Below are 71,854 nucleotides of genomic sequence, written 5' to 3'. Positions count from 1 at the left end.
AGTCGGTTAAGCATCCGACTCTTGATTTTGGCTCAGATCATGACCTCGTGGCCCCACCTCAGACTCTGTGCTGACAGTGCTTGGGATTCTCCTTCTTCCCCTCTCTCTCGGCCCCTCCCTTACTCTCTCTCTCTCAAAATAAATAAATAAACTTAAATATATATATAAAACAAATCAGAGAGGGGAAGCCTACCTATAGAAGGGAGATTCCCACCCAAAGCCATGATGAGATAAAGAACTGGCAGGCATCGATATTGAAACCTCAGGGCAAGACACAGACCTGCCTTCTAAGGCCCTGTGGTCACTAAGCCCTGGGCTGGTTTGGGCTTGACTAGAATGGTGACGTGTAGTTTTGAGTGACAATCTCCTGTCTCTCCCACCTGCCAGCAGTCCCACACAAATGGAGTCCCTGAGGCACCTGCCTCGCTGGTTAAGAGCAGCGCTACAGTCTAAACAGCTCACCTCTGAAGGATGATAAGAGCTCAGGAAGTTACTGGAATCTGAACCCAGCAGCTTAACTGATTGTTGGCAGGGTAGCATCGGGGAGCCTGGGAGCAGCTCTTACGTATTTTTCAGAACCAGACTCTTTTCCCCAAGCACAAGTCATGGTGCTGGGCTCTCGTGGGACATTTGGCTCTTCCAGTGTCATTTGGGATGGTGTCCCTGAAGTGCTTTCCTCCAAACAGACGGTTGTTTTCACATCCCAGCTTCGGTGAGGAAAATGGGAAAGAGCCAGGCAGCTCTGTTGTTTTGTTTCTTTGTTTGCCCTCAGGTGCCCCTTCCCACTTGTTGGTTGAGGCTCTTCATCCCACAAGTGAATTGTTTGCTGTGTGTCTTAGGTTTTCAGTGAGATGGTAAATACTTTGGATTCCTTCTGTTTCCTCTCTAGTGCCTAGTAGAGGGGGAGCACTTAGGAAATACCTCAAGAAATAAGTGCAATTCCTGCATTAGGGGGTTAGGACTCCAAAGAGATTCTGTCTCTAGCGGAAGGGGAGAGGCTATGGTCTTTGTGCCATGTGAATGCACGTCAGCAGTGGAAGGGAATCTCGGGGTCCAGCGGTTCAGCACTCAGGGCTCTTAGCTGCCAAAGAATGAAATAAACTCTGGGTTTTTGATACACAAAAGAAACATACTGAAATGATTTGGGGTGGTTCACAGATTTGCTGGGAAGGCAGGAGAAAGAGAGGGCAGGATCAAGCGATGCTCTATAGCCAGAGACACAACCTAAATCCGTATCTCCCTTCTAATGCTTACATGCGCCTCATTATGTCGTGCGGGTATTTCCGACCCAAACCAGGAACACTCACACCCTCCTCACCAGGAAACAATTCAACCTATAGACTAACCGTATAGTTACTCAGGACTAATATTTAAAAGAACTACATCACGAAGAAGAAAGAAAAGGCAAGCTGTTCTGTTGTATCAATCTATCTAGTTATAGGTAGGAAGGAAATGTGGGTGGAACCATAATCCTGACATGTTTATGAGCTCCTTCTACTACTGTTATGGTCTGAATGTTTGTGTCCCCCTCAGATTCATATGTCCAGACCTAACTCTCAGGTGATGGTATTAGCAGGTGGCGGCGGGGGGGGGGGGGGTCCTTTGGGAGGTGATTAAATCTTGAGGGTGGAGCCCTCATGAATGAGATTAGTGCCCTCAGAACTGAGACTCAGAGAGACCCCCATCCCCTTCCACCATTCGAGGACACAGGGAGAAGATGGCCATCTATGAACCAGGAAGTGGACTCTCACCAGACAGGGAAACTGCCCACACCTTCGTCTCGGACTTCCAGCCTCCAGAAGTGTGAGCAATAAAACTCTGTTCTCTGTAAGACTCCCAGTTTATGATGTTTTGTTACACAGCCTGAAATGCTTAAGACAACTGCCAACTTAGCATGAGTCTTCTAGAAAGCAGACTCCGAAGCAGGAATTTCGATCTTGACATTCTATTTGGAAGATCTCCCTGGGGAGGTGAGGACAACTGAGGGAAGGAGGCGAGGCTAGATGCAAACAAAGTGGTGAGATGCTTTACCGCAAGGGGATTGCACACATGCGTGGAGGGGCCGAGATTACTCATCAGACATGTTCACTCAGCATGTGGGAAGGAGCCACTGCAGCCAGGAGTTCAGAGAAGAGAAAAGGAAAGGATGCTCTTGTACCTCGTTCCTTCTCATCTCTTGTTTCCCGTCAACCTTGGGGACTTGACCCTTCTGAACTTCCAGTTGCACCATCTGGCTCCTTCGCGGTGCAAGAAAGCAAAATTTGGGGCACGTAGCTGGCTCAGTTGGTTAAGCGACCGGCTCTTGACTTCAGTTCAGGCCATGATCTTGCAGTTCGTGGGTTTGAGCCCCGCTTCAGGCTCTCCAATGACAGCTCTGAGTCAGCTCGGGATTCTCTCTCTCCCTCCCTCTCTCTGCCCCTCTCCCACTTGTGCTCTCTCTCTCTCTCTCTAAAAATAAATAAATAAACTTTAAAAATTCAACCAAGTAAATATGAAGAACTAATTGTCTTCGTTAAATGATTCATGAATCAGGCACCATACCACTAGCAAACAGAATGGGGTTCTAAGGAGTTTTACAAAATGAAAGGTTTTTATAAGAAGGAGGGTAGGACAAGGAAGTTATTAATAAAAGAAAAGGATTGTTTCAGGCAAGGTCATCTTCCTTTAGGAGGAAGGGCTGGGGGGGGGGGCGGGTCTCATCATGCAGATGACCTTATCTTCCTATGGGGGAGAGAGAGCCCCTCTGACAGATTACCTTACTGGTGCTGACCAGAACATCCCAGATGGATTGGCTTAAAACCCCACTCCTGCAGAGGCTGAAACTTCAGTGAAGTCTTGGTTTACTGTACCGGGAGAAGTGACTCCACCTTGGTCTGTAGTTGTTTTTTTTTTTTTTTAACCGTGGCCACACAGGAAGTCAGGAACCAGGTTCGGAAACATGGCTATCAATCTGAGTCTGGAAGAGGAGGGGGACTTTGTGTGGGCAGGTTTGGCAATCAGGTTCACGTGGATGTCAATCAGGTTCACGTGGATGTCTGCTGGCTGAGAGACCTAAGAAAAAGGGCAGAGTTTGGGAGGCGAGCAGTGTCCTTTGAAGGGTTAGCATCCAATCCAACCCTCCTCTGTGCCACTCAGATGTACTCAGGCCTCTTTCATCTCTACACTTCATACCACACTGTGGGACTTCCATTTTTCCAAGGGAATGAAAACACTCTGAGAAGGGAAGGATAAGCCCCTTTAGCCCAGAGCAGTATTTCTCAACCTTGTATTCATTATTGCCCAGGTACCCTCTCCTCTTAAGGACCCTTTATATCTTTTATCTTCAATTCTCTCCAGCTCCCATGACATTAAATACTATGGAATAAGATTTTGTCAGATAAAGGTGAGCTTTGGAGAGAAAACCATTAGAATATCTAAGATTTTTTTCACCTCCAAGTACTGATTTTTGCCCACGTGGGGGCGATGTTGTCCCTGTGGAGATCCCATCAAGGGGGTGGCCAGTGTTGGTCTCTTGGAAAACTACAGCAAGAGTATTAGCAAAACAAGTCCTAGTCCCCCCGTTTCTAGCTGGCCCTGAGGCTCTGACTGAGTCCCTCATCCCCCTCCTTCATTTGTCATCAGACTCTCTGACTCTGGGATCGCACTTTGGCTGATCTGGATTGTTTTCTGCTTCCCCGAGGGGTAAGGATACATAGTTGTCCTAACCTTTTGGGTTCTGGTTGTCGTGGTTGCTCATTATAATCTTCCCTCCAGAGTTCAAAATTATCCTGGTTCAACGTTTCAGGAACTGGAAACCCCCTTTCTCTACCATGCTGTGAAATTTTGGAGGTAGAACCTGAGGGTTAGCCCTATCGAAAGAGAAGGACTTGGGAAAATCTCCTAAGCTTCTGACTATGTTTTATCTGTTCAAAGTTTATTAACAAAATATTACTTAGACTTTACTCCATATCCAGTTCTGGCTTAGGTATTAGGGGGAAGTCATGCGGGTTAACGCTCAGGTTCTACCCTCTTAGACGTTCACGGTTAACTTGCAGATACAAGATGTGAACAAAGAAGCAAGAACTTGAAGTTGCCAATGGCAGGTGGAGACAAGTACAGTGATTGCCGTCAGCTGTCAAGCATGGCAGAGAAAATGCTGCAGGAATCCAGGAGACGGAGAGTTATCTGTGGACTGGGCTAGTAAGTAAATATCTCATGAAAGACGTGAACCAGAGTCGTTCTTTTAACATGGGTAGGGTGTACATGGGTGGGGAGACACAGAGAGGGATTGTGAAGCAGGGCAATGGTCTGAGCAGAGGCCACATGGTGGGACCATGCATGGCATGTTCTGGGTTCAGTAAAGAGACTAGTGTTGTTAAGGTTGAAGTTCCTAAGAAGAAGTAAGAAATAAAGTTGAAAAGGTGTACCTTGGGGCCTGATCTTGGAGCGCTTTTAATGTCAGGGAAAGGTGCTGCTTTTGCATTTACCAATTCCTTATCAATCATTTCTAGTCGCTCGTAAATTACATGGTGTGGAGTCATTCCACGAACAAAGTCATGGAATCTGGAGCTGGAGGGCACCATGAAGGTCAACTAAAACATCGCTCATTGTACAAATGAGTAAATTGATCCCTAGAAGGATGGGTGCCTTGTTGACATCAGTTGATTAGTTTGGGCAGAACCAAAAAGAGAACTGCATGGAGTGGTTTCCAGTCCAGTATAATTCAAAAGCTCCATAATCCCAGCCTTTTTTTCTTAGCTGGTTTGAGATAAACACCGATAGAATCACCAAGGGCTCAGATAACAAAATATCTCCAGAAAAGCCTGGTTGAGACATAGGTGTTTTAGGCTCTGGCTAGTGGGGCATGGGAGTTCAGAGAACTGGAGTATGGGGGCCAGAGAAACCATCTGATGACAAGTGCCCATTTCACATGTCAAGCATAAGACACCCAGAAACAAAAATGAGACGTTAGAATCAAGCTCACAATGGATAAAGAAATTGGATTAACAAATTGTGGTATATTCATACACTGGGATACTACTCAGATATAAAAAAGAACAAATTGCTGAAATTCATAACCACCTGTTTGAATCTCAAAAACATCATGTTAAGCGAGGGAAGCCAGACACAAAAAGAATACAAACTGTGTGGGTTCCATTCATATGGAATTTCTGAATGGGCACAGCTAATCTGCAGTGATAGAAGTCAGAACAGTGGTTGACTCGGCAGGGAGGGGAATTGACTGGAAAGGTGGCACAAGAGACATTTCTGGGGTGATGAAAATATCTTATTATTGAGTACAGTTGCCCAAATACATGAAACCAAGCCATTGGAAATCTATGCATTTTATTGTATGCTGCTTACACTTCAATTAAAATATAATAAAACCAAAATAAGGCCAGTACATTTTCCTTTTTGTGCTTCAAGGGGAATTTGAATATATGATGGCATCAGAGTTCCTGGAAAAATCTTTTCTTGCCTTGTCATTTCTGCCAGAGAAGCAGAGGTGGAGATGTTAAAGCTTTGCTGGGATTCTGGAAGCAGAAGCTGGGAGGCAGCGTGAAGCCAAGGATGTTTCTACATATGGTAACATTAAAAGGGAAGATATCGACCTCCAAGATGTCTTGGTCTAACAGGAAGCTGGTCCACACTCGACAAGAGAGATGAGACCAGATATGTGGCGGTATCTTAGAAATAAGAAGACCCAGGATAGAACAAGCCAGTGGGCACTTATGTACAGCCACAAGGATTTGCTGGAGGCTTCTGGACTCGTATGTATGGGGGGGAGGGAGTCTGAGACATTTTGGAGCCAGAGTTTCTAAGAGCAACTTGGACATGGAAAAAATATAAACCCTTCTGTGAGAATACACATAAGAAGCACCAAAACTTATGTTGAGGAAGACACAGGCACATCTTACACCATGTGTAAGACACTAATAATTGTGTGGTTATGTTCCCAATAGTCTGTAGACTCCTTGAAAGCAGGTATCTCGTGTTTTGTCTATGAATTCCAGCATATAGCACAGTGTCAGGTACATAATACAGTCCCCTTTTCATTCCCAAGTCACCATCCCTCAACATTCTTGTGTATCCCAAATCCTTGGCCCCCCCATCACCACTCTCCTCCTTATTTTCATAGCACCGGCATATGGATGTATTATCTCTTTCCCTCTCGGGAACATAGAGTCAGAGAGGGACCCATAGAGTCAGAGACTTTGGAAAATAGTAGATTCTTTCTACACATTTGTTTAAAAATGAGTAAATGAACACCCATGATTAATATTTGTTGAAGGGGTTGTTGTATTATGGCATCGAGGTGCCTTTCTAAAACAATTTTACAAAGATCACCAAGTATGTGGGTTGTGATCTCAGGGGATGGTTACAAAACACTGTGGCCCATCTCTGTTGAGTAACCTCTTTCCCCCCATGTATGAGCACCATACTTTTTTCCTTCTCATGAGAGCTGGATAGAAACCAAAAAGGAGCAACTAAGACAAGTCAAGTCAGAGCTGATGGGCAAAGAGAGGTCCAAGCAATAATCACCATCCTATTTCAAGCTTCTGATTATTTTCCCTAGAATCCATAATTTTACAATGTGGTTTTCAAAGTAGCTACTGGGAGAGGGAGAGGGAGAGGGAGGAAGGAAAGGGAATGTGGTCATCATTGTGAAAATACCTGTTGTGACGTTTGATGATGTGCTGTTGCAGGTTGTTTCTGACCCATCTAATATCCACAAAGTGAACCGTCTGCCCAGGATGTGTTGTTACATAATGTCTCTTATTCCGGCCTTCTCTTATCTAGCCATCTCTCCGTCTACACTCGTTAGTCGTGCTTGGATAAAACAGACCGGCACAAGTAACACACTCCTTATATGGTTTCCTTGGTCTTCAACCTGTGGAAAGGAGAAAATGGAATTCTTGGGAATTTTCAGGAATGTACAAAATTAAGCCATGCAAAAACCATTCTCACCATTCTTTATCCTCTTTACTCATTATGGTAGGCATCTAAAATTTGTTCAATGGTTAGAAACAGTAGGTATATTACTATATACCAAGTGAATACCAGCGAATACGCAGATGCTGGAAAAAGCCCGTGAGCCTTACCAGGTGGCATTTGAGGAAAGACACATTCCAATCTCCCACTAGTATCAACAGTTCTGTGCAGGATCGCATGTCAAAACTGCCAATCTGAGGACTTATTTGCTTCCAAACCGTGTTATTTCTTAGAACATCATTCATAGGATTTGTATAAAATTTCTCAGGCATATAGGCTTATGACTATTTATTTTATTTACAAGGATGACTCAAAGTTAGCAGCAGACAGGGCCACGAACTCACACACGGAAACAGCTACCGGCAAGATTGACTGATCCGTCGTGACGGTTTCTTGCCCAGTGCTTCTTGTGCTGGTCTTTTCCTGGTCCCAAACGTGTAAACTTAACCTCAGACCCCGTGTGTCATGTTTCCTGCTCTTTCTTTTCCCCTGGACATTCGTGGATTCTCTAAACCAGTAACCTCTCTGTGTTGTTTATTATGCTTTAATTCTTGCGGGAGAGTTACGATGCTTTTTCCAACTTCCCTAATTTCTCAAAATACCTTTCCTCAGAATTTGGGTTTAAAAATAAATAATTATTTTTGAGAAGTGCTGGGAAGGAATTTGCACATGGAAACAAAACTCTCACCACTATGGCTAACCCTTCCTTTCATGCACCCGTTGAACCAGGAGAAAGGACTTGGAGAAATCCAGTGTGACAAACATATCAGTGATAAAGTGTTTAAGAAGACATAACGATGTTTCTGGCAAAGTTACTTGCAGGCAGTGTTATTTCAGTGAATGGAAGTGATTTCCATTTTGTACTGCATGTAGTGTCATGTTTAATTTTTAAAAAAGAAAAAAAGACAAAAAGGAGGAGCTTCCATTCAGCTAAAATATGCCCAGGAAGGTAACTAGGGGAGCTCAGTAATCCAGCTGAAAGGATTGATCATTGCTCTGGAAGCTTCATCTGGATAGAGTAACAGTTCACCTTCTTTTTGGGTCCCGAGTTAATTTTCTTTTTTTTTTTCTCTAAAAAAATTTTATTTTCATTTATTTATTTTTGAGAGACAGACACAGAGACAGAGCACAAGTCGGGGAGGGGTAGAGAGAGAAGGAGAAATAGAATCTGAAGCAGGCTCCAGGCTCCCAGCTGTCAGCACAGAGCCCGACGCGGGACTGAAACTCACAAACTGTGAGATCGTGAAATGAGCTGAAGTCGGATGCTTAACCGACTGAGCCACCCGGGCGCCACCCCCCCAAGTTAATTTTCTATATGATTTGTGACATTAAATAAAAACAAAAGGAGGCATGGAAACACAGTTGGAAACTTTCCTGATGTTTGCATTCTCGACAATGTCTCGCACAGTGTGCACATGTAATTGATTCATTCTGTCCTGATGTGGCTTGGCCTGCATAGGTTGATAAGCAGCTTGCCAACCAGAGTTCTGTTCCTTCCCTCCAGCATTTAGCTGGAAGCAAAGGCATTTCTCATACATTGTGAAATCTATGACTGTTTCCAGAAAGTTAACACTTTGTAGTCCTTCTCCTTACCCCCATGTGACATCAGCGTGAAAACAATTAAAAGCGTGGAAAGCAGTCATTTTGAAGAGAAGAAGTAACTGAGACAAAGAAATATGCCAGTTTAGGAAGAATAAGAAAGGTGGATTGTGCTGTGATAGGAGTTTACAGAAACTGTCATTTATCTGCTTACAAGAGTAACACAGTCTCACTTTACAAAACTTGGAAACATGCATGAATGAATAAAGAAGAAACGATTACCCATAATTCTACAAAGCCCAGATAAGAACCACTAACTTTTTGGTATGTGTCTATTCATTATTCTGCACATGTGTGTTTACCAAACTGGGCTCCCGTTATACATACAGGTTTGTTTCTAGCTCTTACCATTAGTGTTCCGATGAGAAACATTGCCCCTTGTTGTTTAATATTGATTGAAATGCATTGTAAGTATGTTATATTCATGTGTCCAACACTGGAAGTGAGATTTTAATGCCTTTTCGTTTTATAAAGGTAAGGAACAGGCTTCTAGTTCCACTTACGTTAGCCTTAATTATTTGACATTATGATTTTAGAACGAGAATTACTGAATTAGTAAAAAGAAGCATTTTCAGGCCTTTGGTAAACTTAGCCCTATGGCATTTAGAAACGTTGTACCAAGTCCTTAGGTGAGTTTTAGTATCCCCTGGCTGACACTTACTTCTTGGGGTCACTAGCTGACGTCAGCCTAATGGGCAACATCCAGTCCCTTCCCTGACAGGTCGTGTCCGCCCCCAACTGTTCTGGAGCAGGTAATTTCTGTTAAGAACTGTCCTTGGATCCCTCTTTACTTCGTTGTTCCTCAGGAAGGCTGGGCAGCATGAAGCCAGCTGTGCAAGGCACCGAGGAGCGAATTCTACAGGGTTTGCCTGTGGTCAGGGAGCAGGTGCAGGAGGATGGAACCACCATGGGGCTGCAGGACGTGCCGCGGTGGGAGGACCAGTGGCGCCACTGCTGAGCGGGTCTTCGACCAGTAGCCGTTAAGAAGGCACCGGAAGAGGTGAGGAAGGAGAGTAAAGCTGCAGGAAAGCCAACAAGGGCACGGAGGGCTTGTACCCGCAGCGCTGGCGTCCTGCTCAGTCAATGGATGCCAATTCCTGCCCGCTTCCTGGCACAATGAAGAACGATGAAGGCAACCCATTGGGATGTATGGAAGGAAGGAAATTGATGCATTAGATAAGCTTCTGTTTGCCACACGTTCGTATCTAAAACAACAGTACAGTGTATTTCTCTTAGTAAGATCTATGTGTGTAGGAACACATCTAACTGAAGGCGTCGTTCACAGGATACCTCAGTATCATCGCCTTCTCAACAGGCAGGACGTCTGTGATGCTTTAGTCCCAGCATGCATGGTGGGGGGGCGGGGGGGGGGGGAGGTCCTGACGAAGCAATTGCCCCGACTGAGCTCTGAACCTTTAAAGTAGGGCCCGCAGACTAGCTCTCCTGCATTGAGGTTTTTGTCCACATTTTTCAAATCTTATTCAAGCACTTCAAGAAAATGAGTAGACTGTGGACATGGGGCCAACATGGCAAAAAGAAACGTCAACTGCAAAGTGTGGGGGAGGTAAGTATGAGAATTCCATATTCGTTGTTCAGAGTCCATTATCACGGCCACTGACAGACACCCACCCCCAGGCCCCTTAAGCCTCAACGGGTGTCCGAGGCTGCTTTACTGGCGATGGCATTCCTCAGGGCACCTTTGACATCCTTGTTCCTAAGGGTGTAAATCAGCGGGTTGAGTAAGGGGGTGACGAAGGTGTAGACCAAGGCGATTTGGCGGTCCTCGTCCTCTGAGGTGCTGGAGCGGGGACGCAGGTAGACCAGGCTGCAACAGCCATACTGCAGCAGGACCACGGTGAGGTGCGACGAGCAGGTGGAGAAGGCCCGGCGGCGGCCCTCGGCGGAGCGGATGCGCAGGATGGCGGAGGCGATGAACACATAGGACACACAGATAAGCAGGAAGGGGACGGTCAGCACCAGGATGCCCACCACGTAGAGCACCGCCTGGTGCACGCGGATGTCGGCGCAGGCCAGCCGCAGGACGGGAGGCACGTCGCACAGGAAGTGGTTGATTTCCCGGCGGTGCCCGCAGAAGGGCAAGGTGAAGATCAAGCAGGCGAGCTGCAGGGAGAGGAGGAGGGCCAGGCCCAGGGCGCACAGCACCATCCGGACGCACAGCTTCTGGGTCATGATGAGGGTGTAGCGCAGCGGGTGGCAGATGGCCACGTAGCGATCGTATGCCATGATTGCCAAGAGGAAGCAGTCAGCGCTGCCAAGGGCGACGAAAAAGAACATTTGGGCCCCACGGCCAGCCAGCGGAATGGGTTTCCGGGCGCCCCAAAGGTTGGCAAGCATCAGAGGCACCACAACAGAGGTGTAGCAGATTTCCAGGAAAGACAGGTTGCACAGGAAGAAGTACATGGGGGTGTGCAGCGAGCTGTGCGTGCGCACCGCCCAGACGATGGCCGCGTTGCCACAAAGGATCATCAAGTAGAGCAGGAGGAAGAGGAGGAAGAGAAGGGCCTGGAATTCGGGGACGGTGGTGAACGCGCGGAACACGAACTCGGTGGGGCCGGACTGGTTGAGGACGGGGCTCCTGGCAAACATGTCCCCTGCAAGAGAGCGACAGAAAGGGCCGGATCTTCCTTTGCTGAGTTCTTTTATTCCGGGAAGAAAAGCAGACATTTTAAATTTGATTTCTGATTTGGCACTTAGTATCCAGTTTCCAAATTCAGTGCTTGGGATGAATTCACACTAGAGGCTACGGTATGTGTTTTCCCAAGGAATCTTCAAAAATGGGATAGATAGTAATCTGTAGAGTTCCTTGTGCCAAAGACTTATAGATATTCTTTGGTGAAATGTCTTTTTTTTTTTTTTTTTTTTTTACACTGGTATTTTACATCTAATTTGAGAAGGGCTAAATCTTTGCTTGCATTTCATCGAACAGTTGTGCGGTTGTAGATGTTTTTTAAATTAGACAAACGGATGTGGTTTTTTTTGGTAAACATTCTTAGTGAAATGTAACAACCAGAGGCATTCACAAATCCTAAGCGTAGGGCTTGAATTTTTTGCACTGTAAATACACTAGTATAGCCACTATCAAGAGGGACAAATTGAACAATTCCAGAAACTTACACCCATCTCTCCTGTCTCCTGACTTTCTACCTTACAAAGGTAAACCGCCCTTTCAGCTTTGGTCACTGCAGATCAGTTTACGTTTCAATTCCTACGTGTGATGATGAAGCGTGTACTGTCTTGTGACGGGCTTCAACATTGTGTCTGCAAAGTTATTTCTGCTGTTCCCTGTAACATTTGTTATCATTTCTGTTGTTTTAGAGTATCCCATTTTACGGCTGTACTGCAATTTATTCTTGAGTTCACTTTTCATCCAATTATTTTGCCTCAGATAAAACTGGGCAAACACCTTTTATTCCAGTCCTTTCTGAGATACACTTTTTTTTTTTTAATTTTTTTTTCAACGTTTATTTATTTTTGGGACAGAGAGAGACAGAGCATGAACGGGGGAGGGGCAGAGAGAGAGGGAGACACAGAATCGGAAACAGGCTCCAGGCTCCAAGCCATCAGCCCAGAGCCTGACGCGGGGCTCGAACTCACGGACCGCGAGATCGTGACCTGGCTGAAGTCGGACGCTTAACCGACTGCGCCACCCAGGCACCCCTCTGAGATACACTTTTTATATATTTCCTCTCGTTTAAATATTTTTTTCTAAATTTCCAGGCATGAACCTAAACTTTAGGGCTAGGACAGATTCACCTAGAAGGGGACTGTAGGGAGTAAGGAAAAATGAAGGTAGAACTGCTAGAGATAAGAAAATGCAATAAGGAAACTAAAGATGCAATAGCAGAATTGAAATAGACATTAGAACACGCAGGCGAGTAAGAAAAGAACTTTAAAAGCATCTTAGGAAGGGAAAAGTACCTATAAATTAAGCACCTTCGGCTACTACAACTTGATTTTAATATAAAAACCCAAGAGACAATAAAGTCATATCTACAGGTTTAAGAAAAACAAACTGGTGTCAAAGAATTCTGTACCCAGGCTTTAGTGATTTATGTTCAAAAGCAACAGACAGACTCTCTCAGATTTACAAGGGCTTAGGAAGTATGTCGTTCTAAATACAATTGAAATAATTTCTCAACAAAGACTCTGTGCTGCTGGGTGATTAATCAGGATACATAATCCAGGACTGGGGAAGTTGTAATGGAAAAACTCGATTTGAAAAATCAAATAGTAAATATATATATTTAACACTAAATGGTTAATACAAATATTATTCAAATATTCCTCATATTAAACAAATTTTATGTTTATTTATTTTTGAGAAAGAGAGAGAGTGCAAGCAGGGAAGGGGCAGAGAGAGAGGGAGACACAGAACACAAAGCAGGCTTCAAGCTCCAAGCTGTCAGCACAGAGCCCGACGTGGAGCTCGAACTTACCGCGAGATCATGAGCTGAGTCAAAGTTGGACGCTTAACCAACTGAGCCACCTAGGTGTCCCAATAATTCCTCACATTTAAAACCATGAATTATATCATTGGGAAACTGATAGGGAGTGATGGGAGAAATAAAATAATAATGAAATAATATCCTCAATCTGTATAAGGAAGGATTCAAGAGATATTTCATTCGGATGTGACTAATCACAGAAATACCTATTCAAATGTATAGTTCTGTAATGATCATATGTAGAATAAGTCACAACATATCCATCCCAAATGACCCGATTAAAAGAGTACATGTAGTGCAGAGAACAAAAGGCTGAAACAAAGGAAAATGTGAACAAGCATATAAGATGAAATGGCTTAAATAAGAAAAGTAAATGTTTAATTTCTGCAAACAAGTTTAAATGAAGTTGATGTTCCATTAAAGACAGAGTCTCATATTTACATCATAGGCACATCCACCCAGTGTACACACAGAGACCTAGAAAGGCTGGCATTACTTTGGTTTAGCATGACATTTTGTGACTGAGCCAATGCAAGGGGACAGAAAAAAGGAGATATGGGGCGCCTGGGTGGCGCAGTCGGTTAAGCGTCCGGCTTCAGCCAGGTCACGATCTCGCGGTCTGTGAGTTTGAGCCCCGCGTCAGGCTCTGGGCTGATGGCTCAGAGCCTGGAGCCTATTTCCGATTCTATGTCTCCCTCTCTCTCTACCCCTCCCCCATTAATGCTCTGTCTCTCTCTGTCCCAAAAATAAATAAACGTTGAAAAAAAAATTTAAAAAAAAAAAAAAAAAAAAAGAAAAAAGGAGATAGAGGATTTCACGAACTGAAAACACAACAGAACCAATCGAAAAATTAGGACCAACCCGATAGTCAGTCCACTGGCTAGTCATTTTGTAATTATGTGATTTTATTACGTATGACAAAACCTGATGAGATGTTACGTGGCTATAAATCATGAAAATTAACAATGGACTGCTTAAGAAACACCTGATAATTACAGGTTGCTAAAAATTTTTGTGGGATAAGGTGTGTGCCAGAACAATGAAAGACTGGGAGCGAAGATGATACAATTTTCAGTAAGTTCGTATTCATATCTGCCATGGGTCTAAATGTTCACTCCATGGTTACAAAAGCTAAAACTGGAATTAACATATCCTGAGAATCAAGGCTTTGATTTCAGTGATACAAACTCAAAGCCCTCAGCTTTAGATCCAAAGGTTGATGAATAAGTTCCCCTTTGACTATTTTAAATTAAAGTAAATGATTATGGTAAGTACGTACTTCATGCTTTGGATCTTAGGGCTTTCTGGGTTTTGTTTGTTTTGTTTTTTAATCAATGTTAGTTAGAAAGTGCCTTTCCCAGGGCGCCTGGGTGGCTCAGTCGGTTAAGCATTGGACTCTTGGTTTCGGCTCAGGTCACGATCTCACGTTTCATGAGTTTGAGCCCTGTGTCGGGCTCTGTGCTGACAGCACAGAGCCTGCTTGGAATTCTCTCTCTCTCTCTCTCTCTCTCTCTCTCTCTCTCTGCTCCTCCCTTGCTCCCTCTCTCTCCTTCTCTCTCTCTCAAAAATAAATTAATAAACTTAAAAAATTTTAAAAAGAAAGTGCCCTTCCCTCAAACAACCACCAAAAGGAATGAGTGAATAATAAATAAGACACCAGGGAATAAACCTAAGGAGTAACAAGTAGGAACTATTTGAAGAAAATTGTTACATGGCTGGATGGAAAACCCAATATTTTAGTGTTAACTGGCTCTGAAGGAATGTGTAATTTCTATGAAATTCCTATCAAAATCCCTAGAAGAATAAACAGGTGGAAAGACAAGAGAGTTAAAAAAAAAAACGAGTGCCATCACAGAACAGAATTTGCATCACAAGACGTTAAAATATATCACAAATGATCATATGTTATAAAATAGATCCTATGTTACGTCATAAATCAAAATGGCGTTCGTAGAGCACCAGAGATCCAGCACGTTAGAACAGAAAGAATCATTAACAGTAGCCGACTGTTCGATAGCATTCATTTGGTCAGGCATTGACTTATGCAGTTTACATTCCTTGGCTTATTTCACAACGGTCCTCTAAAAAGGGCTCTTGTACCTGTTGTATGGATGAGAAAACTGGGGCCCAGAGAGGTTAAGTAACTTGCCCAAAGCTGTCACCACAGCTAGGACGTGCCAGAATGGGAATTTAAACGTAAGTTGGCTCCAGAGTCTCTTGTCTTAATCACTGTGTTATATTGCTTCTGTCTATTATGTGCATCAGTTTTATTATCTGTAAAATGGATCTGAAAGTACATGTATCTACTTCGTAGGTTGTTGTCAGACTTTGTCAAAGGAATTATTTTATAAAAGTACTTAGAACAGTCCAGGCACAGAGTATACATGCAATGGATACGAACTATTGTCACTATTTCAAATAAATTCGAGAGGACCAACAGTTTCCTGATATGGACTCAGGACAATGGGCTAATCATTTAAAAAAAAGAACTCCCTAACACATTATGTATCAACATTTATTTCTGATGGACTTAAGATTCAAATATTTTAAAAAGAGGAAGAAAACTACAAGATAGTGAAGATGAACGTTTTTCAGTCCAAAGAGTACAGATGATTTGCAAGCAAATGTGCTGCACGCATAAGAAGATTGATATTTTGACAGAATAAAAATTTAAAAGATCTGTGGGTCAAAAATAAAATAAGCAAACTAAATAGAAGGTGAAATTTTATATAATTCACCAAAAATAAACCCATCAATAGAAAAACAAATAGAGGATCTGAACAGGCAATTCAAAAAAGAAATATGCAAACGCAAACAAATATATGCAAATCCAATGTCATTAATACTCACATAAATATACAATGAAACAAGATCAGATACTATTTTCTGCTTATAAACTGACAGTAGTGGAAAAAAAGATAATCCCTGCTGTTGTTAAAGTTTCAAGGAGAGACACATCCCGGACTATTGTTAGTGGAAGTAGAAGGTGCTAGAAAAATTTCTGAAGTATAATCTGGAGATACGTAATAGGAGACTTGAGTAAATGCATACATTTTGCTTCAGTGATATTCTTTTTAAAAATTTATTCTTATAGACTATTTATGAGTCTGTGCATAAAATTATTACAGTTTTCAATATAACAGTGAAAAACTGTGTCAACCAAAATATCAGTAATAAGAAAATGGTTAATCCATGTGAGAGAACATGTAATCATTTAAAAATGATATTGCAGACCATTGACAATAGCCAAAGTATGGAAAGAGCCCAAATGTCCATCGACGGATAAATGTATAAAGAAGATGAGATATATATATATATAATGGAATATTACTCAGCAATAAAAAACAATGAAATCTTGCCATTTGCAATATATGATTTCACTCATATGTGAGAATTAAGATACAAAACACATGAACATAAAGGAAGGGAATCAAAAATAATATAAAAACAGAGAGGGAGACAAACCATAAGAGACTCTTAAATACAGAGAACAAACTGAGGGCTGCTGCAGGGGAGGTTGGTGGGGGGATGGGTTAAAGGGGTGATGTGCATTAAGGAGAGCACTTGTTGGGATGAGCACTGCGCGTTATATGTAAGTGATGAATCACTAAATTCTATTCCTGAAAAAAAAGCGATGTTGCAGAAAATTATTTAATAAGATCTAGAAGGCTCATGAAGAAGCAGATTATAAAAAAGCATTACATCATGATTCCATTTAAAAAACAATTATATCTGCTCATAAATTGAAAGAACATTTTTAAAAATGTTAATAATAGATATTGATGGGTGAGTGGGATTGAGAATCTTTTTCTTTATGACTTACACTTCTCTGTCTTTACAAATTTTATAATGAACATACACAATTTGGCAATCATATAGCAAATTAAAATTTTTCCTCTGTGCATTGGTGTTTCAACATGGTGTTGGGAAGGAGAGCTGGTAGAATGTCAGTCACACGGATTTTTGTAGTCAATGAGATCTGGTTTTGAAATCTAGTCCCCTTATATTTTCTAATTTAATTTTCACATTAATTATGTTGCTTGGTAAGCCTTGGTTCTCTAATGTATGATGGAGGAAGTGAATCTGGTGCCTAATAGGGAATTTATGAAGATTAAATATTTCAAAAAATAGTGTGTCTGGGGCATAACAAGCATCCAACTGCCCTCCCCTCTCTTTTCTCACGGTGGTGGGTTTCCTTTGGATATTTACCCTTCATTCTTGTCTCTTCCAGAGTGGAAGAGCTTCCTCTACAGCTGAATCCTTCCAGGTTGTACAGTTGCTCTCATAAACCTTGAATAATAATAAGAGTAACAGAAAATAAGGAAGAGTAAAACAAAGTGGAAGTGAGATTTCAGTAAAATAATTATAATTATGTGTGGTGAAAACCACATAAGAGATCTGGATTCAAGAAAACATTTCAAAATGATTCCATTGGATTAAGACATGGGCATTGAATGTGTAGCACTGTACCTCATGAGAACATGCGAGATTTGGTACAAGACATAATCCGGGGATAAAGTAAGACATGTAGTATTGGAACCTGATGTCTGCCAGGACAAGTCACTACAAGGTGATTTCAAGGAGCAACTTGCACACATATCCAAGGTGGGTCTACCTAGCCTATTGAAAAACCAGATGCAACAGAGTTTGTGTTTACAAAATAGGGGTTTCCTCTTCAGGGTTCATTTTCAAAGGTTTTTCACTCTGCTATTCTCAAAGAACCTCCCAACCCTGTTATCATCACTACCTGTGAATTCACTTGATTTCCAGCTACTTGTATTCCTTCCCTGGAGAGTTCATGCTTAAAGCACTCAACTCTGGTAGTGCCTGTCTGATAAACATTTCAGTCAGGGCTACATTTAAGCGATATTTAAGGGCAAGAATGTCTCTCTTGTTCATCAGTGTATCCCTATGGCCATTGATTTGATTCAAACTAAATCGGATTATTTTGTGGTTAAATTTCGTGCCCTTTAAACTTCCTTTAAAAGCCAACGTCGGGTGGCTCCTTCTACAGCCCAGTTAGCCTGCAATTCCTCCAGCTCCACCTTGACTGGGACTTCCTCAGTCCAGTGGTTATTTAGTTTGTTTGTCTGCTACAGGGCATAAAGCAGGTCTCGGGTGGGATAGATTCAGTGGATGAGTAGTGGGAAGCACTGATGTACGTGTTGAGCCAGTAAGTTTGAGAATGTTGGGAAACTCAGGTAATGATTATTCCTCAATAGCCAACGAAGCAGTATTGGAGTTTGTAATGTATTGCATCCTGGCAACGCACAAACAGTGTGCATGTAACACAGAAACACTTTTGAAAATGTCAGGGAACCATGAAACCACGGCCAGGTCCCGCCATAGGTCAAACGTGTGCTCTTTTAGAAAATATGCAGGGGCACCTGGTTGGTTCAGTCAGTTAAGCATCTGACTTTGGCTCAGGTCATTATCTCACGGTTTGTGAGTTTCAGCCCCACATCAGGCTCTGTGCTGAGAGTTCAGAACCTGGAGCCTGCTTTGGATTCCGTGTCTCCCTCTCTTTCTGTCCCTCCCCTGCTCACACAAGCTCTCTCTCTCTCTCTCTCTCAAAAATAAATAAACATTAAAAAAAATAAAACATACAGAAAGTCGAATCCTTATATCTGGGAACTGTAAGGGGACTCAAGAGACATCAGTTCTATCCTCTTGTATCCTACATGCAAAAACTGAGGTCCACCAAGATGAAGCCTTGTCCAAAGGCATGTGGCTGGTTATGGGCAAACCTGAGGCCAGAATCCACATTGGATGTATTAGTTAGCAGAGAGTAGAGTCTATGTATATCAATACCTCACTTTTCACCAATATCAAAGGCTGCTTAACTTACCTAGAGACTGCAAACATCTAGGCAAAACAGGATACTTGGTATGACTCTGGTAGTGTTGCTAAAAAACATGCCCAGACTCAGACTACTACTGTGCACACAGGTAAGGGAGGCCACATCTTTTGCCAAATATTTTGAGAGCTCTTTAATACATCTCCTGCCCCCCAAACTATTTCCCTTAGATACATCCTACTCCTCTTTCAGAGCTCAGTTCAGTTCTTCCCCAGAAAACTTTTCCTGATTCTCATTTTCCCCCAACTCTAGAGATAGGTGCTCCCTCTGTGAACTTCCAGAAAACCCCTTCATCTCAACTCTAAGGTCATGCATGGTACCTTACCCATAAATAAATCAAGTGAACATTTATTGAGTGTCTGTTATGAACTCAAGTCTTGGGCTCAGCTATGTAGAGGGATCTAAGAAAATTACGACTTAATTGCCAAATTCAGCCTTATAAGGAAACAAAGCACCTGAGAAGAGAATTTAAACATCTTCTGAGGAACCAGTTTTGAAACTGTGTTCCTTAGAACATGAGCTGTTGGCGAGGCTTCAGGAATGAGTTTGATGACATTGAAAACATTCACACTCTTCCTCAAGGTTCACGATGCATATTAGTACAATAAAGTTCTGTGAGGTCCTATTGTAAAGCGAATAGCTTAATTTTACCTGAAAAATTTCCAACTATTTTCACCATGGAATACTTTGGTTTTCACATAGCGCCATTAAATTGCTTATGATTTAATAACGTTACTGGAAAAAAGTGAGTTTCATGCTATACTCTTTAGGATGGTCCCAAGGAGGAAATAGTGAAAGAAAAGGCAAAAGACGTGTTTCATACTGGCTTTATACTTATAAGGTATATGAAACTGAGCAATTCAATCACTTATCAGAGTTTCCTTTTCTGTATCTGTGAAAGTGGATAGTAACACACACTCTGATAATTCATTGGTTTTCCACAATTTAATATTGATATACATGAGTATTTTTCCCCAATAGTAAACATTATAGGAATTTGTGTCTCTATTATTATTTTTAAAAATAAAATCTAAATCAAATCAATCAAAGGAATTAAGTCTCTTGAGATGCTCTCTTACCATTTTGAAATTTGCTTCATTCCATCAGCCTTCTAAGAAAATTCACTAAAGAGAAGGTTACCTTTTTTTTCCCTTTTCCCTTTTTTTTTCTGAGTTGCTCAGTTCCCACCCTGTAGGATAAAGGAGCTCTCTCTCAGAGTTCACTGACTTTTACAGGATAAAATGCAGTGAGGATCCATGAACTTTGCATGGTGCAATATGTCCTGGAGAGGAGAAGTAGATGCTATGTGATACCTACAATATCCAGGTAAAAACAGAGAAGTTTCCTCTACATGCTAATATTCAGGAGAAGAGACACCTCTTAGAAATTTATGGTCAAGGTGAAGTAGGGTAAGAGAGATATCCTTTGGAAGGATGATCCTGTCGAATAATCCTAATTCAAGTTTGGAATTAGAAGGCTAGTCTCTTCCTTAACCATAGGAAATAAATTCTGGTACAGCCACTCAGAGTCCAGTCTTGTCTGATCTAGTCAGATCATTTAGTGTCCTTTGTAAAAGGTCTTTAAAATTAATGAGTCCCCAAAGAGGAGGAATTTCCCCAATGGTTTCCCCTCAAACTGAACCCAGCTAGAGAAAAGTATTTGAGGGAAATTATTTTCTGAGTTGACGAACTCAGCCAGTTGCCAATGGGCAACTCTTCTGTGTGGCCACTGTAGACATTTACTATCCAAAAATTCCATGAGGGTCTCCTCATTCCTTTCCTGTACCCGCCAGGGAACCTTCTGACATTGTGTTCCAGACAGTTTCCCAGTGAGCATTGTTGAATGCCCACGTTCATTTCAGCCTGAACTCACGGCGTATGTGCGATGCACTAATTCAGCACTAGCCTAGGCATCTGGGGATCTAGAGTATAGTTACAGCTCTGCCACGGGGCTCCTTCATCTTTGGCAAATACTGAAGCTCTAACATGGGCTCCTCATGTGGGGTGTGAGGTCATTGATTAATAGTTATCATGGATCCTTTCAGCTCTAAACTTCTATGAACGGTGGGTGCCTTTTTCTTGAGAAGCAGAAAATTTATGAAGGATTTTTCCATAATCATTCCTTCTGGTCTATGGCCTCATTTCCTCTTACCTTACTTGTTTTTGTTTCTTGATTAACTTTTTTCTCTGCTGATACTTTCTTAGTCATTAAAAGGTGGTGCTTTGTTTTGTTTTGTAATTATAGTTACGTTTCCAACTCTGCCTTGCCATGTTTTTCTTATTTGTTTCTGCCTTCCCACCTCCCTCCAGACTTCATGGACTTAAAATCACATACCTTCTCATCATTGCTGCCATTTATTTTTAGCCACGTTCTGCCTCCTTGTCTCATGTCCATTATCAACAATACATTTTTAGTCAATATGTAACAAATATTTATTGAATTCCTGCTGTGAGGTAGGCCCTTCTTCCAACTCTCCGGATACTTCAGTGTACAAAATAGACAACTATTTTGTCCTCACAGAGATTGTGTTCTTGGAGAGGGGAGAACAGATCACAAGCAATAAATAAGAACACGCACATTTGCGGCGCCCAGGTGGCTCAGTTGGTTGAGCGTCCGACTTAGGCTCAGGTCACGATCTCACGGTTGGTGGGTTCCAGCCCCACGGCGGGCTCTGTGCTGGCAGCTCAGAGACTGGATGGAGCCTGCTTCGGATTCTGTGTCTTCCTCTCTCTCTGCCCTCCCCTGCTGATGCTCTGTCTCTCTCTCAAAAATAAATAAACATTAGAAAAATTCGCATGCTAAATTTTTCTTAATGTTTATTTATTTTAGAGAGAAACAGAGTGCGGGCAGGGGAGAGGCAGAGAGGGAGGGAGACACAGAATCTGAAGCAGGCTCCAGGCTCTGAGCTGTCAGCACAGAGCTCGACATGAGGCTCAAACCCACGAACCGTGAGATCATGACCTGAGCTGATGTCGGAGGCTTAGCAGACTGAGCCACCCAGGCGCCCCAAGAATACGCACATTTAATAGCATGCCAGAGGGGTGGGTGCTATAGAGAAGAAGCAGAATGGGGTAAGGGTAATGGGAGAGAGAGCAGAAGAGAGTGATGTTCTAGGCAAGACGGGTGCAGAGGGCTATTCTGCGTTCCAGGAAGGCTTCTGCAAGGCAATGAACAGATCTACGAAATGATGTGCCAGCCACAGGAAGGGAAAAAAAGGCTTAGGGCAGAGGCAACTTCACGTGGAAAGGTCTTCTCTGAAGCCAAAATAAGCAAATCAGGTTTTTCCATAAAGGTCCAAGCTATCTAAAATCTATGTGAGTGAAGACAGCTTGCCTTTTATATTCGTGGCAATGGCCAAGTAAATCTGTGCTGGTTCTTATGACTGAATGGGTGGGTAAGTGCATATGGGGGCTGTACTCAGACCCATTTTCCTTTCTGTCCCACACAGATACATTTATTTGTTCAGATGACCTCATTCCTACAAACATCTTTTACATCCTTGCCATAGTTTCCACATAATTAGGTTATAAACGTTTTTCTTTAAAAAATTTTTTTTGTAACATTTCCTTTTATTTTTGAGAGAAAGAAACCGAGCGCGAGTGGGGGAGGGGCACAGAGAGAGGGAGACACAGACTCCGAAGCAGGTGCCAGGCCCTGAGCTGTCAGCACAGAGCCGGAGGCAGGGCTCCAACCCATGAACTGTGAGATCATGACCTAAGCCGAAGTCAGACACTGAACTGACTAAGCTACCCAGGCGTCCCAACATTTTTCTTTTTAAAGGTCATGTTCAGGGGCGCCTGGGTGGCGCAGTCGGTTAAGCGTCCGACTTCAGCCAGGTCACGATCTCGCGGTCTGTGAGTTCGAGCCCCGCGTCGGGCTCTGGGCTGATGGCTCAGAGCCTGGAGCCTGTTTCCGATTCTATGTCTCCCTCTCTCTCTGCCCCTCCCCTGTTCATGCTCTGTCTCTCTCTGTCCCAAAAATAAATTAAAAAACGTTGAAAAAAAAAATTTAAAAAAAAATAAAGGTCATGTTCATACTTATACTTTTTGTGACTACTTAACAGTATTGATGTTCCACAATTTATTAAACCATTCCCTAATACTGGACATTTAGGGTGTTTTAATTTTTATTTTTTACTACTTCAGATAAATATATAGCTAATATAGACCATTTGATTCCTTTAGTCATCCTATAAACTTTCTTATTGCCCCTATGGTTAATTTACATGTATATTTTTATATGATTTAGAAGGTAATTATGACGTATGATACACTTCACATTTGTTAAGAGGATAAATCTCATGTTGTGTTCTTACCACAATAATTTTTTTTGTTTTTAGTTTTTAGAATCACAAGACATTTTTTTAAAGGGCAGCAAGAGTGTTTTGAAAACATCAGGAAAAGCTTTACTTTGAAAAGTTCATGCTTTATATTTGCCGATGGCATCTAATTAACTCAATTATGATAAATAAAATATACATGATCTTGATAGACTTATTTTCCTTTTATGGGCACTCCTTGATAAACTCCCAGCTCCCGGAGTTTGGTAGAATCAGCCACAACAAGTTCAATACTACATAATCAAGCACACTCCACAGCAATTGCAACGACAAACTGGTCCAAGCTTAGCAGCAGGAACCTTGCAGCGTCCGTGGTTCCGATGCAGGAGTAATGGCTCATAACACTGCTAATATTTTCTGAATGTTTTCTCTATGCCAGGCAATTGTACTAATTTTAAATATATGTAAATACATGAATACGTTAAAAACCATGGTACCAAGTGAGATTACTTTAGGAGGGGAGGGAAATCAGAAAGAAGGCCAAGGACTGAGCACCAACATTTGAATGTCAGGACAATAAAGAGAGTCCAGCCAAGGACAAAGAGGAGGATGAATATAAGGACAGGGAGGTTTAATGAAGTACCATCCACATGCCCATCATTGTGAATTTATGATTGCAACAACCACATTTCTTCTGATCTGGGTATCTGAGGGGGTGGCTGGTGATGCAGGTGGCAAGGAATTGCACCAAGAGTAGAGCAATGAGCAGAACAGAGTTTATTCACTCTGCAAGGGAGGAGAGGGGCCAGACATCAAGAGGAATATAGACCCCGAGTTTCTGTTAGGCTGGGCCTTTAAACGTTTTCTAAAAAAATTTTTTTAATGTTTATTTATTTTTAGAGAGAGAGAGAGAGACAGAATGTGAGCAGGGGAGGGGCAGAGAGAGAGGGAGACAGAGAATCCAAAGCAGGCTCCAGGCTCCGAGCTGTCAGCACAGAGCCCGACGTGGGGCTCGAACTCACAAGCGGTGAGATCATGACCTGAGCTGAAGTCGGACGTTTAACTGACTGAGCCACCCAGGAGCCCCTCAACGTTTTTTTTTTTTAATTTTTTTAATTTGAGAGAGAGAGAGAGAGAGAGAGAGAGAGAGAGAGCATGAGCAGGGGAGAGGGGCAGAGGGTAAGAGAGAGAGAGATAGAGAGAGAGAGAATCCCTGCTCAGTGTGGTGCCTGACATGGGGCTTGATCCCACAACTCTGGATCATGACCAGAGCCAAAATTAAGCGTTGGATGTCAACCGACTGAGCCATCCAGGCACCCCTAGACTAGGCCTTTTAAGGGGTTTTAAGGATGTAAGAGGGTTGCAGCTGTGCCCATGTGGGAAAGTGAGTGGAGGGATCCACTATTGGCCAAGTAGAGCAGGAGGTGACCAGTTCCATGGGGGGCCTCCATATGGGGCTCGTCTGCGATGTGGGTTGTGGTCCAGCTAGAAAAGAATATGTTTTGTAGTTGTGGTCTATTTTCTGAGACCGGGAGCACCATAATGCAGAAAAACAAAGAGTTGGGGCCAAGTACAGATGCCTGTGAGCTTTGTCTGGAAGCTTGACTGGGGAGCAGGCTTTGAATAGAACCTTTTCAACATCCAAAATATATTTTAAGTGCCACATACCCAAAACACAATTCTTGATTTTCCTCACTAAATTTTACTTTCTCCTAGGAGTCTCAGTTTTAGTAGATGGCATCTCATTCCACTTTTAGAAGTCAAAAAAAAAAAAAAATGAAGTCTTCCTTGACTCCCCTCTTTCACTCACACCCCACATCCCGTCTGTACAAAATTCTATTGGCTTTACCTTCCAAAGACATCAGAAATGTGATTCCTTGCCTAGATTGTTACAACAGATGCCTAGCAAGACTCTGGTCCCCTGTTTTCTCTCAAATAGCGTATTTTCTACTCCACAAGCAGAGTGATTTACTTAAAATGTAAGCCTGATAATGCTCCCACTCCACTCAAATCTCTCCCGTGGCCTTGTACCTTACTTAGGGTGAAGTCGAAGCTCTTACTATGGTCTATACATTGCTTCACGATTCTGACTTTGTGTAATTTCTTATCTCCTTTCATATCTTATCTCCTACCATACCACCGTCTGTTGCTTTCTGCTTCACCCTGTGTCTAGAGTAAAACAGCCTCCTTGCTGTTTGGCTCACCGGGCATTGGGCACTTTGTTCTGGAAAGAGTAATAGAGCATATTGATTAAGTGGGTGGACTCAGATGCTCTGTTTCCTGGGTTTGATCTCTGGTTATGCTTCTCACCATTTTTTTTTAAACCTTGTATAGTAATTTAACCTTTCTGTGCATCCGTTTCCAAATCTATGAATTGGGGATAATAATGATATGCCTCTTCTAAAGTTTTGGAAAGGATAAATGAATAAAACCATTTGAATAAAACCAAGTGATCACGAAGGGGTCAGCTATCATCATCATCGTCATCATCATCATCATCATCACCGTCATCATCCATGAAGCAGAAAAGAAGGACTAGGACTTGACAGCATATCCACAAGAAGTTTATAGGTTTAAGTTTCTTTTTTTCTTTTCTTTTTTTAAGTTTATTTACTTAGGGGCGCGTGGGTGGCTCAGTCGGTTAAGCGTCCGACTTCAGCTCTGGTCACGATCTCACAGCTTCTGGGTTCGACCCCCGCGTCGGGCTCTGTGCTGACGGCTCAGAGGTGGAGTCTGCTTCGGATTCTGTCTCCCTCTCTCTCTGCCCTCCCCCCCCCCCCCCACTCTCTGCCTCTCTCTGTCTCTCTTTCTCAAAAGTAAAGAGAACATTTAAAAATAGAAAGAGACTAGAATTCTCTCTCTCTCCACAATATGAGGTGACAACGAGAAGACAGGAAACCAGGAAGGGTGTCCTCACTAGACGCTGGCACATTGATTGATCTCGGACTTACAGCTTCCAGAACTTTGAGGGATACATTTCGGCTGTTTAAGCCACTCAGCCTGCGGTGTTTTGTTACAGCAGCCCATGCCAACTAAAACATATATGCTCTGTTAATCATTTCGGTAGGTTTAGGTAGAATGGGAAAGGTTTCCTTTAAAATCATTACACTCATTACTACTAACAAATACTATAAACTAAACACACTTCTCTCACCTCTACAGATCTTAAATGGCTGAATCTCAAAAAGAAGGAATTCTCTCAGGTAAATTTACCCTTTCATTGTTGCTGCTGATCCCCTCAAGCTTGAATCTATTTGATGAGTCAGCAGAACACCCCAAGGAAGGAAGTGTGGAGAAGTTGCTGGAAGAACCTCTCATAACGTCTCTTGGGAAAATAGCCCCTCCAGTTCTCTTCCTTTATTTTCCTTCTGGGACCCCCAAATAACGATGATAATGATAGGAGCAATAATAATACAACAATGGTTGATATCATGCTTATAGGGCTTATTGTAAAACCTGCCGGAATTCATTTAATCCTTAAATGATTCTTTCAGCTACGTTTATTGTAATCTCCATTTGATTAAAAATAAAATCAAAGCACAGAGGCCTTAAGTGATTCTTTCCTTGTCACACATGTAGAAAGAGGCAAACCCAGGTATCGTGGCTCCGGGGCCTGTGCTGTGCCACAAATCTTCTTCATTGCCTCTCGGTAAACTTCCAGATAACCACTTCTTTAATTATGTAACTAATTAGGGATTATTGACTGTAGAATGCCACTGATAAATGAACGTGTCACTAAGAAGTTAATTACTACCTAAAATTCTAGGGGCTATCGAGAATATTTAAAAAGACACAAAAATCGTCTTCTTAAAAGTCCCAGACAGGTGAAAAGATAACAAAGTATTATCAGAATATAACTGGAAGGAAGACAGGAATTCACTAAGGCAAATGAGCATGGAAGCTACTGTTACTTTTCCCAGAAAATAAAGCTTATTTGGAGGACGTGCATTGTGAGGTAGAGGGTATAAACAATATTCTTTCATACAATAATTGTCTAGCCAATACTTTATTAAGGGGAAATTGGGCCGTTAACATATTTTCATTTCTCCATAAAATACTATATAATAAACAATCCTTTTCTGATTGTTCTCTGTTTGTCCCTAACTCTCAGGATCCTTTTCTGCCCTGTCTTGCTCTACAAGTCTAGTTTCTGAGAACCGAATCATTCAGTCTACACTGCCCTCTTGCTTCCAGTTGGGTTTGGCCAATGGGAGACAGGGCAAGGGTTGGGTTGGGAGGGTGCAAGCAGAGAGAGGCGGGGCTATTTATCTCCCTGCTCTCTCCTTGCGTGGCTGGAGTCCTGTCAGTTGTTGCCTTTCCCCCCCTAAAGCCCTGAAGGTACAGTTTCTACCAAGTGTTTTCTCTCAATGAATCTAGCTTTTACTGGTCTCTGATAATACTGTACCACCTTCTGTCTGTGAGGTCCAGGGGCGATCGTGGCTTCTTTCTATTGCTAGACTGGTGTGTGTTGCCACTCTTATTGGTTCCTTTACTTCGATATGTAATCTTTTTATTATTATTATTTTTTCAGTTAAAATCTATTGAATGAGCCCTCTCTTTCCAGCCGATAACTGAGAGGCAGTATTATACTTGTCACTTTCTGTTGTTATGCACATTTGTTAATTTCCTTTCTAGAAGAGAATTAGTGAGTAAAATAGTAGACAAATTTTAGAGGTCTCTGGCACACATAGCTAAATAATATCCAGATAATTTATATCATTTTTTAAAGATGACTTATTAACTAGGAGAAATTCCAGTTGCATGGAGATTGGCATGAGCTGGAACCAAATCCTTGCCTGAAGGTTGTACCCTCCCCTAGTTGTTCTGGGAGAGGCAATTCCTGGCAAGAACTCTCCCCAGGGTCCCCTTCATTTCACGGTTCCTCAGGGTGTAGATAAGTGGGTTGAGCAGTGGGGTTCCCAATGTGTACACCAGTGAAATGAACTGATCTTGCTTGGGGTAGTAGCTGGAGTTGGGGCGCAGGTACATGAAGGCACAACAGCCATACTGCAGCAGGACCACAGAGAGGTGTGAGGAGCAGGTGGAGAAGGCCCGGTGGCGGCCAGCTGCCGAGTGGATCTTGAGCACAGCAGCCACAATGAAGGCGTAGGAGGTGGCGATGAAGAAGAAAGGCATGGCAATGGCCAATGTCGCCTCCACCAGCACTGCCCGCTCATGGATGTGGCTGTTGGTGCAAACAAGACGCATCACCGGTGGCACATCGCAAAAGAAGTGCTCGATAGTCCGCGCCCGGCAGAATGGCAGCGAGAAGATGAAGGCCACCAGTTGTGTGGACAGGAACAAGCCAATGACCACAGAGGCCACGACCAAGTGGACACAGAGAGTTAAAGTCACAGTGAGCGGGTACTGCAAGGGGGAGCAAATAGCAACATACCGGTCATAGGCCATGGCAGCCAAGAGGAAGCAGTCAGCGCTACCAAGCCCAATGAAGAAGATCATCTGAGTGGCACAGCCCAGGAGGGTGATGGTCTTCTCTGACTGGAGGATGTTGGTCAGGATGTGGGGCACCACCACAGCAGTGTAGCATAGTTCTATTCCCGAGAGGCTGCCCAGGAAGTAGTACATGGCTGTGTGCAGGCGTGCTTCTGTATGGATGGCCACCACAATGAAGACATTCCCACCGATGATCAAGATATAAACCAGGCTGACTCCAAGGAAAAACAAGACCCGGAGCTCTGGGGGAGATGGATAGGCCAGGAACACAAATTCCATCAACAGTGAGTGATTTCCCCAGGTCATTGAGCTAAGAGAGAGGATCTCTGCTGAGAGTTACAAAGCAGGAGGGAAAATAAGACCAATGATATATTTAGTTCACACTCTGAGCCATGTTCTAATCTGATCAGGTCTGGAGTTAGAAACTTCGAATTGAGACTAATTCTCTCTTTCCCTCTTCTTTTACCAAGTCTCTTCACATAAATATCTACAGCTCTATAACTTAATTTCTAAGTGCCAAGAGTTGGCCTGAATTGTATAAGATTTTTTTTTTTTAAGAAAAAGAGGCAGAGGAAGTTTGTGGCATTCTCAACAATTTTTAGGAAAAGGGGAATGCAGATTAATTCTTTCAGTAAATTCATAAGAAAGTGTCAAGGAATTCTTGAAAGCAGGGGTCAGTCATTAAGATGAGGGCGGGAAGCTATTCATTCATTCACTCATTCATTCACATATTTATTTACACCCAGTGCCTCCTGAGGGATTGACTCAGGAATATATGGATGTAACACTGAAAATCCAATCATAAGATGGAAATTGAAGAAAGTAAACAATGCTCATGGAGAGCTCACACAGGTCTGAGATGGACAGGGTCAGGGATGAGCCTCCCGCTCCTGGTTTCTCAATTCATACCCAATCAAGAGAAGTGTAGGACTTGAAGAAAACAGGGAAATTTATCATAGGGCTCCTCCCAAGCATGCTCCGTGCCATCAGCACAAAGCCCAATATGGGGCTCCATTCCATGAACCGTGAGATCTTGACCTGAGTCGAAATCAAGAGTCGGACACTCAACCGACTAAGCCACCCAGGTGCTCCTCAACCTTCCCATTTTCAACATTAATTATTTATGATGAGCTTTGAAGAAAAATCTTAAGCCAGAAGCACCACACTAGTACAAATTGTCCACATAGACCCAGCTCCGTGTCACAAGCATAGGGAGAAATGTGACTAGACTGTCACAGATATTCAGAGCACCCGGGGCACAAATGACTCTGTTGTTTCTCCAACAGCTGATGAGTAGTATCCAGTTCCTATCAATTCTCTTTTCTTCTTCTGAACTTTGGTCATGCTCTGAATGATTTCTAATATTACCTGTCCTATTCAATATTTTATTAAAATATGAGGAGTAGGGGCAGTGCATCCGTGTGAAATCAGTTTTGAATTAAATGATGTGGTTTGAAAAATCTCACGTCCTGTCTCTGTGATGCTGGGCGATATATAATTTCTCTGAGTCTTAGTTTCTTTACTTGACAAATGGGGATAATAATTATACTTAGTTCTGAGGGTTTTTGTTTGGATTAAAAGAGTTCATTATGTAAAGTATCTACCACAATGCATAGTTCATCACAAGAGCAGCTCGATGACAGATAACCATCATTATTATCCATAAGTTCAAGGGCAGACATCTGTCCTTATTTACATTTTCATCTCCCATATCACCAAGCCTAATGTACAAATTATAGGCACTTGATAAATACATGTTGTATGGATAAATATACTATGAAAAGTATGTCATTTATACTTTTTTTTTTTCACTTTCTCTTTCACTTTTAAGGTGATTTCATGATCAAATCATCCGTTTAAGAGCCCGCACGGAAAACAACTTGGTAACCAACATTAGGGCTGCACTGTGGAAAATACCCTGTCACTAGGGAGCATAACAAGTTGAAGGCTATAACAAACACATTGAGGGCTAGTTTCCCACTTATATTTGATAGAGGGCTTTGGAACCTGTGTGATAATGATGACTTTAGAGAATTTTATGATAGCCACACTTCTGTCATTTTAATAGTGCTCTCCAAGATCTATAATAAAATATTTATAAAAAAGTTATCTATAGGTCATTAATTTTTAGTGCTGGAGAGGACTTCAGAAATTACCTAGTTCAGTCCTCTGTCAGATGCTTGAATTTTCCATACAATACCTGAACATCGGGTCCACTTCAAAGCCTGGGGAATGTCATTACTTCCTAATTTGGTTGCTTTGTTGTTGGATAGCATAATTCCCTAAAATTCTTTTCTTGTAATGGCTGAAACCTGCCTCAGTAACCTCTACATTCCATTCTGTTCTATGGCATGGGGCCATTGTTTCATGAAACACTTCTGGAACTAAGAGCTTTTATCATGCAGCCCTAAATTTTCTCCCATTTTCCTTTTGGTATTCCTTGAACGACATAGTTTTGTTACGTCTCAGTTTCAGCTCTGGAAATGCTTTCATTTTTGTTGTTGCGTTCTGTTTTGTGTTTGAGAGAGAGGAAGCATGAGCGGAGGAGGGGCAGAGGGGGAGAGAGAGAGAGAGAGAGAGAGAGAGAGAGAGAGAGAGAGAATCTTAAGCAGTCTTCACACTCAGCCTGGAGCCTGACACAGGGCTCAATCCCATGACACTGGGATCATGACCTGAGCCGAAATCAAGAGTCAGATGCTCAACCGATGGAGCCACCCAGGCTCCCTGGAAATGTTATAATTTTAAATAACTTACTTAGAAGTATACTGCATGGGACAGATCACAAGGATGGTCACAAGGATGGTCAAGAGATCTGGGTATCAGTATCTGTCCATTGGCAGTCTATTGCTTCAGACTAACCAAAATTAGATTCATCCAGTTGTTTGTGTTTCATCGTTTTGATAGTCTCCTCAGACATGGACTGAGGTAGCTCCCAGGATGCTAAAACCCTAAACATTATTTTTTCATTTTCAGAGAAGCAAAACATGTTCATCATGTTTATACTTATATTTATATTAAATATATTATGTATTTAATAGATATTAATTAATGTAATTAATTAATTATATTATATAACTATAATTATATGTTATATAATATAATTAATATAATATATAATAATATAATATAAATATATTAAATATATTTTTTATGTATGCCATAAAAATTTATGTACATAAAAGTCTGATTCAATGCTATAAAGAAGTGTGTCATAAGATTAAACAACATATGTCTCTGACATAGTTTGTGATTAGGGGATTCGGAAAGGCTTCCTAGAGGAGTAATATTCAAGCTTAAATCTGAAAAATAGAATTAATCAGGAGAAGAACGACAGGCAGAATAATGGGGTCCATATTCCGGACAGATGAAAAAGTAGATTTAATGTTCAAAGAGAGTGAAACTTATTGTAACCGCATGTCATCAACTTGTTTTTCCAAGTTGTTACTAAACATGTGGCATAGGACAGAGGCAAGAGTAGAGACAGCACTCCAGCATCGTACCCAGAAATCTGCCCAGGCTGGCATCTGTTCGTGAATCCACACCTATCTCGGTGGCTGCAAGTCACAACCCACATCATATCTACATCTTCCTTCTTACCTCTCCAGCCAGGCCAGCCCCATGTGGCAAGAGTGTCTGAGAAACCTTGCCCGTGTGCATTCTGGAAATACAAGATGTCCAGACGGCAGTGGCTCTCAAATTGTGGAGTTAGCATTGTGCAAAACAAGGGGGTTAGCAGATTTGGTGATATCATACCCCAGGCAGAATCTCAAGCTATTATTAATAGCGATGTCACTGGGGCAGATCAACTCACATTAATGTCTGTCTCCTCATGTTCCGAAAACATAAATAATAATACTCACCTAATGGTGTTGTGATGGAATTAAATGGGATAAAGTATTTAGAACCCTTGGTTTGATGCGTGAAACCTATTAAGTTGCATAATAAATGTTAATTCTTCTCTCCTTTCTTCGGATCTGTTAAAAGGATATTAATAATACCTGCTTCATAGCAGAGGATTAAATGAGGTACCTTACAAGAAAAGGACTTTTATTAATTCCTTAAACCTTCTCCAAACTTACATTAGCCATCCCTTCAATATTTTTTAGTCTAAGATTAGTTATTACCATTTTAATCAGAAGAATAGGCCTTCCAAGTGAATTTAGAGGAACACGATAAGCCGTGGGCTGAATGAGCTCTAAAATCCTGGAGTCTCTACTTGTAGAGCCGTTACTTGCTTTTCTAGCCTGGTGTCAGTGGGTACCTGGTATGTTGTAAATCTAGAAGGAGACAGAAAAAGACTTCTTCTTACCTTTATCATGAGAAGGAGGAGGGGTGTACCGAGCCGGTCTCCTCAGGTCTAGTCGTAAGAGATGGAAGACAGCAGGTGAGGGCTGTTTGCTCTGGTGGAGAGAGGACCATGAGGCCAGAAAGTTGGCCCCGTGGGATGGAAGCTTTAGTAACCTTCCCAAGGAAATTTGTGGAAGGAATAAATTGCTCTGCTCTGTAGGGCCTTAGTCCATAAATTCTGTCTCTCCCAGGAGGTGGTTTGATGACTGTTGATCTCTCCTGTGACCAGATAATGAGCCGAAGCCAAAACTGTCCCTGCACTTGGGAGCTCCCATCAATGGAAGATCTGCAGTGAGCTTGTCAAAGTGAAGACCAGTATTAAACCATTTATCAACACTCTCAGCGTCCCATGTAATTTCCTGAGAAATAAGACAGTCCCTAATCAAGGTCATTTGTGCTTCCTCTTTCAAGTAGTTGACTCCCACCAGATTGTCATAGCTGGGTCAGCCCAAGTCCCAAGTTATTATTGCCCTGGGGAACTGAGACCATATTTTGTATTTTAGGGGTGTCTGGGTGGCTCAGTCGGTTAAGCGTCTGACTTCAGCTCAGGTCATGACCTCATGGTTCAAGGGTTCGATCCCCACATGGGGCTCTGTGCTGACAGCTCAGCTCCTGGAGCCTGCTTCAGATTCTATGTCTCCCTCTCTCTTTCCATCCCCCACTCACACTCTGTCTCTCTGTCTCTCTCAAAAATGAATAAATGTTAAAAAAATTATATTTTCTATGAAAAAGGGGGACCTGGTAACCTTGGTTATATATAAAGGAATGAATTGAGGGGAAATACTAGACAGACATTTAACTTTCCTCTGTCACTTATTAATGATATCTTTTTTTAATGTTTGTTTATTTTTGTGAGAGAGAGAGACAGAGCATGAACAAGGGAGGGACAGAGAGAGAGGGAGACACAGAATCTGAAGCAGGCTTCAGGCTCCGAGCTGTCAGCACAGAGCTTGATGCGGGGCTCAAACTCACGGACAGCGAGATCATGACCTGAGCCGAAGTCGGACACTTAACTAACTGAGCCACCTAGGCACCCCTCCTCTGTCACTTCTTAAATAATTCCCTTACTGTGGTCTTCCAGAATTTGAAGAAACCATACATTTTCACTCAGTGTACCATACAGGCTTGTAGGTTTGATCATGTCCCTGCTCAGATATTACTTTGCCATATTAAACTTGCTAATTTTTAATATCTTTCCCCTTATTGCCTTTCTCTCCCTCATCTCCATTGATCTCCTAGTTCTTTCACAGTGGAACATACTTTTGATATGTTCTTTTTGATACCCGATAATAACACAGACTTAGGGTTCACTCATTTAAAGTTTGGTTCATCATTGGTTGACTAATTAAACAAATATTTATTTAATATGATCTGCCCATCACTGGTCTAAGTCTGGGCACCAAGATGGATAAGACAAACAAGCTTCCTGCTGTCACGGGCTTATGCTGTCGCTAGTGAAACAGACAATACACATGGTAAATAAGTCAGTTAGTATCAGATATTGATGAACCCCATGACGAAAATCTAACAGGTTGAACAGCTTCCATCAGCTGGAAGAGGATGATCAGAAGACTCTTCTTTAAGGAGGTGATGTTTGACCTAAAACATGAATGATGAGAAGAAGCAATCCATGAAATATGGGATTAAAAAAAAAAATTCAAACAGAGGGAAATACAGTTGAAGGTAGTAAAGAACTCAAAGCTGGGAAAAAAAAAAAAAACGCAACATGGCTAAAATAAAAAAATATTGAAATTTAAGCATATCCAGGCATATGGATATTGGAAATCCTATCATTCAGAGACCTTCATTGAGAAAATGAGACGTGGAGAAGTGGCCTGATTTGTATAGCGTCCAAAAAGTCAGTGGCAAAAACGGGACTAACTTGGTTCTTCTGATTTCATCTAATAATGTCCGCTGACTATTGAACATTAAAACCAGGTGGCTCTTCAGGATCCCAAGGGAAGTGAGTAGAGAATAAATATCTATTTTTAAAAGATCAGCACACTGCTTTCAATAACTCCTTAGGCCAAGGATTTAATCTTTTTCTAAAGATGAAAACTAATCAGAGTGAGAATTTTTTGAGATTGAATATATTTCTAAGAACTAAATGATTGCATATTTTGAAGTAATACTTTGTATGATGAGTTTCTAGTGAATAAAATGTTGTTAAAAGGATTTCCTCACATTTTTCTAATATAGAAATGTAAATAATACCACTGAGATTAGAAGTTGCATCAGAGCCTTTCTTTGTCATTTCCTAGGCTGTTGTGGTCATTTTAATGTATTATCTCGGCTAGGCCAGAGTCCCTAAATATTTGGTCAAACACCAGTCTAGATGTTGTGAAGATATTTTTAGGTGAGTTAACAATTTAATGAGTAGGATTTGAGTAAAGCAGACTATTATCTGTTATGTGGGTGGGTCACATCTAATCAGTTGAAAGCTTTAAGAGGAAAGAAGACTGAGGTGCCCTGAATAAGAGGGATTCTGCTTCTAGACTGCCTTCACATTCAAGCTGAGACATCAACTCTTCCCTTGGTCTTCAGCCTGCTGGCCTACCCTGCAGAGTTTGAACTCACTAGACCCACAACTGCATGAGCCAATTCCATAAAACAAGCTTTTCCTCCCGCCCACCCCTCCATGCAACCTATTGGTTCTGCTCCCTGGAGAACCCTGATTAATACAGTTTTTTATCCCAAGAGTGGTTCTAGAGGAACAGAATATTAAGGATGAGTTTTCAGAATTGGTTCTGGGGTTTGTGGAATTGGCTCACTGATCTGATAAGAGTTAAAGGCACTGAAGACTCCACTTCAAGTTGTAAAGGGAACACTGAGTCTACAGTGTGATGCAGCAACAGAGATATGCAAAATATCACCACTGGGTACAGCTAAGTCAGTACTTACGGAAGCCAGGTTTTGGGTGACCATGCACATGATACCTTCAGATATTTTTGTCCAAGTGATGACTATAATGAGATTGGCTGTTTGCTTCTAAATGCACTAGAGTAAGTGGGAAAGAAAAGGTTGAGCCTGGTGACTCAAAGTCTCAGCTCTACTATTTCATAAATGACCTGAAAACTTCCATGCCTGCCTGAAAGAGACCAGTGTATTCTGTAGTTGTGAGCTGAGGTTGCTGAAAAACAGACCCAGAATCTCATTCTGTGAGTGGCTGATTTACAATGTAAGTTGGATTCTTGGCCTCTCAAGGTTTCCTCCTGATGTTTGAAGACATTAGCTGGGAAGGAATGGGATCCTGAAAATTGGAATGAGGATATACAGGATAATTCCTGATGATTCTGGGGGCATAGAACCCCTAAATTCTGATGAGTCTTCTTTGGCAGTAGAACAAGGCATACCACTCCCACTGAGGAGATTAATCCTGCCTTACCTATAATGGCCTCCCCTGAGCGATTTGCCTTGTGAAACACTGCTGGTTCTCCATAGGATCCACTCCCATCACCCCCCTTTGCTTCTTGACCTATAACTAGGCTCAAGTCCCAGCAGGCCCTGAAAGATGGGGTACAAAGTCTATCATTTAAAAAAATTTTTTTTACACTTATTTATTTTTGATAGACAGAGAGAGACAGAGCACAAGTCGGGGAGGGGCAGAGAGAGAAGGAGACACAGAACTGAAGCAGGCTCCGGGCTCTGAGCTATCAGCACAGAGCCCGACGCAGGGCTTGATCTCACAAACCACAAGATCATGACCTGAGCCGAAGTTGGACGCTTAACCGACTGAGCCACCCAGGCGCCCCTACAAAGTCTATCATATGAAGAGGTGCATTACATTGTAAAAGAAATACATGATTTTTTCTAATTTATAACAAACAAAATTCTGGGGAATGTGCGTAGAAATGGATATTAAATCTATGGGTTAATGATGGGAGGAACACAAAGTTGGATCAGGCTGAATTTATCGACATGGGTCCACAAAGCATAGATTCTCAATTAACTTTGCAGCTTGGGGTGTTAGGGCTCTTAATGATTTGATTGTTTGGTTGAAACATGGGCCAGTGGGGGGCTACACCAAAATAAGTTGAAATACGCGTCCTGCTTTGGTCTACTGTAGAGAAAACAATTGAAAAGCTTCAGGAGATTAGAAGTTAGAGTGGATTTGTCACTTAAGACCCGCTTACTTATCCCAAGAAAGTCCAGAAGACACAACTTTCCCCATGATTGTGGGAAACAAATTTATAAGGGGAGCCCCCAACATTTTTGAAGGCTGTGTGATTGCTTTTCTCCCTGTCAGAAATTTCAGTGAGATCTGCTGCCTCTAAATTGGGAAACCTAAATGCAATGGAAATACTTGGACCCCAGGGTGGCCAAGGCCAAGTGACGGTACTTACTTGTCAAAGGTAGGGTGGGTGTGGTTATTACACTGCACAGAGTCGAAGCAGTAATCAGAATAGTCTACTTCACAGAGACTTACGGCCTTGGCTAGTTGATCACAGTGCTCCCAGAAGTGAAAGGATGAGAAGTCTACTACATTCTTACTTGATATGTATGAGTGGAAGAGTTCCGGATCAAGTGAACAAAAGTGTTACTTGAATCATAAAACAGAGAGTCAATTCCCAGACTTGAGCTAGTTTGCAGACCTAGAACCCCTTGACTGAAGGGGGAGGCTGTGTCTTCATGGGGAAGGACCCTACTATGCTTCCAAAAATGTATGTATGCTGTTAATCTTTTGCTCAGTCTTCCCGAAAGGGACCTAAACACTTTCAGCAACATGACTACATTGGGGGAAAGGAAATAATCAGAATTTTCAGGTCTACTATACAATGGCCATGAACTGACACTAATTCCAGGACACCCAGAAGTCACCGTAGTCCCTAGTCAGAGTAGGTGCTTATGGAGACCAGGGGATCAAAGGACTTTTTAGCTCAGGTTCATCTCACAGTGGGTCCAGTGGGTCCCTAAACCCATCCTGTATTTCCCCCCCAGTTTGGGATGCTTACTTTCAGGAAGATTTGGCTTCTCTGCATACAATGCTTCTGCCAAAACTACATACTTACAGAATTCTTTATTTACAGTCACGGCATTTCATGCGGCATAGTTTTTTGCTCAAGGAAATCACTTTCTAGTAAATGAAGTGATAATGGGCCCATGTTCATGGAACTCACTGGTCTTACCGTGTTTCCCACCATCCTGAAGCATCTGGCTCGGTAGAGTAGTGAATGACCTTTTGAAGATAATTACAGCACCAGCTGGCTGACAGTACCTTTCAGGGCTGAGGCAAGTTTCTCCAGGAGGCTTTATGTGCTCTAAATCAGCATATAGTATTATTTCTCCCGTAGCCAAGACTCATACCTCCCATAGCCAGAAATATAGTATTATTTCTCCCATAGCCAGGACTTGCAAATCAGTGGGTGGAAATGGGAATGGATTCTGGTCATCCACCAGCAAAATTATTCTTTTCTGTCCCCATGACATTATGCTTTGCTGGTGAAGAGGTCTCTGTACCAATGGGAGGAATGATTCCACCATGAAACACAACAATGATTCTATTGAACTGGAAGTTAAGACTGTCACCTGGCCACTTTGGGCTATTCATGACCCTGAATCAACAGGTAAACAAGGTATTACTGTACTGACTGGGGTAACATCCTGATTACGAAGGGGAAATTGGACTGTTGCTTCATAATAGAGGTACTGAAGAGTGTCTTTCAAACAGGAGATCCTTTAGGGCATGTCTTAGTACTACTACGCCCTGTGGTTAAAATGGATGGGCCACTACAACAATTCAATTCAAGGAAGACTGTAAAAGTCCCAGACCTTTTGGGAAGGAAAGTTTGAGTCACTCCACTACATAAAGAACCATGGCAAGCTGGGATACTTTCTAAGGAGAAAGGGACTACGGAATGGGTATTGAAAGAAGGGATTTATAAACATCAGTTTTGAGCACATAACCATTTGCAGAAATGAAGACTGCAATTGTTAGGTGTGTTTCTTCTTTATTTTTTTTTTAAGGAATATGTTTGTGTGTATGTATATGTGTATTTTCTTCCCTCTCTTATCCCATTAAAACATAACATAAAATGTATTAACTTTACATCATAGTATTTAAGTTACAGAGTATAAAGGACAAGGGTGAACATCACCCAAAGACTTTGCATTCTCTTGGGGGGGAAAAGTACATTTTTGGTTATAGACACGATAATTTTTATCAGGTTGGGTAGAAATGTGGCTGTTATTGTCTTTATTTGGAGGTCAAGTATGGTCTAAGGAGATGAGTATGAACGCCAAGTGGACAGGGGGTGGATAGTGATGATTACTTTTATGAGTCAAATGGCTAGGCTATGGTACTCGGTTGTTTAGTCAAACACCAGTCAAGATGCTGCCATGAAGGTGTTTTTCAGATGTGCTGAACATGTAAATAAGTAGACTTTGTGTAGAGCAGCTTACCCTCCATAATGTGGATGGACCTCATCTAATCTCTTAAAGGTCTTGAGAGAAAAGGCTGAGACAGCCAGAAAAGGAAGGGATTCTTTTTCCATTGCTTTCAAACTCAAGATGGCAACTGATGCCTGCTGGAACTTTCAGCCTGTTGGCCTCGGCCGAACATTTTGGATTTGCCAAACTTCACAACTGTATGAGCCAATTGCTTGCAAACACCTCTTTCTCTATCCTGTTTGTTCTGTTTCTCTGGAGAATGTTGACCAATACAGAGGATGACCGCTGGAGAGTTTGACCATGATACTTGATGACCCACTCTTGCTTTCCCAGAACTTAGGGGGTCTTATGTTGGCATAAGTTATTCTCAACACATGTTAACTCTCAGAGCAAACTGATTCTGCACCACCTTTCCTAACTTACTTGTACATTCCTGGATTGAATGTGGGAGCATAGGTTAGACCCAACCACAGGACCTTGTAATGTACAAAAGAGGCTTAATGAAGGAAATAGGTGCATTAACCAGGTTATTATTTGTCATACTTTAAAGGTTTTTTTTAAGCTTATTTATTTATTTGAGAGAAATAGAGAGTGTGAGCAGGGGAGGGGCAGAGAGAGACAGGGAGAGAGAGAATCCCAAGAAGGCTCCACTCTGTCAGTTCACAGCCCAATGCGAGGCTCAAACCCATGAACCGTGAGATCATGACCTGAGCCGAAATCAAGAGCAGGTCACTTCACCGACTGAGCCACCCAGGCAACTCTGTCATACTCTAAACACAAAACAAGAATAAGGCATTTTAGGTGAGATATCCTTATGAACATTTTCCAAGCAATCAGCTAATACCATTGCTTCTCAAGAGGAAGCTTCAAAGATAATAACATTGCTTCAGAATAAATATAGACTTTTAATCCGTGGCTAAGTGAATAATAGCCTACAGAAATCTTGTCAATTTTCAGTTTTAAAGGTTCAGAGAACTTTAAAAACATGAAAGTGAACTGTAGCAAACAAGCATGTTAGGGACAGAAGAAATGAAAATCCAAACTTTGGAGAAATAAATATAAATCTGGCATTTGTGGTAAGGGTTTCACTGTTGTCCTATGCTCAGGGACCTGTTTCAAGTCCCCCTGAAACTTCAGAGAGCTTCACCTGTTCCTTTGCTACTGATGGCCTTTTTCAGGGCACCTTTGACATCCTTGTTCCTAAGGGTGTAAATCAGCGGGTTGAGTAGGGGGGTGATGAAGGTGTAGACTAGGGCAAACTGGCGGTCCTCATCCACCGACGAGCTCGATTGGGGACGCAGGTAGACCAAGGCACAGAAGCCATACTGCAGCAAGACCACGGTGAGGTGCGACGAGCAGGTGGAGAAGGCCCGGCGGCGGCCCTCGGCGGAGCGGATGCGCAGGATGGCGGAGGCAATGAACACATAGGACACACAGATAAGCAGGAAGGGGACGGTCAGCACCAGGATGCCCACCACGTAGAGCACCGCCTGGTGCACGCGGATGTCGGCGCAGGCCAGCCGCAGGACGGGAGGCACGTCGCACAGGAAGTGGTTGATTTCCCGGCGGTGCCCGCAGAAGGGCAAGGTGAAGATCAAGCAGGCGAGCTGCAGGGAGAGGAGGAGGGCCAGGCCCAGGGCGCACAGCACCATCCGGACGCACAGCTTCTGGGTCATGATGAGGGTGTAGCGCAGCGGGTGGCAGATGGCCACGTAGCGATCGTATGCCATGATTGCCAAGAGGAAGCAGTCAGCGCCGCCAAGCGTGAGAAAAAAGAACATTTGGGCCCCACAGCCAGCCAGCGGAATGGGTTTCTGGGCGCCCCAAAGGTTGGCAAGCATCAGAGGCACCACCACTGTGGTGTAGCTGATCTCTACGAAAGACAGGTTGCACAGGAAGAAGTACATGGGGGTGTGCAGCGAGCTGTGCGTGCGCACCGCCCAGACGATGGCCGCGTTGCCACAAAGGATCATCAAGTAGAGCAGGAGGAAGAGGAGGAAGAGAAGGGCCTGGAATTCGGGGACGGTGGTGAACGCGCGGAACACGAACTCGGTGGGGCCGGATTGGTTGAGGACGGGGCTCCTGGCAAACATGTCCCCTGCAAGAGAGAGACAGAAAGGGCCGGATCTTTCTTCGCTGAGTTGTTTTATTGTCCGAGTTAGAATAAAGGCACGTTTCGTGCAGAAAAAAAATAACTCAATTCCTCAAATCATCTAGTTTGTTAAAAAAAACCAAACGAAAGCGAAGTGTTGGGTGTTGTGTGATATAAATGTCGTGAGAAGTAAAACAGTAAAACCCTGCTATGTCTAAATAATTATTCCAAGTATTGTTTTATAAAGAACGGAAGTTTCCAATATAATTTTTTTTAATATATGAAATTTATTGTCAAATTGGTTTCCATACAACACCCAGTGCTCATCCCAAAAGATGCCCTCTTCAATGACCAATATAATTCTTAAGAAGTTTATTATGAAAAATAATTTTTAAGAGTACTCCAGACCTAAAACCTCTCAACTGATATGAAAAATATGAAAAATGGATAGGAGAAAGGAGAGAGAGGGAAACTGTTAATTTTCTCACACTGTGTAAAGAGTGACATATATAGACTTTATATGATTAAAGTATAAACTTTATTGAGATGTGGGTGGTTAGAGAAAAGTTTATTCTTTATACATTCTTTAATATTTATTTATTTATTTATTCATAAAATGTTTTTTATTTATTTTGAGAGAGGGAGGGGGAGGGAGGGGCAGAGAGAACGGGAGAGAGAGAAGCCCAAGCAGGTTCTGTGCTGTCAGCACAGAGCCTGACGCAAGGCTCGATCTCACGAACCTTGAGACCATGACCTGAGTGGAAATCAAGAGTTGGGTGCTTAACTGACTGAGCCACCCAGGTGCCCAATTCTTCAATATTTAATATTGATCACTTTAATATTAAACACAAAGAGAATGTATTTTTCCAAATCTACATAATATAAACATATACGTCTTTTTCCAAAGTTAAAGAGAAAAATTAAAGAAGGAAGCTATTATTCAAAAGAAAAAAAGAACAAAATGGATACAGAAATGGGGGTAAAAACGTGCAGTTATGTGTTTTAAATATGCTTATGCAATTATATGTTAAAGATTTTAAGGAATGCATACATTTTAAAATTGATTTTTTGGGGCGCCTGGGTGGCGCAGTCGGTTAAGCGTCCGACTTCAGCCAGGTCACGATCTCGCGGTCCGTGAGTTCGAGCCCCGCGTCAGGCTCTGGGCTGATGGCTCAGAGCCTGGAGCCTGTTTCCGATTCTGTGTCTCCCTCTCTCTCTGCCCCTCCCCCGTTCGTGCTCTGTCTCTCTCTGTCCCAAAAATAAATAAACGTTGAAAAAAAAAATTAAAAAAAAAAAATTGATTTTTTGCGCAGGTGTGTGGGTGGCTCAGTCAGTTGATCATCCAACTTTGGCTCAGGTCATGTTCTCGTGGTCTCGGGGTTCAAGTTCCCAGTTGGGTTCTGTGCTGACAGCTCAGAGCCTAGAGCCTGCCTTGAATTCTGTGTCTCCTTCTCTCTCTGCCCCTCCCCTGTTCGTACTCTCTCTCAAAAATAAAAATAAATAAATAATGTAAAAATGATAATAAATTTAATTTTTTTCGTAATTGCCTTTTCAACGATCTGATCAATTTCTGGCTCTGATTGCATTGGATGAAAGAGCTTTTACTTTACAGAAAGCACAAAAGTTTTTCTCTGTACCAGCAATAAGTACTTAGAACATTCTAATCCCAATAGCCTCACAAATATAAAGTGTCAAACACTGTAATGTAATCATAAGACAAATTTAAGGCAGCTAGTAGAGCTTTTTTGTATGGAAAAACTCAACATTTTAGCAATATTATGTATCTTAAAAATAATGCATGTAGTTGGTATGAGTCTGATACAGATCCCAAGATAATTTGAGTTTGTATATGTGCACACTTTTGTGTGCGTGTGCATGTATTTCATAATGTGATTTTAAAGTTTATTTGGAAGAACAGCCAAGTGAGAATGGATGTTCAAAAAAGAGTGAGGGTGAGGCTTGCATTAACTATTAAATTGTAGCATTAAATAATAACATGTTGTATATCAAAATTAAATCAATTAAAAATACATGCAGGAATAGAGAGCTCAGTAAGACAGAAAATACTCATAAATATGTGAGTCTCCAATTCATGATAAAGGTATGGCAGCATAGCAGATTGGCTAAGTGCATGTTTTCTGCCATCAGACTCCTTGGGTTCAAAGGAATCATGGGCACTTTACATAAAATCCATATACTTCAATTTTTAAAATCCATAACATGGGAATGACAATAAAGACACTTGGACAATATAATGAAAATAAATTAAAAGCACTTAATATGGCATCTGTCCCTATAAACATTCACTAAATGTTAAATCAAACTATTTTTCAAATAACTACAGTATGGAATAATGGACCAATATTCATTTTGATATGAATTTTTAAAAATTATCATATGCTGACATTTATTTTTGGATGGCCAGAAAGCATATTCTTAAAAAGCAGAATCAAAAAGGAAATCATAAAGAAATCATATAGGTGAGGACAAAACTAAGATCCTGAGCCAGCAAGATCTAGTTATGAGAAGGTAGAGTCTCCCCTACACTCTTTGGTTCTTGGATTTCATTCTTTTAATCTGTTATCAATTACTTGGTAACTTTGACAAGACGTCCCAAAGACCTACACAGAAAAGACAGATTTGTTGGAACAATTCCATTGGAGAGTCGAATACAAATATTCAATCTCTGAATCCATACATGTAGAGAGGGAGGCAGTCTCCTACAAAGTATGATTAGAGAAGCCTGAGAAAAAGCCCTGCTACTCCATACTGTCCCCACCATATTGTCCCCTGACCACTGTGAAGGAAATTCTTGAGTTAATTATTCCTGTGTGAAAACACACAGGCTCTAAGGTCCTTTTGCCTGCATTTGAATCCAGGTTCTGCCACACACCAGCTCTCTGGCCTTGAAAATTTACTTAATAAGTAAACCTACAAAGCTCAGTTTCCTTAGCTGACAATCTGCAGCGTTCGTGTTCATGTTAGTAAAAATATACACACAGTGCCTTGTGCGTTGCCCAGCTCTTCCCCCTCCCAAACATTTCCTATTGTAAGATCTATATAACACAATATTTACCATTTTAATCGCTTTTAAGTGTATAGTTCAATGGTGTTAAGTATATTCAGATTTTTGTGCAACTATCAATGCCATTATCGACAGAAATCTTTTCATCTTGCAAGAGTGAAACTCTATACCATTAAACAACTCCCCATCTCTCTTCCTTCCCAGCCCCTGGCAACTGCAATTCTACTCTCTGTGACTATGATTTTTTTCTTAATGTTTATTTATTTTTGAGAGAGAGAGAGAAAGCTCACGAGCAGGGGGTGGGGCAGAGAGAGTGGGGGACGGAGAATCCTAAGCAGGCTCTGTGCTGACAGCAGAGAGCCTGATGCAGGGCTCAAACTCAGGAACCATGAGAACAGGACCTCAGCAAATCGGACCCTTAACTACTGAACCACCCCCTCTGTGTCAGTGACTTTGACTACTCTGGTTTCCTCATATAAGTGGGACCCTACAGTATGTCTCTTTGTGACCGGCTTATTTCACTTCGTGTGTCTAGCTTTTAAGAGGGGCCTATCTCTTCCCAGTGCTCACCCTCTCTAATCCCTTGACTACTATCTTGTTTCTCTCCTGAAATGGCTGGAAGTCTGTCAGCCTGGGTGACTTTTCCTTCCTTTCTTTCTAGCTAATTTCTACAGGTTTCTGCTCAGGAAGCAATTATCCAGGAAGAATTCCTGATTCTCCTTCTCTCTGCACCTCTGGGTAAGGTGCTGTTTGTATGAACTGCTGCAAAACTGTCTCAGTTCCAAGACTGCTGTGCCTGCATCAGACTAAGCACCGTCAAGCAAGCAAGAAAGCTAGCTAGCATTTATTGAGCACCTGACGCCTACTGAAATCTTAGTCTCAGCTCTGGGGAAACCATTTTAAAAAATATGAAAAATGATGTGTGTCTTTAATCATGTAAGGGAGACCCGATGTTTAACAGAATTTGGGAAAAACTCTTCTAAGTGAGAGTTTCCTATGTAACCTTCCTAGAATATCAAAGCTATAAAAGACCTCTCCTCCTACATAGAAAGATGATGGATGGATGGATGGATGGATAGATAGATACATACATACATTTATAAATGAATAGATAAATAGGTACATGGATACATATATACATAGTCAAGCACATTTGGGAAAAACTAAATAGTCTCTTTGTGACCTGCAGAGGAGATAAGCATTGAAAGGCTTTTAGAATCCTGATGTGCAGAAGTAACTATAAATTTAACTTTTCAACATTTATTTCTCTGGCGTTTCACAAAAGCTCCTTTAGGTGCCTTGGCAGCATATTCAAACATAATAATAATGGCTCATGTCACAATGTGAAGGCACTCTGGTAAACTCTCCACATGTATTAATTCAGACGCACCTCGCAACTACACCATGAGCTGGGTCATATTTTATGCGTATTTTACAGATCAAGAACTGAGAAAGATTAAATAGTCTGAGATTCAACAGCTGGTCCATGGTGGAGTTGTGATTTAAGCCCAAGCATTTTGGATCTGGAAAAGAAAGACCTAAGTTTGGGCCCTGGCTTCACCACTTCTGAGTTACGTGATTTTGGACAAACCACAATCTAAGTAAGCCTCATTGTCCTCATCTGGGGAGTGTGGAGAATTACATCCAAACCACTAAGCTATTTGATTTATTTAACCCTTCTTACATGTACTTTGAAATTTCTCCCTGTACTCTAAAGTAGGGATTAGCAAACTTTTTCTATAAAGGACAAGATAGAAAATATTTTAGGCATTGTAGGCTACATGGGGTCCTTGTGTATTATGTATCTCCCTCCCTCCTTGCCCCTTCCCTCCTTCCTTCCTTCCTTTTTTCCTTCCCTTCCTCCTTCATTCCTTCCTTCCCTCCTTCCTGTCCTTCTCTTCTTCTCTCTCTCTTTCTGCCTCCCTCCTTCCCAATCTCCTCTCTCTCTCTTTTTTATTCTTTTCTCTTAAAGTACAAAACATACTCCTAGCTCAAGGGCTGCACAAAAAGAGGCTGAATTTGGTTTATAGCCTAGTTTGCCTATCCTTGCCCTGAAGTATTATATGCAGCAGGTTAAGATCAATTAGGGAAAAAAATAACCATTAGTTTTTAAAAAGTAAAGTCTCTTAAGATGTTTCCTTACCTCCTTGCAATTCACTTCATTCCGTCAGCCACCAAAGAACATTCATAAAGGCAAAAATTTTTTTGTTTCTGTCTATAGATGATTAAGGCACTTCTTTCAGAATGCTTCCTGACCCTATGTATTCTGTTCTTTGAGAATGAAATGAAATATGAATACATGGGATCCAGATGTGTATAATCCCCTGGAAATGAAAAGTAACCAGTAGGTGATGTCTTTGTAATATCTAGATGTGCATGGCAAAGAGTGTACTGGTGTTCAGGTTTTAGAAAGCCATTCTTGGAATAGGGAAAGATAAAGAGGAACATAAGGAAAGTGGGTATACTTTGGAATTATTCTAAGCCAGAGTTCATGGAAGGACCAGACTCCTTTTCTGCATTCTCCTCTTTACTCAGAGTCCATTTTGCCTGATTTAGCCACATAATTCAGTGCTCTATAGGATGTCTTAAAATAATGGGTCCCAAAGAGGAGGAATTTCCCCAGTGGCCTTACTTAAACCAAATTAAACTAAAAAATATTGGGAGGAAATTTCCTGCATTGATCAACTGTGACAAAGTTAACGGGCACCTTGGTAGTCACAGACAACTGTTGTCCGGGGACCGCAGGGTGGTGTCCTCATTCGAACCTAAACCCAACCCATAGGAACATAAGGATGGGTATTCTGGCAAATTCAATCTATGGGAAACATTCGTGCCAGCTCAGGTTCCCCAAAGCAGTAGACTACATTAAAATTATCCTCACACGGACAACTGGAAATGTGAATTTTAGGCTGAGCTTTGCCACTTAAATGCTAAGTCAACTCAGGCAAATTTTGAAGATTTTTATATTCGAAATTCCTCATCTATATTATGCATGGTTGAACCAGGTGATGTCTATGGTCCCCTCTCACCTCAAAAGTCTACAATTTCTGCTTCTCTCTCAAGGAACAGAGAACATATGGGAGAACAGCAGCCCGCTATCGTTCGTAGCTTCCTCATTTCCCCTGTCAATCATAGCATATTTCTCTCTGCTGAGCTCTGCCCCATTCCCACACATTTCCATGATAATAACTTATTTGGTCATTGTATTTATAATGAGATATCATGTTTGTTCTTATGTTTATAATCTGATGCCCGAAGCAAATGGGTGGCTTGACTTAGCTATTGTGTATGTGAATGCCTTTGCCACGAGCAGGCGCGTTATTCTGGCCTTCACCCAACTAAGTTGCCAGACTACTTTCAGCCTATCGTGGTCAGGTTATAAGTCCCAGTCATATCTTAGAGCAAAAGTATGTACTTTATTATTTTTTTTAAGGTCTATTCATTTATTTTGAGAGACAGAGAGAGCGCTAGCAGGGGAGGTACAGAGAGAGAGCAAGAGCGAGCGAGCGAGAATCCCAAGCAGGATCCACATTGTCAGTGCAAGCCTGATGTGGGGCTCGATCTCATGAACCGTGAGATCCTGACCTGCGTCGAAATCACTGATGCTTAACTTACTGAGCCACCCAGGCACCCCAAAAGTATGTATTTTAAAATACATGGTGTAGAATTTCTATGTAGTTACAGTTGTGGAAGGAGATTTTTCTCATTACTTTCTCCTCAGATGTTAAATGAATGATTACAGATGAAATTTCACTCGGCCCGTAAGGAGGAACATTGACTATCATGTAGCAAATAACCTTCAATGGGTTCCAAATGTCCTAACCTCAGATCGGTAAGGTTTATCCCAATCAACAAGTTAGAAGTGTTTGCCTGCATAACGGTGCTGACATTCACACGCATGGTAGAATTTGGAGTTGGAATAAATTATTCTTGATGGATTCATCAACCCTTGTATGGAAGGGTTTTCACACAATGCCAAGGAGCAACTCCTTTCCCGACAGGATGTGACTCAATTACTCCCTCACATCCACACATGCTCAGTATCTTCTCTGTCTCACCCTCCCTCTTCTTTTCACCCTCTAGCCCCATTCTCAGCAAATAGCACCCTCTCGGGGAAGCCGTCAAGAAAATACACACATGCTATCACAAAGCACATGTGCCTCTCTCTCACTAGAACATTAGAAATGTTAGTTTTATGAAGTACTCACGGAAAACTTTGAGAACTAAAAAGATTTGCAGTGTGTACATGTGTTTTGGGTACACGTGTTGCAAGAATAGCACTAATCTCCATATTCTTTGACATTTTAAAATTTATATGTTAGTACTGATGATGAGAAGGACATTAAAGTCCTGCATTTTCAACATCTCCTGGACGCTCCAAAGAGAAAAGAACCAGACCATTCTGCAGCTGGGGTCACAATATTAAACCTATCTTGACCGGTTGGTTAAACAGAGTTAGACAGAGAAATTGGTCTTTGTTGTGGTTTCCCAGTATGGTCCTTGGCCCCAGGGAGATGTCCTCAGGTGGATATAGGATATAAACACAGGTCTGGGTCAGAAAATTAAAAAACCTTCAGGAGTGGAGAAATAAGGTCAGATGGTTATGAAGTGGGGGGGGGGGTGCGGGGCAGAGAGATGTGATATTCTCTATACTTTTGCTAAAGGTATAATAAAAATAATTTTAAAATTTGTTTCTTTACAGCATGCCAAACACCGTACTGAGTACATAAAATGTATTATCTCATTAAATCTTACCCCAACTCTCTGAAGTAGTTACTATTGTTATGCACCAGGCACTATTAACATAGTTTGAGTCCAGATTGTCTCCCATCAAAGACTTTTGATTTAACCATTGCATTAGTACTCTTTCTTTTTCTTTCTTTCTTTCTTTCTCTTTCTTTCTTTCTTTCTTTCTCTTTCTTTCTTTCTTTCTTTCTTTCTTTCTTTCTTTCTTTCTCTCTTTCTCCCTTCCTTCCTTCCTTTCTTCCTTCTTTCTTTCTCTGTCTTCCTTCCTTCCTCCCTCCCTCCTTTCTTCCTTCCTTCCTTCCCTCTTCCTTCCTTCCTTCCTTCCTTCCTTCCTCTCTCTTTCTCCCTTCCTTCTTTCCTTCCTTCATTTCTTCTTTCTTTCTCTTTCTTCCTTCCTTCCTCCCTTTCTTCTTTCTTTCTTTCCAACTACTAGTACAATTTAAAAACACTCCTTCAGAATGGAGAGTTTGTGAAACAATTTTCTTATGGTTGTAAGGCCATTAGTGACTTCTTTTCTGGATGCTTGTCTTTCTAATCAGAATTCTTTATTTTTATTTATTTATTTTTAAAGGCTTAAAATGTATTTTAATAAGTTGATGCTGCATTACTGCTCCATTTCTCAGAAAAACTCCAAAGATATCAGGGACAAATCAAACATGGTACACCAATAAAAAAATGCACAGCGTAACTACCTAAGATAGGCAAGGCTAAGAGCTACTGTCCGACCTTCAGCATACAGCAACTCTGTTCCCAAGATTGTACTAGCCTATCAAGAAAAGCTGTGAACAGCAACATCATAGACACAAAAGGGCCATTCCTGGGTTACCCTTACCCAAGAAAAAAGATGGAGGCAACTTAACACAAGATTTTTCTTAAAGATACACTAAAATGAAAATCTCTAAGAGAAAATGTCTTCCTTAGGACACGAAGGGGTAATATATGGGATATAACAGAACCGTATGTATGTGGTCTGTGACCTCTGTGGACATTTGCCTGAATTCCCACCTGCCAAGTGGAGCAATGGGGCTAAGGTCATTGGGGGATGTTTGTTTTTGTGGTGTATGTGGCAGTGTCTCTGGCGTTGGAGGGTTTAAGAATGAGAAAGCAAATAGAACAGGATGGACAAAGAATGGAATGATCAAGACTAACAGGGGGTCTAACTGGATCCATTTTGTCATGGTCCCCCCCCCCAGGCCCTCAACAATCACAGGAGACTTCAGGAATGCACCACACAGAATCAATTAGTTAGACGATATACCACACAGAACTGATTTGTTAAATTTTATCGCCCCTCCCTTGCCCTCAGCCTCCAGCATACTCCCTTAGAGTAGTATAGGCAAGGAAGACCTAACTATTGGGAGGAATCCCTAACACTTTTTCCAGGGAAGAATTCTGGCTAGTCCAAAAAGGGTCTTTCTTTTAAGGGTTTTTGGGAAACTAGACACTGAAATTTTTATTAGTATCGGCGACGTTTGTTTGGAGCAAATTCAGCTCCAGGAGCTGCACGGTTGAACGCAGGAGGGGTTCCACCAATGGCCCCAATTCCTTCCATGGTAGCAGCCTGGCCAAAGCGTTCAGTTGTTGGTGGGGTCAATCCCAAGGTTCCATCTGGCATCATAGTGGCAGGTCCTGGAGGAGCTGGGGTACCAGCTGGCACTGGAGCAGGGGGGCATGGCGCCTCTGTTGTTTATGCCCATAGCACCTCCCATGGCCATCTGGCCCATCCGTATCTCCTGGTCTCTCGCATCAGGGAATGTTCCCTTGAATCCTTCCTGCTGTCGCCGCATCATTTCTTCCTGTTGCCGCCGCATCTCTTCTTCACGGCGCCTGCGCTCTTCCTCCCGCCTGAGCTCCAGTTGCTTTCGTTTTTGCACCTCTTGGTTGTGCAGCTCTTCCATCCTCCGGAGTTCTCCTTGACGCCTCATCAAATCCTGTCTCATTAACATGACTTGGTGCTCATGGCGAGCAGCCTCCATCTCCATCTCCAGCTTCTCACGAGCTTCCTTGATGTTGCGGTCCACTGGGTCCTGCTGCTGCTTCTCCATCTCAATGAGTGCCTTCCAGCGCATGGCATACTCATACTCAAAGGAGCCAGGCTGTGCAAATCTGGGTGGCTGTTCTCGTTCCTTATGAAATTGCTGGTTCTTTATAACCAGCTTCTCTGGAAGTCCCTCTTCATCATCCAACTGGTCCATGGGCTCCACAGTCACAGGCCGAGGAAATGTGGTTAACAGGAAGGAGCCTTCACTGCACCTGTCCAGAGCTTTCCGAGCAGCTGGCTTCCCTGAGAATTCAACAATGCCTTTTCCTGAGGGCCTTCCTCTATCATCCACGATGACTACAGCCCTTTCCACTTGGCCAAACACAGAAAAAGCTTCCTCCAGCAGTTCGTTAGAAACATACTGAGGAAGGTTTCGGACCGCGAGCGATGCACTATGGCAGGCAAAGCGCACACGCAGCTGCTTTCCACGAAGTGGCATGTTGTCCAGCTCTACTTTGGCAATCTCTGCTAGGGTTCGTGTTTCTAAGCGGATAAAGCCAAAGCCCTTATCCTTATGAATGAAGACTTCGCCTGTCTTCCCGTATTTCTCAAATAGTTTCCTCATCTCTTCTTCAGTGATGTCAGGAGGAAGATTGCCCACAAAGAGCCGGCTACGTTGGGTGAAGGTCTTCTCTCCTGGTTTCCTAAAATTCTTCAGGTCAATAGTCAAGCCTTCATTTTGGCTGCTGGCTTGTTGCCCATTTGCAGGTATTGGTGGCGGTGGTGGCTGTTGCTGTTGCTGTTGGTGGTGCTGCTGGTGGTGATGCTGATGATGCTTCCTTGGAGTATGGTTTTGCTTCTCCAAGTTAAAGGTTTTATTGCTCTGCATTTTTGCACCCCTCTACCGACTGTTCTCTCCTCAGAGTAACGGCCTAATCAGAATTCTTTAGAGAGAAAAAAATAGCAGTCTTGTTCTTGCAGTCTGGCCTTGCAAGGAGTGACAACTCAAGCTATGAGGCCCCCATGAGGAATATAAGCTTTCACTGTCATCTAGAGAGAGAACAAATCTAACACTATCGCAGTGAGAGCCTTCAGTTGGTGCCAGTTCTTATCCCCTCTGCTTTTCTTTCTGTCTATTGATCCAGGGGGTAGAAAAAATTGGGCCATTGTTTTTTGCTGTTCCATATTTGCCAGTAGAAATTTTCTTACAAGGGTTGGAACCTGTTATTTATTATTTCCTTATGTTAGGCTCAAATTAATCATTTTTAAAATCTTGAATTTCATGATCATCTGGAATGCCTCAAAAGCTCAAAGGGTGACCCGTGGACCCACAGATATAAGCATTGAGTTTAGTTAGTGAAAATGGTTTGTACTTTCATGGAATGAGGGATGACATATCTCAGGTCATCCTGAGGGGTGACCTGAGATATGTCCTCTATTTGGGCTCATAAAATGAGCACATCTTGAATCCATTAGGGACCCAGCTTGGTACTGACTCATTTGCTCAATCTCAGTTCATTCACTCATGTATTTATTCACTCATGTAGCCATCCATTCACATATTTCTTCAGTCATTAATTTAATTTCTCATTAAATCTAATGATTCCTAGTAAAAACCAAGCCTGGTAGAGGAGAGAGGGCTGATGTATGAGCTAAGAGCAGTCATCAGGAGAATATAGTTCCCATTAGATGCCAGGTCCAGGGATATCTTTGAACTTGTAGAAAACTACATTTTGGGGGCGCCTGGGTGGCGCAGTCGGTTAAGCGTCCGACTTCAGCCAGGTCACGATCTCGTGGTCCGTGAGTTCGAGCCCCGCGTCAGGCTCTGGGCTGATGGCTCAGAGCCTGGAGCCTGTTTCCGATTCTGTGTCTCCCTCTCTCTCTGCCCCTCCCCCGTTCATGCTCTGTCTCTCTCTGTCCCAAAAATAAATAAACGTTGAAAAAAAAAATTTAAAAAAAAAATAAATAAATAAATAAAAAGAAAACTACATTTTGGCCTCATTGAACCGGAGTGGCTGAGGATATTATTTCACTCTTCTGTGGCTCACCTAAAAAAATTTCCCCTCACTGTTGATCTTGAAGTTTAGTGTCTTGTTAAAGTCAAAGTCACGGTTAATACTTTGGGGAAGGGCTTGAGTTCACTCATGTGTTCCTCATGCTTATGTCTTAGTTTGCTCAGGCTGCTGTAACAAAATATCATAGACGGGGTGGCTTATGCAGAACAAATTTATTTTTCACAGTTCTGGAGGCTGGAAGTTTCAGGTCAGTGCTCTGGCAGATTCCGTGTCTGATGAGAGCCTGCTTCCTGGGTCACAGAGAGCTGTCTTGCTATTTCATCACATGGTTGAAGGGGCAAGAGACCTCTCTGGGATTTCTTTTTTAACAGCATTAATCACATGCATTAGATGACTAATCTGCCCCCTTTGAAAGACCCATCTCTTACTACTATCACATGGGGTGCTAGCATTTAATATATGAGATTTGGGAGCACACATTCAGTCTATAGCAGCTGCCATCCCCAGAAATAATCTGACAGAAACTTTTGATTGTATAAATTTATTACATGTTTCTATTAAAAGGTTACGGAAGCATATTTGGGAGATGAGTTGCTACATTATCCCATTGCTGTCCACCACGGGGTGTTAGATGTGGTTAAATCACCATCTAAACCTGCCTGCTGAATGTGCTGCACAGCTCTTGTGACTAATCCCCCACACCAGCCCTCCAGGACTTCAAAGGTCAGGGCATGAAGGCTTTCTGTGCACACATTCGCCCCTTACTGCCTTTTTCCTATTTCTTCCCAGGAAAGCGATGGGACACTTGGGGTTTGATGAAGGTGAGCACATCGGATGTTAAGGTTCATGGTCTTCCACCTTCTTAAACGAAGATGTTCACTGGAGCACGCAGGATTCCCAGCGGCGTGTCTTTATCCAACTGAATGTGTAGCACGAAGCTTCTGGAAAACAGGGATAACAGGGCTTCCCAGATAGCAAGGGCTTTAGTGTAAGTAGCAGCAACGCATGGATGGAGCTCATGGGCTCTTGTCCTCTTTATGTATGTCTGATGACCTCAAGAACCTATGTTGCTTAATACCCTCCTACTTAGAGCTTGGATGAGCAGTGGGGATTTGGGGTCTTCAGAATGTCCACATTAAAGGATATTTAAACAGTTTCAGGGAGATGCTGGCTCAATATTATTGTGACTCTTCATGTCCCTTTGAGTCCTAGTGATTTATTACAAAGATAATTGTATTATACTGAGAAGACTCGTGGTCCTTGATAAAAGAGAATGATTCTTCATCTTAGTATTCCTTATGCCCTCTACATGGTGTTATGGTGTTAAACGATTGTTAGCGGAACTAAACAGGAAAGAGTGTGCTTTGGAGTCCCACAGACTTGGGTTCAAAGTCCTCACTTTGCCACCATCTGCCTGTGTCTTAGCCTCCATTTCCTCCTCTCTACCTGGCTGATCACCTCAGAGGTAGTGTGGGATCTGAATGAGCTCACATATGCAAATAATGCGTCGACACTAGATGATAAATAAATATCATCTTTTTTTTGGGGGGGAGTCTCAATCCCCTCTTTGTATCAGGCTCTGGGGAAGTGGTTGCATTTGACAATTTCCTGGTGCTCAGGTCTTATCCCTAGATGCATTAAATCCTACACTCTGGAGCTGGGATCCAGACAGCAGTATTTTAAAAAATCTCCTCTAGATTAGTGTTATGTGCAGTCAAGGTTGAGAACTACTGTTCTAGGTTACTGTTTCTGGGTTGCATCCAATGGTTTTCAAACCTAAGTATGCTTTGGAATCACCAGAAGGACTGGCTAAGATGCAAATAGCTGGCTTATAGTCCTAGAGTTTCTGGTTCTGTCGGTCTGGGGTGGGGGTTTCTATAATTGGCACCTTCTAAAAAGTGCTAGGTGAAGCTGATGCTGCTCGCCTTGTAATGATGCTTTTGAACCACTGGTCTCAGGAAACAGTTCTCAAAGTGCAACCTGCACACCATCGTCTTCTGAAATAAAGGGGAAGCTTGTTAAGAATGTAGGCAGACTTTCCTATCCAGACTCCCTTATATGAGCTTTATTAGAACACAGGTAAGGAATAGGGATGGGTATATTTTCACCCTCTGAACTCTGTTTTTCTCTCTGAAATTCAGGAACTAAATAGATTAAACTCACATAGTATCCCTCATTATCTATACTCACCACTGGCATTTGTGCTAAGTTCAGGATCCAGGTATATGTGGATAATGGTGGATAATTATACAGATTTCTGGGCTCTACCAGAAATATACTAAATTAGATTATCTGGAATTAACTCCTGGAATTCTGCATTTCAACATCTCTCAAGGTAACTCTTTTTTTTTAATGTTTTATTTATTTATTTTTGAGAGAGAAACAGTGTGTGCGAGTGAGAGGGAGGGAGAACTCACAAGCAGGCGAGGGGCAGAGAGAGAGAGAGAGAGAGAGAGAGAGGGAGAGAGAGAGACAGAATCCAAAACAGGTTACAGGCTCTTAGCTGTCAGCACAGAGCCTGATGTGGGGCTTGAACCCACAAACCATGAGATCGTGACCTGAGCTGAGGTGGGATGCTCAACCAACCGAGCCACTCAGGAGCCCCTCTCAAGGTAATTCTTTTTTTTTTTTTAATGTTTATTTATTTTTGAGAGAGACAGAGACAGAGGGTGAGTGAGGGAGTGGCAGAGAGAGAGGGAGACACAGAATCAGAAGCAGGCTCCAGGCTCTGAACTGTCAGCACAGAACCTGATGTGGGGTTTGAACTCACAGACCTCATGGATCTCACGGACTGTGAGACCATGACCTAAGCTGAAATCATACGCTTAAGTGACTGAGCCACCCAGGCAACCCTCAAGGTAATTCTTAAGAGAATGAATGTCCAAGAACCATATCTCTATACTATGTACAAAAATCATAGAGTTATTTTGAGTTTTATTAATTACAAATGTAATTCTCGTATCACACACTTAGGAGATTCACCTGCAAATCACTTTAGACCAATGTAGTGTGGGATCTCAAAGTATCTAGGCTTGTAATCTTTGTTTTAAGATAGAAGCACCATCCTCTTTCTGGTAAAAGATATCCAATTTTTGTCCTATGCAATCACAATCCCAAAGCATGAACAAAACCAGTCTCATTTGGGAGGGAACTACTCAGAGAAATGAAAGACAAGAAAGAAATAAAATAAAAAATATATTCTTAGATACTAGAAGTCCAAGAGAAATGTCATATGGTTTGCATGCTATTTCTAGTTAGTAGGCTAAACCCAATGAAGACTTTGCTTTTCCAACCACCTTCTGAAATGCACCCTTGACCTCTTTGTTCCTTAGGCTGTAGACCAAAGGGTTCAGCATGGGGATGACCATGGTGTAGAACACGGATGCCATTTTGTCTGTGTCCATGGAATGACTAGAACTTGGCTGTAAGTACGTGAAGATGATTGTCCCGTAGAAGATGGAAACAGTGGTAAGGTGGGATGCACAGGTGGAGAAAGCCTTCTTCTGCACCTGAACTGAGCGCATCCTCAGGATAGCAATAAAAATGAATAGATAAGAGTTCAAGATAACCAAGAGGGTGAAAAAGACATTGAACGCTGCCAATGTGAAGAGCACAATCTCATTCATGTAGATATCAGAGCAAGAGAGAGACAGCATTGGGGGAATGTCACAGAAAAAGTGATTAATTACATTGGAATGACAGAAAGAGAGGTGGAAAGTGAAGGCAACATGGATGGAAGACTGCAAGAGTCCACAGATGTAGGATCCAGTGGCCAGTAAGGTACACATAGCACTTGTCATGGTGGTGGTGTAACGCAAGGGTTTGCACACAGCTGCATGGCGGTCAAAGGCCATTGAGGCCAGAAGGAAACTTTCAACAGTGGCAAAGGCTGAGAAGAAGAACATCTGCGCAGCACATGCATTGTAGGATATGATCTTATCTCCTGTGAGAAACCCCACCATTACCTTGGGAGTGACAGCCGAGGCATAAACGCAGTCCACGAGGGAGAGGTTGCTGAGGAAGAAGTACATGGGAGTGTGGAGATGAGAGTCCAACAGAATCAACACAATCATTCCAATGTTCCCAACCAGAATGATGAGGTAAATGATAGTGAAGATGGTAAACAAAGGGACCTGCATCTCCAGGGCATCTGTGAGCCCCACAAGAATGAATTCCACCACCTCTGAAATGTTCTCCATGAAAGTCCTTTGGGAATCACGAGAGGCGTCTATGACAAGATGAGCAAACACAAGGTAATGCTAATGAGCAAACACAAGATAATGGCTGTCGGTCATTCACTGACTGTGAATGGTGTCTCTGGCCCATGTGTGTCAGCTTTCTGTCAAAGGCAGGAACCCACAGGCAGCAAGCTGGACTGAACACTGGGTGGGGGTAAGTTGAGCGAAGCCGTTCATCTAGAAGTTATGTGGAAGGACACTGACATGTCCTTGCTGATGGCCGCCACAGGGGACGGTGTTATGACTCTGGAGGCACATTTCAGCTTGTCTGTTGTACGGCATCCTCTATTACACTAAACCAACAAGACTCTCACTACTTGCCGTATCTTGCAAGCACTCTTATTCCAAGTTCGTGAAAGCTTAATCAACAAAAAGGAAGAGAAAAGAAACATTTTGTCAGTCACTGGTATATGCAATGGCAAGCCTCATCAAACACACTTCTCTCTGCGGGATCCTTCACTGACTTGTTCATAATAGCTGAAGATGTACAGTGATTTGGGATCCTGCTTTAGGGACACCCACTCTTCACTTTCTAATTCATGAGGGTCCTCACTTGGCTGCTCCACTTCAACCGTTGGCCCCTGAAGGAAACGTCATGATTTCTGGCACATGCTTAGTGATATTGGTGTCTTTCAGTAACTCTAAAAAAGAAGTAACAGTTTTTCAAAAGGTTGAAGCAAAACTTTCGTTGTTTTCTCTCTATGTCACGGTCCTTATTTTTCTCCTAGGTTGATGTTTTCCATCTCTGACCACCATTGATGTCTTTGCTTTATTCGTGGAAGGGAGAGTGTGGGGGAGGTGAAAGTGTTACTTTCATTTTTGCCTAGGGACTTTGTACCGTTGACCAAGCCGTGGGTGTCCATCCATGTTATCTGTGTGTCTGGTTGTCCTCACCTCCAGTGGCAGTTTAGCTAACAGCTTACTGTGGTTGCCATGGTTACAGTATGAGAAGCCCTCTCAACCCAAGAGACCCTTCTGACTCTGGAATCCATCACATACATTTCTCCTAGATTAAAAATCCTTCATATTGAAGGAAGGACATGATACAGCCCCGTCTTTAAGAATACTCTAGTGGGAGAGATCTATTATCCCAAAGATATGTTCATCAGAACGTATTTCTAAAGTAGAGGTTATGTATGCCCAGGGCACTTTGGAAGTAGATATACTTCCAAGATATATGGTAAGCCCAACACAGACTCTCAGGAAACCTCTCTGGAGATGATTACACCTGAGTTGTGGTTTTGGAGATTCCAGACATATGAGAATTATTAGTTAGTATAATAGCAATACTTCTGTAGTACTTACTTTGTGTCAGAAACCGTTCTAAGCCGTTCACATATATTAACCCATTGAGTACATTTAGCAACTCTGGGAGGCAAGCTCTATTATTACTCGCTTTGTACTTCAAAAGGAACTGAGGCTTAAAGAAGTAAGTTACTTGCCTAAGCAGCAAATCTGGTAGTATGCTTGGGGATTTGAACTCAGGCAATATTGTCTAAAATCCATAACATTAAGCAACTTTTTCAAAATAGTGGGTCGAGTTAATCAAACTTCCTGTATTTCAGGTTCCTGATCTTTCAGGTGGGAATGATAACAATTTTCATCCTTTGAGGCAGATGAATAGAATTACTTAGATCATGCAAAAACACTTAAAATAACGTCAGTTACACAGCAAAAACTCAAGTAATTCAAGCTGTCTCCTCCACTATTAGTATACCAGGCAGAAGAAACATCATGGACAAAAGTATGAATTGGTAAGCTCAATAGTATAAATAGACAATTATAAGCAGATAGGTCTTAGTAATTAGCAAAATCCATGGCACAATCAAAATCTCAATTAGGGATTGATGTGCAAAAGTAATTGGTAGAAAAAAAAAAGAGGTTAGAGAGGGAGGGAGCCAAAGCGTAAGAGACTCTTAAAAACTGAGAACAAACTGAGGGTTGATGGGGGGTGGGAGGGAGGGGAGGGTGGGTGATGGGCATTGAGGAGGGCACCTTTTGGGATGAGCACTGGGTGTTGTATGGAAACCAATTTGACAATAAATTTCATATTTAAAAAAAAGTAATTGGTAGAACTCTAAAGGAAAGAGAGGGAAAAATGTGTTAGGTTATAGACATATTACAACCCTTAAGAAGAAGAGCCTAAGGTGACTATTTACACCAAGTAGAATAGATAAAATGTTACTCAGTGATTAGCACCCTGGATGGGATGTGACCTTGGGAACATTACTTATATTCTGCAAACCTCAGTTCATTTTCTGTGAAACACCCAGTTCATGTAGTTCCCAATGTATCTATTTTATACAGCTGAAAAGATGAAATTAAGTGATTTAGGGAGCCCTACTAACATGATGCCTGGCTCATGCCAAGTATACAGTGTTAATTCCCTTTTGTTCTCCCTCCCCCCCAAAAGCTGGCTTTGCACAGAAGCCACCTCTGTACCAGCAGCTGGTATTACAAAATGAATGACTCGATTCCTGACTTTTTAAAGGCACAGAGTCAGCCGGCTCTGGAAATTATCCCCCAAAAGTGACAAGTGCTTTTATAAAAGTGTGTACAAAGTATGACAGAATGATCATGGAAGTGCCCAGAATATGCCAGAACACCCTACTGATGATGAAGTTACTTGCTCCCAAGAATGGTTCCTCAATTTCTCAATGTCTGTGCTTGTTAGAGTTGCCAGATTTGGCCCAAATGCACAAACATGGGAATCCGATTACATTTATCTTGAAAAAAGTTAATTTCTGTATCCCATTGATGTACCAAGAATGGCCAACATCTTGAGCAAATTCCGTATCTATACTGTCTGTAGGTACAAATAGAACACAAAACAGCTCTTTTTGATCCGGGAGTTTGAGGTGTAGGGGTGTGGGTATGATTGTACCACAAATACAAGCCCAATTCTGATTCTAGTTCTGTTGAAAATCAGTTGGGTATAGATCTGCTGCTGGCTGTATCTTCTTAATTCACAAGATGCAAAACCCTGTGCCTCTCCCTTGCAGGCTACTCTCCTGCTCTGATGTGACAGGAAACACGGAAGTTTTTTGAAAAGCATAAAAGATGCTAACATTTCAGTCAAGCCATCTGAGTCATTACTTTCCATTGTCTATCTCATCTCTCAGTTCCTGAGGGAAATTCAGCCAATAATATTGAAAGTTCCAACTTTGACACTGAAAGAAATGACTCTTCACTCGAGATGCCCAAACAGATGTTGAAATTCTACAACCCCTGAGATTCAGAAAGGGAGCTATGATATTTGCACTGCTACTCTTCTAGCATGTTCTAAATAAAAAAGATCAGGAGGCACGGTCTCCCTTTATGACTCTATGACCTCAATCATTCATTCAAGATATCCGATTGCAATCAGTGGAAAGAATGGTGAGCTATAGCTAACAAGGGGTCTATGATCGAGCCATTTCACCTCTTTGGGCTTTGTTTTACTCATTTGTGAAATTAACACGATGGGATCTCCTACAGCCCCTTTTCATTCTAATTGGTTATGGTTGTGTGTTTTCTTGTTACTTACTTTTGCTCTGGGAACAGACAAAGGAGGGTGCAAGGCAGGGAGTATGGAAAACCTTCGTGGCCACACTCTTGACCAGAAGTCCACATCCAGGAAAGCATCACGCTGGAGAAGCTCCTTCCCTACCTGTGGAGCGCTGTGTTCTAGAACATCACTTGGGCTTGTGCTCCTACAAATACCAGGACCAAGTCAATGACCTTTTCACCCCATAAATCACAGGGGGGACATTTAGTGTCATGAGAGTGGATATCTCAGGAGGCTCCAGATCCAGGGTTGGTCCTGAACCTAATAGGAGCCATCAGATAATGCCTGTGTGTTTTTGAGCTGAGAGTGCTTTTGAAGACACGGGGGAATGAAAGCTTAAGGAGAGGAGCCCCCAGTCAGCAAATCAGCGGTGCCACAGCCACGCCAGGCAACAAAAATAAAAACCTCACTAAAATCTTGGCTTAGGTGATGTCAGGACTCTCACTCAAGCTTTCTCATAGCTACATCTTTGGTTTTTAAGTTTATTTATTTTTGAGAGAGAGAAAGTGTGAGTGAGGGAGGGGCAGAAAGAGAGGGGAGAGAGAGAATCCCAAGCAGGCTTTGCACTGTCTGAGCACAGCCTGACTTGGGGCTCAAACACACGGACTGTGAACTCATAACCTGATCTGAAGTCAGACACTTAACCAACTGAGCCACCCAGGCATACCAATAGCTACATTTTTCTGAAAGGCCTACAATCGTCCCTAAGAATTTTTTTTTTTTTTAAACAAAATACCTGTTTTTCTTACCAGTGCAGAGCTGCTTTGGGGATATTTAGGGGGATTTCCCTCCCTATGTTTAGAACTAAGGATATGGATCCATTCTTTCCCCCACATAGTCATCTGTAACCACAAACACCAGGCGGAATTATCTCTCCTTTATCAATGCAGTCCAGTTTAGCTGCTGCCAAGTTTGAGCTGAGCAGTCATGGGGCTTGTCTTCAAGTTCTGGTTCGGTTGCAGGGTGACCTTGGCCAAGGTATTCAGTCTTTCAAAGCTTCAAAGTATCACCTATAAAAACAAGGATAATACTATACATCCCTCATAGGACAGTCCTAAAGATTAAATGAGATGTCTAGCACATATCAAGAGATCAATTTAGGGTTCCTGGGTGGCTCAGTCAGTTAAGCGTCCAACTTTTGGTTTCAGCTCAGGTCATGATCTCCTGGTTTGTGAGTTCAAGCCCCACCTTGGGCTCTGTGCTGACAGTGAGGAAACCTGCTTGGGATTCTATCTCTCTCCTTCTCTCTCTGCCCCTCCCCTGTTTTCTCTCTCTCTCTCAAAATAAGTAAACAAACTTAAAAAACATTAAAAAAAGAGATCAATTGGGGCGCCTGGGTGGCGCAGTCGGTTAAGCGTCCGACTTCAGCCAGGTCACGATCTCGCGGTCGGTGAATTCGAGCCCCGCGTCAGGCTCTGGGCTGATGGCTCAGAGCCTGGAGCCTGTTTCCGATTCTGTGTCTCCCTCTCTCTCTGCCCCTCCCCCGTTCATGCTCTGTCTCTCTCTGTCCCAAAAATAATAAACGTTAAAAAAAAAAAAAGAGATCAATTAATTTAAGTGTTACTATTTTATCATCAGTAAGCAATGATACATTCCGTGGCACGAAATTAGCAGTACACAAACATTACGTCTGTTCCCCACACTTCCTTGCCCCCCCTGCAGCTAGGTGGAGCCACGAGCTAGTTCTACATAATGGGCTGGAGAAGAAGTATGATGTGTGTCATTTCTGGGTTGAAGTATAGACAAGCCAGTGCACAAGTATGTAATGCCTCCCACCTACCATGGTGGCCGAGGAGGCAGCATGTTCCAGAGACGGTAGCTACAGATGGCAAAGCCTCCATTGGCCCGGGTGTTTGAATGAACACATGCAGAGAGACTTCTTTTCTGGATAACCTGTGACGCACGCGTAATAGCAGAAGTAAGAAATAAATCTTTGCTGTGTTAAATCGCTTGACTTGGGGGCCGATTTTCTACCGCACGTCACATGGTCTATCCTGCCTAACACAACATATAATAAACTATTCGTGTTTTGTTGTCTACGTGTCTTTCTTTTTAATAGATCCTTGAATACTAGTCCCCTTATCATTTATTACCTCCTTTTTAAATGTTTATTCATTTATTTTGAGAGAGATAATGAACATGTGAGTTGGGGTGGGGCAGAGAGAGAGAGAGAGAGAGAGAGGGGAGAGAATCTCAAGTAAACTTCATGCTTAGCACAGAGCCCAACATGGGGCTCGAACCTACGAACTGTGAGCTCATGACCTGAGCTGAAATCGAGTTGGACACTTAATTGACTGAGCCACCCAGGATATATTTTATTTATGCATTCATCTCCTGATGGACAGTTGCATTGTTTCCATTTTTTGGCTGTTGTGATTAATGTTGCAATGAACTTTGGAATACAAGTATCTGAGTACCTGTTTTCAATTTTGGGGAATATATGCCTATGAATAGAATTTCTAAGTCATAGTATTTGTATGTTTTATATTTTGAGGACATATCAAATGGTTTTCCACAGTGACTGTTCCAACTTCTCCACATCCTCAACACTTATTGTTTTCTTTAAAAAATATATAGCCTTGGGGCACCTGGGTGGCTCAGTCGGTGAAACGTCTGACTTCAACTCAGATCACGATCTTGTGGTTCGCCAGTTCAAGCCCTGCATCGGGCTCTGCGCTGACAGCTTGGGCCTGGAGCCTGCTTCGGGTTGTGTCTCCCTCGCTCTCTGCCCTTCCCCCACTCACACTCTGTCTTTCTCAAAAATAAACATTAAAAAATTAAAAATATATATATGGTCTTAAAAAACATAGCCTTTCTAGCGTGTGTAAGGTAGTATCTCACTGTGATTTTGATTTACATTTCTTTTTTAAAAATTTACATTTCTTAAATTAATGTATTTAAATATCAATCTTAATGATTTTGAACATCTCTTCATGTGCTTATTGATTATTTGTGTATCTTTTTTTGAGAAATGTATATTAAAGTCTTTTATCTATTTTTAAATTGTGTTCTTTGTTTTTTCATTATTGAGTCGTATGAGCTCTTTATACATTCTAAATATCAAATCTTTATCTGACGTGTGATTTGCAAATATATTTCCCATCCTGTGGATTGTTTTCTCACTTTCTTGGTGTTTTTGATATTCAACGTTTTTTTTATTTTGATGACATTTTATTACTTTATTTGTTCTTATTGCTTAAGCTTTTGATGTCATATTTAAAAACCTGTAGTTAAATCTAAAGTCGTGAAAATTTAACCCTATGTTTTCCTTTAAAAATGTATGGGTTAGCTTTTATATTAGGTCATTGATCCATTTTGAGTTCCCTTTTTGTATATAATGTGAAGTAAGGATACAACTTTTATTTTTTATGTATGAAAATCAAGTTGTCTCATATCATTTGCTGAAAGGCTCTTCCTTCCACCTTCAATGGGCTTGTCATCCCGGCAAAAATCAATTGGCTGCATATATATGGGTATATTTCTGAACTCTCAATTCTACTCCATTGATTGGTTAGTCTATCTTTTTTTAACTAATTTTTTTAAATTCAAGTTAGTGAACATACAGTGCAGTATTGGTTTCAGGAGTGGAACCCAGTGACCCATCACTTACATCAGTACCACGCTGTTTTTATCACTATAAATTTGTAGTAAGTTTTAAAATCAAGAGGTGTGATTTCTCTGACTTCGTTTTCCAAGATTGCTTTGGCAATTTTGAGCCCCTTCCAATTCCGCATGAATTTTAAGATTGGCAGTTTAGTGTTGGCCAAAAAAGGCTACTGGAATTTTGAAAGGAATTCTGTGTAATTTCTGGATCACTTTGGGTCGCAGTGATGTCGTAAACTAAAACTGAAGTTTCCTTCTCATGAACGTGGGATATCTTTCAACTTATTTGGGTCTTGTTCAATTTCGTTCTGCATTATTTGATAGTTACTTCAACTGCACGGACAGTGCACAAGCACCTGCAGCTGAGATCCTGGAGCCTCCCTTGTCATGGGAATGCCCACACACCTGACCCCAGATCTATGTTCATGCCTTCCTCACACACCAGCCGCAAGGCTGTTCTATGAGCACCCATACCTAAAACACCAGCACTACCTGTACCCAAAGGTCCATCAAGTGAGTGAATAAGCGAAGTGTGGTTTATGCTTGCAAAGGAGTATTTCTAGGCAACAAAAAGGAATGAAGTACCAGTACTTGCTACAATATGAATAAACCTCAAAACCATCATGACAAGTGGAAGAGGTCGGTCAAAAATGATCCCATTACGATGTAATGGATGATGGGAATATACAGACTAGTACAGAGACAGAAAGTAAATTGGTGGTTTCCTAGGGCTGGTGGGAGGTTGCAGAACAATGGACCTTGACTGATGGTTGGGTATGTAGTTTCTTTGTGAGGTGACAGAAGTCTTCAACAATTAACCAGGGTGACGATTGGACAAGTCTGTAAAAGTACTAAACACCAGCGCATTGCATACTTTGGTACATTTTGTGGTATGTAAGTTACATCTCAATAAAGAACTTTACAAGGAACCTACTACTGATACAGGCAAGGAAATGCATGCATTATGCTAAGTGAAAGAGGCCAGACTCAAGAAGTTGCATGTTGTATTTGAAAAGCAAAACTATATGGAGGGGTCAGCAGATCAGAGGTTATGAGAAGCTGGGGGATGAGAGGGGTTAACCATAAAGGAAGCAGGACACAATTTCGGATGAATGGGACTGTTTTGTATACTGATCTGGGTGATGTACTGTATATGTTTATCCAAACTCTCAGGAACGAACATACTGAAATGTATGAACTTTATTTTATAGAACTTATGACAATGTAAGCCAAATGTATCTGTGTGCTCATTTAACAACTCAAGCAAAGTCCTGAGACTCAGTTAAGTTTCTTCTGTAGATAGATTGGATGAGGACCTCTGGATGTCCCCAAAGGGGTCCTGTTCCTCTGAGAACTCTAGGTCTCTAAAAGTCTCTACTCAGTCATTAGCCTCTGAAATCCCAACATGGTCCCACATGATATCACTGTAGAGGGACTGGACTGTGTGCAGAGCCCCTTTGGTCATTAATTTGCAATTAGGTATAATCTAACTTAATATGTGCAATACTAGAATGTAGAAAATGAAAAATGCCAATGAAAAGAATCAAGTAAAGGCTATACGGGAGGAGAGGAAGGTCATGTTCATGGGTTAGGAGACTTTAATATGCCAATTTCCTCATGCTGATTTACAGATTCAACTTAATCTCAATCAAAATGTGAAGAAGAATTTTGGAAATATTAGTAAGCTGATTGAAAAAATTATAGAAAGAGGTAAATCTACTAGAATACTTAAAGTAGTATTTAAAAAGAATAAAGTTGAAATATACACCTTACCTGATTTCATGACTTACTCTAAAGCTCTATTGAGAAAGTATATATACTTTGTGTGATTTAGTAGGTAGAATTAATTTCATGTATTCTTTGCCATTTCATGAGATAATTTTAATTTAAAAGATGTTATATATTATCCATTTGGCAATATAGTTTTGAAAACATGACTTTTTCCAAAAGTGGGGAATATAAGTAGTGAGCAAGAAAATAGAAGAAAAACTAGTTATGTCTCATAAAATGTTCTAAAATTCTTTTCTAAAGAATTATATAATAGGTAATGAGCCATATTATCAAATATATCAACTGTTGGGCTCATAGTTTAATTAATTGATTGAGTAATTTAACAAATGTTTACTGAGAAATTAGTGTGAAACAGGCTGTATGTTGAGGATGAAGTTGTTAGTAGTGAAGACAAAGGTACCCTTCTTATGCAGTGTACATTCTAGAAAGGTAAGTGAATAAAAAAGGGACAAATAAATAGAAATAGCTGAGTACTGATTAGAACTATGATGGATTAAGTAAGTTGGGAACAATGTCCATAGGAGTGGGGTGACTATGGTACAGTAAAATTTAAGGAAAGACCTGAGGGAAGTGAGGGAGCTTTCTGAGCATTGGCGACAGCATGTACAAAGGCCCTGAGGCAGGAATGAGTTTGGATTGTCCGGGGACGGTAGGGAGCTCAGTGTGAGGGAGGAGGACGGAGGAAGTAGGAAAGCAGCAGGACATGACGTAGCTCATAGGAAACTAAAGTATCCCTGTGTGAGAGACACGAGCCATTTCATAGTATTTCCAGAGAGAAAAATAGCTACAATTATCACTACTCAGTGCATGTATCTTACACAGTTGGGGTTCTTACAGAAAAATTGAGAAACTGCTCTATTATCATTCGATCCCCTTTTCTGGTACTCTGGTCTTCTTGCATTTGAAAGTTATCATGTCACCATACTTCTACCAAACGACTTTCTGAAGACATAAAGATGAACTCCTTCAAGATTTTACAGATATATAGCTCTGAAAAAAAAAATTGTTCCAACAAAAAAGCACATACTTTTATTAAAAAGTCCATGTCATGGTTTTCTTCATTTTGGACTCTTAGAATTGTTTTTTTAAACTAGAAAAAAAATTTTAAATGCTGAACATTAATTTATACTCTGATCTACAGTTATTTTGACTTTCTTATTAAAAACTAGCCATACTCTTTTAACAAATTTCCCCTCTTGAGTGTATGTGCACATAGAGGACCCTTGCATGCACTTCCCTTCATGGGTTTGAGCTGCGTTTTACACACACACTTGCATTGGCGTGTGGTGGAAAAAAATGTGAACAGGTGAATAAATCACATATAATTAAGGTTCATGACAAGAGTGCTCTAAACACTTTAAGGTCTTCATGGCTATTCTCATCCAGATATTACACAACTGGATTATCTTCTTTTTTATCTTCTTTTTTAGTGAGAGACTTTTGAAGAGGAAAGTATCACAGCAGTAATTTAAGTGCAATGTGGGCTGTAAACTGCAAGTTAATGCAGGGAGAAGATCTGACAGGAATGAAGGTAGGTCACCATGGATTCTACAACCCTAGGAGGTGAAGCTTAGAGACAGGTTTGCCTTCTCAACAACCTTCTTGAAAGCATTCTTGACCTCTTTGTTCCTCAGGCTATACACCGCAGGATTTAGCATGGGAATGACCATAGTATAGAACACAGACACAATTTTGTCCGTGTCCATGGAATGGCTGGAGGTTGGCTGGGAGTACATAAACATGACTGTCCCATAGAAGATGGAGACTGCAGTGAGGTGAGAAGCACAAGTGGATATAGCTTTCAGGTATCCCTCTATTGAGGGCATTTTCAAGATGGTGGTAAATATGAACAGGTAGGAAATCAAAATAACCAAAAGACCAAACAAGATGTGGAAGCTTGCTACCAAAACAAGAACCAGCTCACTGACATGTCTATCAGAACAAGAGAGAGAGACAACTGCAGGAATATCACAGAAAAAGTGATGGATCACATTGGACTTACAGAAGGAGAGGTGGAATGTGTTTCCAACATCCACAGAAGCATTCAGAAAACCAAAAACATAGGAGCCTATAGCCAAACGAGCACACACACCTGTTGTCATGGTGGTGGTGTAATGGAGGGGTTTGCACACCGCTGCATAGCGGTCATAGGCCATTGAGGCCAAGAGGTAACTCTCCACCGTGGCAAAGGCTGCAAAAAAGAACATCTGAGCAGCACATGCATTGTAGGAGATGACCTTGTCTCTTATAAGTAATCCAGCCAGGACCTTGGGAGTGACAGCTGTAGAGTAACCAAAGTCCACCAGAGACAGGTTACTGAGGAAAAAGTACATGGGAGTGTGGAGACGGGAGTCCAAGAGAATCAGCGCCATCATCCCCAGGTTTCCAACCACATTGATGAGGTAGATGAGGGTGAACATGATAAAGAGGGGGGCCAGCATCTCTGGGTCACTGGTTAGTCCCAGCAAGATGAATTCAGTCACTTCTGTGTTGTTCTTCATGGTGTTCTTTGGGAATCACAAGATGCCCTGTAGTGATAAGAAATACAGAAACAAAGTCATAAACAAATGAGAGATTGAAGTGAAATTCATTCCATATTGTTTGTGTATACACACACATATGTACACAATATTTCATGATAGCAATAATTTTTACTCACAGGTTTCTCCAGATTTAAAGTATGGACTAGACAGTAAAAGTTAAGGCACAAATTATCTGTAGAGTTTGACACTGTTAAAACTGAAAGATATCCATGAATTATTTTCCAACTTTTCAATTCTGTGAATTTGTAAACAGTGGTGTAGAAAATGTAGTTTCTTGATTATGATGAATCATCTTGAATGAATCTATATATCAATTCAGTTTTTCTCAGCCTAGCAAATGCTTATATCTATGGTCCTTATGTGCCGGAAAAAGCTCTAGACACTTTGTATGAATATTCAGTTATTATTCTCAACAAATCTATGAGATTGATTACTTGTTACCCCCATTTAACGTGTGAAGCACAGAGCTTGAGTAATGTATATTTAAGTTTACAAAATTATTATCGCCAAAGCCAAACTTAGTGCTCGGGTAGAGTGATTCCCAAGTCCACTGGTCTCACCTGAATTTAAATCACATTGAATTTAACTTAATTCATGATCAGTCTTTCTCCCATGTCATAAACTCAGTGTTTGGGGTTTCACAGTGACGTAACCAAGAGATACGTCCATGGTGCATGTGGTATAATCACTGTAGCAGTAGGGACTCAGACAACCAGCAGAGGCAGTCTGGGGAGGGCATGGCATTGAGTATAAAGCTTGGGCTCTGGGACCAGGTTCATGTCAGTCTTAGCATTCACCACTGAGGAGTCTTTAGTCCGAACCTAACTCCCTGTTTTCTTCATCTACAAAATGAAAATAGTAATGAGACTTCACTCAAGGTATTATTGTAAGACCACTGTAAGAATTAAATGAGGTAGTATATAATAATATAAAAATCAAAGTGAGCAAAATGAGGAGTATTTAGTAGAACCTGATTAGTGTAAGGGATAGTATTCTTAGTAGGATGGGATGATAGCCTCTCTGTTGGCTTTAGAAAGGTCTGGGGTGACACACAAGCTCAGTGTGGTTGAGTGTTTGGTCTGCTGGCATCCCTCTTCAATATGCTTTATATCATAGACTCAGTTGGTCTCCTGGGCTCTTCTGTGTCTTCAGTGTTTCTCAGTCTGTCTGTCCTCTGCCTACATGAGTGGCTGTTTCAGCTACCGCATGGGAGCCATTCTTTTGCTTCATTTCTTTCTTCAGATCCATGTTTTAGTTTGTGTTGAAAGTGTCCCCTTTCTTAAACTCATTCTTTCTCTCTTTATTTTTATCCCACAGTCGAATCGCAGGGATCACTGGGTAGAAGTTCCTAGTTTGTTGGTCTTTAGCCTGAAGATCTGTGTTTTGGCCAATTACATGTTTTAAAATTGTTTACTTGAATGTCATCTTGTGTAGGAATCGTATTTTTAATCTTTTCATTTGACTTGGATGCCTTTAGAAGGACATTTGTCCCTTGCTAATCATTGGTTCACTGCTGTCCTCCTTAATTCTTTCAACAGATAGTGAACAAGATAAAATTAACAGCTACTCAATCAGAGCACACCTATCCATCTATTTTTAAAATCTCTTTTAGGAGAGCAGCATGATAATGTTTCACAATGATCAGTAAACTCCCCACGGATGGAAGTCTTGATACATGTGTCTAGCCTCAAACCACTGCTTTAGACGTGCCAATGAGAAAAAATGAAATATGGTCTTTTGTAGCAACGTGGATGGAACTGGAGAGTGTTATGCTAAGTGAAATAAGTCATACAGAGAAAGACAGATACCATATGTTTTCACTCTTATGTGGATCCTGAGAAACTTAACAGAAGACCATGGGGGAGGGGAAGGGGAAAAAAAAGTTAGAGACAGAAGGAGCCAAACCATAAGAGACTCTTAAAAACTGAGAATATTCTGAGGGTTGATGGGGGGTGGGAGGGAGGGGAGGGTGGGTGATGGGTATTGAGTAGGGCATCTGTTGGGATGAGCACTGGGTGTTGTATGGAAACCAATTTGACAATAAATTTCATATTAAAAAAAAAGAAATTTATTTCTGTGCTTAAATAATTCATAGTATGTGTAGATGCCCTGTTGGTTTTGCTTGAATTACATTTCTCACTGAAAGTGTATATAGGACATAGAAGCTTACCTTGCTGCTGGGAAAGAAGGAACAGTCAATCCTGAAGAGTTAGCTTGGAATCAGAAATTCAGCCATGGGATGATGCCCACATACTGAGAGAGATAGTCTTTATCAGGTACTAGTCAAGTAGTTCCAACATATTTATAAGGTAAATAAAGATGAAGGGAAGAATGCAACATGGAGCCAGGAACCTATGTTGAAGTGCCGAATCCACGATGCAATCTTTGTGTACCTTCTTATCTCTAAAATGAAGCAGAAAATTGCTTCTCCCGCATGATTCGAGAAATTTGTCTGTGAAACAGGCTCTATGACATGCCTGTCCCAGGGGTTATCATTCTAAAGTCAACGAATATAATTCTCATCTTGGGGCGTGTTCCCTGGCCATCATTGGAAGTTCATGACAAATCCTCAGGTGAGGATTTGGCGGTGGGAGGAAAGGGTATGTACTAATGACTACTAACATTCAGACAAATATATGATGGCCAAAGGGGTTCAGCACATGTCTGCTCCTTTTGAAATGAGATCACATTGAGACATACGGGGAGTTTTAAAAGCTATTTCATGGGGATTAGGAGGGAATTACAGAGACATAAGGTCTCTGGGGATGTCCCTCAGGAGGGCATCTGTAGCTCTTACCTCACTTTTCTAGGAAAGTATCAATTAGCTTTCCTATGGGGACTTGATTGGACATGTTGAGGGTGCACACATGTTTTTATATTACTTGTTTTCTCTTTCTCCCTGCTTTCTAATT

At 41.8% G+C, this 71,854-nt stretch overlaps 6 protein-coding genes across 6 annotated transcripts; all 6 read right to left on the bottom strand.

Annotated features, from left to right (window-relative positions):
- Positions 1-10,218: 10,218 nt before the first annotated feature.
- Positions 10,219-11,178, bottom strand: OR10Q1 (olfactory receptor family 10 subfamily Q member 1). Its single transcript, XM_086679327.1, has one exon. The coding sequence runs from the start codon at positions 11,176-11,178 to the stop codon at positions 10,219-10,221; it is 960 nt and encodes a 319-aa protein (XP_086535453.1).
- Positions 11,179-27,988: 16,810 nt separating this feature from the next.
- OR10W1 (olfactory receptor family 10 subfamily W member 1) lies at positions 27,989-28,933 on the bottom strand. Its single transcript, XM_025929114.1, has one exon. It carries the CDS (start codon positions 28,931-28,933, stop codon positions 27,989-27,991), a length of 945 nt encoding a protein of 314 aa, XP_025784899.1.
- An 11,561-nt stretch (positions 28,934-40,494) lies between these two features.
- LOC147576458 (olfactory receptor 10Q1-like) lies at positions 40,495-41,454 on the bottom strand. The gene has a single exon (XM_086679326.1). The coding sequence runs from the start codon at positions 41,452-41,454 to the stop codon at positions 40,495-40,497; it is 960 nt and encodes a 319-aa protein (XP_086535452.1).
- An 8,332-nt stretch (positions 41,455-49,786) lies between these two features.
- LOC147576457 (non-POU domain-containing octamer-binding protein-like) lies at positions 49,787-52,132 on the bottom strand. The gene is given in 2 exon segments (XM_086677337.1): positions 49,787-50,893; positions 50,895-52,132. Coding segments are annotated over 2 exon segments (1,413 nt in total). The 5' UTR covers positions 52,095-52,132; the 3' UTR covers positions 49,787-50,680.
- Positions 52,133-56,474: 4,342 nt separating this feature from the next.
- On the bottom strand, positions 56,475-57,419 carry LOC112864935 (olfactory receptor 5B12-like). Its single transcript, XM_025927944.1, has one exon. It carries the CDS (start codon positions 57,417-57,419, stop codon positions 56,475-56,477), a length of 945 nt encoding a protein of 314 aa, XP_025783729.1.
- A 10,536-nt stretch (positions 57,420-67,955) lies between these two features.
- LOC112865033 (olfactory receptor 5B3-like) lies at positions 67,956-68,900 on the bottom strand. Its single transcript, XM_025928085.1, has one exon. The coding sequence runs from the start codon at positions 68,898-68,900 to the stop codon at positions 67,956-67,958; it is 945 nt and encodes a 314-aa protein (XP_025783870.1).
- Between the last annotated feature and the right edge of the window lie 2,954 nt (positions 68,901-71,854).

This window comes from Puma concolor, chromosome D1 (genome assembly GCF_028749965.1).
Source record: "Puma concolor isolate L17-30 chromosome D1, mPumCon1.1.hap2, whole genome shotgun sequence".
Lineage (NCBI taxonomy): Eukaryota > Metazoa > Chordata > Mammalia > Carnivora > Felidae > Puma > Puma concolor.
This window is presented reverse-complemented; position numbering and strand designations above follow the sequence as displayed.

Bases quoted from the DNA above. Each gene is read 5' to 3' on its own strand.
- OR10Q1 (XM_086679327.1), bottom strand. From the start codon at position 11,178: ATGTTTGCCAGGAGCCCCGTCCTCAACCAGTCCGGCCCCACCGAGTTC.
- OR10W1 (XM_025929114.1), bottom strand. From the start codon at position 28,933: ATGACCTGGGGAAATCACTCACTGTTGATGGAATTTGTGTTCCTGGCC.
- LOC147576458 (XM_086679326.1), bottom strand. From the start codon at position 41,454: ATGTTTGCCAGGAGCCCCGTCCTCAACCAATCCGGCCCCACCGAGTTC.
- LOC112864935 (XM_025927944.1), bottom strand. From the start codon at position 57,419: ATGGAGAACATTTCAGAGGTGGTGGAATTCATTCTTGTGGGGCTCACA.
- LOC112865033 (XM_025928085.1), bottom strand. From the start codon at position 68,900: ATGAAGAACAACACAGAAGTGACTGAATTCATCTTGCTGGGACTAACC.